Genomic DNA, 72,089 nt, shown 5'->3' on the forward strand with positions numbered 1-72,089 from the left:
GGGACCTCTGGGGAAGTAACGGCTGGTGACACTCGACCATGGGAGAGCAGAGGCATTTGACAGCACAGATGAACTCTGATGGAGACGGGCTGATTCCAGGGCCCACTCTTGAACGCACCAGAGGTTTTCCACGTGCAAAGACGATCCTCCAGCAACCCGAGGCTACCGCTACTTCATAGAAGGCGACAAGTACGTTTAATTTCATCAGACTGATGTTCTGAAAAAAGTCACTGTCCCTTATTTGGAACATCTTTTTTTTTTTTTTTTAATGCCTTTACACTTTTTCATTGTTGTTACTAGCGATTAAACCCAGGGGTGCTTGACCACTGAGCCACATCCCCAGCCCCCCCCCCCCTTTATTTATTTATTTATTTATTTATTTATTTTTTGAGACAAGGCCTCACTGAGTTGCTTAGGGCCTTGCTAAGTTGCTGAAGCCGGCTTTGAACTTGGGATCTTCCTGCCTCAGCCTCCCAAGCCACTGGTGTTACAGGTGTGCACAATTTATGCCCACATACTCTTGAACTGAACATCAAGCCTCTTTCTTTATAGGAGAAACTTTAGACACAGGAGAAGTGGGTTTTATTCTTGCTCCCTAGGAAAGAAATAAGAGAGAGAAAATACTTAATATAGCCAGATGACCCAATAAGTTTGAATAGTGTTGACAAGTTTGGGCAGGAGGCAAGCTAAGGGGGCTGTGTGGAAATAATGAGAGGCACAGAGCCTTAATAACAGAAACCAGGCTGCATAAGGCCCCGTCCAGAACCATGGGAAACTTAGGTGTGTTCCAGGCCAACAAAGGTTTGGAGAGGACTATTGCCTGAGCAGGGCCCAGCAGGGACACAGGAGGCAGAGGTATACATGTATCAGCTGGTTATGTTCCAAGACAGACCTTAGGAAGAAGTCCAGGACACAGAGATGGGGATTCAGCCCCTAGAATGTTTGGGAGCCTCCAACTCTGCCAATAGCAAATGAACAAGATGGATAAATGGCACAAGGTATCCCTGTCCTATATAGGAATCTCACTAGAAGGCAGGAAGAAGAAATGTACATTTAGTAAGTATTTCAAGAATAAATCTTGGCATGGTTTTGTTTTGACCTATTTTTCTAAAATTTACTAGGTGGCTTTGGCCTTGACTTTTGGAAAGCCAGAGTCAAGTGCCCACTGAATGTCACTAGGCCATTCCTGACCTTGGGCTAGATGGGTTGTTGTGTACCAGCATAGATTATTCCTACATTCAATCTGGGTAACAATGTCAGTTATACAAATGAGACACACCTTCTGGGCACAGTGCAGCATGTCTACAATCCCAGCAACATGGAAGCCTGAAGCTTCCAAGGAGGATCACAAATTCAAGGTCAGTCTCACAAATTAGAGAGACCCTGTCTCAAAAAAAGATAGAAAGAAAAAATGTTAATATATCTCTCTTGTTTGGTATCATTATTTAAATTTTTCAGTATGTGTTCTGGAGATTGGACTGAGGGCCTTCTACATAAGAGGTATACAAGGTACATCCCCAGCTTTTTTTTTTTTTTTTTTTTTTGAGATAGGATTTCACTAAATTGCCCGAGATGGTCTTGAATTTGAGACCTTCCTGCCTTAGCTTCCTAAGTAGCTGGGAATGCAGGTGTGGCCCACCCCATCTGGCATAGTAGCTTGGACCTTAAATGTCTTCAAAGGCCCATGTATTGAAGGCTTGTTACCCAGTCTGTGGTGCTCCTGGGGGGTGCCCAGTGGGCACACCTCGCTGGGGGCATGCCTTGTCACCCCAGCCTGAGCTTCCTGACTGCCTCCAGGGGATCAATCTCCTCTGCCACACACTCCTGCCATGATGTTCTTCCTCTCCCCATGCCTAAAAACAACAGGCCAACCAGCCATGGACTGAAATGTCTGAGCTTTGAGCCAAAATAAATCTTTTCTCCTTTAAAAGTGTTTATCACATGGCAGGAAGCTGAGTAATGCAGTGGTGGTGAACCTCTTTCTTTTTCTTGTCTTTCTTTTCTTTTTTTGCAGGTACACCAATTCTTGCTCTAATTTGTTGTTTTTAACCAACCATCCTTTCTTCATAATGGATCCTAAGAGCTTGTTTATTTATTTATTTATTTTTTTAAAGAGAGAGTGAGAGAGGAGAGGGGGAGAGAGAGAGAGAGAGAGAGAGAGAGAGAGAGAGAGAGAATTTTTTTAATATTTATTTTTTAGTTCTTGGCGGACACAACATCTTTGTTGGTATGTGGTGCTGAGGATCGAACCCGGGCCGCACGCATGCCAGGCGAGCGCGCTACCGCTGAGCCACATCTCCAGCCCAAGAGCTTGTTTATTCTCCCATAGAGATTATTTATCTTCTTACTTATTGTAAGCCCCTCAAACCAGCTTCAGGCCATGGCTAATTTGAGACTGAGAAGACTTGAACACAGGGGAACTGGGGTATCATCAAATACAATGAGCACTCTGTGCCCTGTGTATCACCACCCAGGCCTGAGGACGAAGCCTGAGCTCCTCTGGTCCTCTAACCCTCTGTTGTCTCTGGTCTTACTCAACATGGCCTTCATGGTCTGGCACCCTCTGCTGACTCATTTGACTTGATATTTTGTAATAGTTATACCTCTATGAAAGTGGCTCCTAACCAGGAGGGGTTTGGTCCCCAGGGAACATTTAACAATTTTGGGAAACATTTTTGGTTGTCACCCTGGAGGTGGGTCAGTGCTACTGGTATCAGATAGGTAGAGGTGAGAGAGGAAAGCTAGAGAGTGCTTTTCTCCCTCACCTCTGCTGAAGCCAGATGGAAGTGAGTCTGTCTCTGATCACAGTCAGGTTCATCAGAGACAGGCATCAGAAGGGATTTATTTAGGAAGGCAAAGGAGTACACCTCAAAGAGAAAGAGAGAGAGAGTACAGGCTGTCTCCAGAGAGAGAAGCATTGGTCTGATGTCTGACTATTTACAGAGGGCGCTGAGCTAGAGGTGGAGATGCAGCTCATGCCAGTTTTCCCTGTGACTAGCACATTTTAACCACATCATGTCCCTTTCTTGGGTCAAGAAGACGGGTGCAAGGGTGTGGACTGGGTTGCTCACAGTGGCTTGTTTTGCATTTTAACAGTTCAGGGAATTTCCTGCATTTCCACAGTTCATGGGAATTTCTCATATTCCAAAATTTTCATTTTTGGCAGTTCTTTTTTGTTGTTGTTGTTGGTACTGGGGATTGAACTCAGGGTCGTTTTACCACAAGGTCACATCCCCAGCCTTTCTTTCCTTTTTTTGTATTTTTATTTAGAGACAGGGTCTCACTGAGTTGCTAAGTGCCTCACCAAGTTGCTGAGACTGGCTTAGAACTCAAAGCCCTCCTGTCTCAGCCTCTCATGTTGCTGGGATTACAGGCTGCGCCACCATACCTGGCTTGGCAGTTCTCATTTGAGACTCAGTTTATCTTTTTTTTTTCCTGCTGTATGCACAAGTCCTATCTCAGGACTTCAGACATAGCAACTACCCAGATTTGGACCCGAGCATCTTGCTCAAAAAATACCAGACATGTCACCTGTACCAAAACTCTGACGTGGATGAAAGACATAAAGTACTTCAAGCCAGGTGCATTGGCATAAACTGTGGTTCCAGCACTAAGGATACTGAGGCAGGAGGACACCTTGAGCCCTGGAGTTCAAGACCCGCCTGGGAAACACAGTAAGACTCTGTCTCAAAACAAAAACAAACAAAAAACTGAAGTGAACTAGGCCAAGCCAGGAAACCCCTCTTCTATTTCAGTCTCTGCCTATGGCTAGAGCTGGTGTCACTAATACCCAGGGCCTAGTGAGGACAGAACAAGAGCCAGCTGAGAAAGGCTAGCTGAGTGCAGGTAGAAACCACCAAGCTCTCTGAAGAAACACAGCAGGGAAGGGCAGATGAGTGCAGTGGGGAGTCCCAGGTAGGAAGAAAGTCCTGTGGCTGCAATTAACACAAACGGTGGGTAAAATTTTGATAACCAGGTCAGATTACAGAAATTGCAGACCTGGTGTATTAGTCTGCTTCAGCTGCCATAACAAAATACCACAAAGACGGATGGCTTAAACAACAGATATATTTTCTCATAGTTCTAGTGGCTATGAAGTTCAAGTTCAAGATGTTTGTAGGATTGATTTTTCATCAGGTCTCTCTCCTCAGTCTGTGGATGGTTGCCCCTTGGTCTCTGTGTGTCTCTGAGTCTCCTCTTATAAGGTCACCCAATCATGTTGGATTGGGGTTTGTCCATGTGACATCACTTTAACTTACTTACCTCTATAAAGTTTCTGTTTGCAAATAGTCACACTCTGAGACACTGGGTGTTAAACTTCAATATGTTAAATTTCATAGGAATTGGGGAAACAAATTAAAGCCTTTAAGAACTGAATTCAGGATTGAACTGGTCTGAGGCAAATCTAAGATGTATGTTCAAGAGGAGTTGGAGTGTTCAGGGTCAGTTGTTTTTTTGGGGAGAGGGTGTACTGGGGATGAAACTCAGGGGCACCTGACCACTGAGCCACATCCCCAGCCCTATTTTGTATTTTATTTAGAGACAGGGTCTCATTGGGTTGCTTAGTGCCTCGTTTGGCTGAGGCTGGCTTTGAAGTCACGATCCCGCCCCCCATCCCGCCACCACCCCGTTTCAGTCTCCTTAGCCACTGGGATTACAAGTGTGCACCACCATGCCCGGCTCCAGGGTCAGTTTTGAGATGAAAGAGTTTTATGTTCATTATGGAGAGGATACTCTTCAAACCCAGTGCAAGAGAAATTGATGAGCCGTCTCACTATTAACTGGGGTACTTTGTACTGAACAGAGCTGACTAGTTCTGGAGCTTTGCAAACTTAATTTTTTTTTTTTTTAAAGAGAGAGTGAGAGAGGGAGAGAGAGAGAGAATTTTAATATTTATTATTTATCGGCAGACACAACATCTTTGTTTGTATGTGGTACTGAGAATCGAACCCGGGCCGCACGCATGCCAGGCGAGCGAGCTACCGCTTGAGCCACATCCCCAGCCCTGCAAACTTAATTTTTGTTTTTCCTAGTTTTAAGGAAAAGCTGAACCTAAATACAGCCATTACAGGGAAAAGGAACAAGAGAAACATCAGAGTCACTGGGATTACAGGCATGCACCACCACAGTAGGGAGTAATCATTCTTTTTTTCAAATTTTAAAATTTGTTTTAATTAGTTATACATTAGTAGAATGCATTTATGCACTTTGATATATCATACATAGATGGGATATAATTTTTCATTTTTCTGAGTGTACATGTTGCAGAATCAAATTGGTCCTGTAGTCACATACATACAGTAATAATGTTTGTTTTATTCTACTATCTTTCCTATCTCACATCCTCTCCCCTCCCCTCCCATCACTTCCCTCTGCCTAACCTAAGGTAATTGATATTCTTCCCTAGTTCCCTGCCCCCACCTTATTGTGAATTAGCATCCACATATTAGAGGAAACATTCAGTCTTTGGTTTTGTGAGATTGGCTTATTTTGCTTAGCATGATATTCTCCAATTCTGACCATTTACTGGCAAATGCCATAATTTCACTCTTCTTTAAAGCTGAGTAATATTCCATTGAGTATATATACCACATTTTCTTTAGCCATTCATCTATTGAGGGACACCTAGGTTGGTTCCATAGTCTAACTATTGTGAATTGAGCTGCTATAAACATTGATGTGGCTGCATCACTATAGGATGCTGATTTTAAATCCTTTGGGTATAAACCAAGAAGTGGGATAGCTGGGTCAAATGGTAGTTCCATTCCCAGTTTTCTGAGGAATCTCCATACTGCTTTCCATAGTGGTTGCACCAATTTGCAGTCCCACCAGCAATGAATGAGTGTACCTTTTTCACCACATCCTCACCAACATTTATTATTGCCTGTATTCTTTTTTTTAATATTTTATTTTTTAGTTGGACACAATATCTTTATTTTATTTATTTATTTTTATGTGGTACTGAGGATTGAACCCAGGGCCTTGAATATGCTAGGCAAGCACTCTACCACTGAGCCACAACCCCAGCCAAGTTTCCTGTATTCTTGATGTATTCCCTATCATTCTGACAGGAGTGAGGTGAAATCTTAGTTTTGATTTGCATTTCTCTAATTGCTAGAGATGTTGAACACTTTTTCATATATTTGTTGATCAATTGTATTTCTTCTCTGTGAAGAGGCTATTCAGTGCCTTAGCTCATTTATTGAGTTATTTGTATATATCTAGTAACCATTCTTTAGATTTATAGAACACAGAATATCTGGTGACCTTCACATAGTAACAGAATGTGCCTCAAATAGACCAGTGCATGATTAATGATTTTGGTACCCACTCATCAGTGGGTAAAAACACACTTCCTTAAGTTTTCTGTGTAAGCTCTTCACTTGTGGTTGTTAGCCAAGATGGTCCTTTAGACTGCTGTTTTTCCATTCAGCTTGCTCATCATAGAAAACTACCATCGCTTTGCCCCTTGACTAATTGGTTTCCTGTCATGTGAGCAGATCTAGACTTTTATGCAGTAAATTTCATAATGTAAGCTAATGTCTGCCTATAGTTGGGCATAGTGATGCACATGTGTAATCTCAGTGACTCAGGAGGCTGATGCAGGAGGAGCCAAAGTTCAAGGCCAGACTCAGCAACTTAGCAGACTCCATCTCAAAATAAAACATTAAAAAAGACTGGGAATGAAGCTCAGTGGTAGAATTCCTCTCAGGTCAATTCCTAGTACCAAAAATTAACTAATTAATTAATTAGTGTCTGTCAAAGAACAAAATCACAATTGAAATCTTGATTAGCTTTATTTTTTTAAAAAATTTATAGATGGACACAATATCTTTATTTTTATTTATGTTTTTATGTGATGCTGAGGATCAAACCCAGTGCTTCACACATGCTAGGCAAGCACTCTACCACTGAGCTACATTTGAAGCCTTACTGGCTTTATTTATTTTTATTCTAATTTATTATATATGATAGTATGCATTACAATTCATATTACACATATAGAGCACAATTTTTCATATCTCTGGTGGTATACAAAGTAGAGTCACACCATGTCTTCATACATGTAGTTAGGGTAATGATGTCCATCACATTCCACCATCCTTTCTACCCTCATGCCCCCACCCTTCTCCTCCCATCCCTTTTCCCTATCTAGAGTTCGTTCGACTAATCTTCCCATGCTCCCCCGCAAACCCATTATGAATCGGCCTCCTTATATTTGTTTTTTTTTGGGATTGGCTAACTTCACTTAGCATTATATTCTTCAACTCCATCCATTTACCTGAAAATTCCATGATTTTATTCTCTTTTAATGCTCAATAATATTCCATTATGCACATATACCACATTTTCTTTAGCCATTCCTCTACTGAAGGGCATCTAGGTTGGTTCCACAATTTAGCTATTGTGATTTGTGCTCCTATAAACATTGATGTAGCTGTATCACTGTACTATGCTGTTTTTAAGTCCTTTGGATATAGGCTAAGGAGTGGGATAGCTGGGTCAAATGGTGGTTCCATTCCCAGTTTTCCAAGGAATCTCCATACTGCTTTCCATATTGGTCACACCAATTTATAGTCCCACCAACAATGTATGAGTGTGCCTTTTCCCCCACATCCTTGCCAACACTTATTGTTATTTGTATTATCAATAGCTGCCATGCTGACTGGAGTGAGAGGAAATCTTAGAGTAGTTTTGATTTGCATTTCTTTAATTGCTAGAGATGTTGAACATTTTTTCATATATTTGTTGACTGGTCATATATCATCTTCTGAGAAGTGTCTGTTCAGTTCCTTGGCCCATATATTGAATGGGTTATTTTTTTTTTTTGGTGTTAAGATTTTTGAGTTCTTTATATATCTAGAGATTAGTGCTCTGTCTGATGTGTGTTTGGTAAAAATTTTCTCCCAAAATGTAGGGTCTCTATTCACCTGATTGTTTCTTTTGCTGAGAAGCTTTTTAGTTTGAATCCATCCCATTTATTAATTCTTGAACTATAGGAGTCTTATTAAGGAAGCCAGGGCCTAATCTGACATGATGGAGATATGGGTCTATTTTTTCTTCTATTAGATGCAGTGTCTCTGGTTTAATTCCAAGGTCCTTGATCTACTTTTGAGTTTTGTGCATGGTGAGACATGAGTTTAATTTCATTTTGTTGTATATGGATTTCCAGTTTTCCCAGCACCATTTGTTGAAGAGTCTATCTTCTCTCCAATGTATGTTTTTGGTGCCTTTGTCTAATATAAGATAACTGTAATTATGTGGGTTAGTCTGTCCTCTATTCTGTACCATTGGTCAACCAGTCTATTTTGGTGCCAATACCATGTTGTTTTTGTTACTATTGCTCTGCAGTTTAAGGTCTGGTATAGTGATGTCACCTGCTTCACTCTTCTTGCTAAGGATTGCTTTAGCTATTCTGGGTCTCTTATTTTTCCAGATGAATTTCATATCTGCCTTTTCTATTTCTATGAGGAATGTCATTAGGATTTTGATTGGAATTGCATTAAATCTGTAGAGTGCTTTTGACAGAATGGTCATTTTGACAATATTAATTCTGCCTATCCAAGAACAAGGTAGATCTTTCTATCTTCTAAGGTCTTCTTTAATTTCTTTCTTTAGCTTTCTGTAGTTTTCATTGTAGAGGTCTTTCACCTCTTTCATTGGGTTGATTCCCAAGTTTTTTGTTGTTGTTGTTTTTGTTGAGGGTATTGTAAATGGGGTAGTTTTCCTCATTTCCCTTTCAGAGGATTTGTCACTGATCACAGAAATGCTGACTAGTGTTTTTTTTTTTTTTTAATTCCAGAATTGGGCAACATTTCACTCCACAAAACAGAATGAGTATTATGATAGGTTGAACAAAGAAGGTTAGATTTATAGAGAGTGAAAAATTGAAGAAAGCAGAAACAAAAAAATGGATTGATCATTTCAAAGTTACTTTCCTTGGAAAGCAGGAAAGAGACAAAAACAATAGAAAAATAAATGATTGGTTAATATCAGACTAATTTTTGTGGAGTAAAGATTAACTTCATTATCAATCCAGTCTGCTTGGGAAATCTGGATGGTTTCTATCGGATTCTGATTCTTCAGCAGGTCAGATAAAGAGTTTGCTTTACTTTTGGTGACATGGAATTTCAGCAAAGTTGATTGCATTTTAATTTTCAGCCTATGGGGCCCAATGCAGGAACTCAGTTCAAAACAATGCCCTCCTGTGACTTTTACTTAATTTATGGAACACTCTCAGTCTTACTTTACATGATTTTATAAATTTCTTAAAACTGAGTCTTTGCTTGATAGGCTACAACCTTCTACTGGCATTTACTAAAACAAAGGTTTATAACTGTCAATACACATCTTTTGCAGCTCAGAAGCTTCTCTAAAGGACCCGAGAGCCATTCTCAGGAATGGGACAACAGAATCCTAACCTTGACAATGGCCAGTCATCAAACACAAATGGTTAGTCTCACTTACACTTATCACCCCTTTATACTTTTTACTTCTCTGACTCTGAGACCCCTCCCGCTGGTTACTTGCTTTTAGTAGGCTTTAAATTGCTGATTTTGGAGGCTACACAGCTGTCCTTCAAAATAATTTTACATTATTAGTCCCCCACTGTCTTTACTGAGGTATGGGTTATGAAGATGTTTGCCTAAGTTACGTTTCAGGGACCCGAGGGCCATTTTTGGGGAAACCACCAACTCGTCACTTGGGCCTCTGCAGGTATCCAATAGGTGAGCTTTTGACATCAGGAGGCTGAAAACGCCCTCATCTCATGATCACACTGCCATTTTCTGAACATGTACCCCATGAAGAGCCACAAAGGTTGATTATGTTTCAGCAGATCACTGATTACTTCCCTTCCAATCTCATTTTCCCATGCCTGAAATTACCCTGCTTCTTTATCCCATAAACATCCCCAAACATTGGCATCAGAGAGGTGGATTTGAAACTGGGGTCTCCTGTCACCTCACACCTGTGCACCTCAGAAATATTCATCTCAGTGATAAAATTTCTTTCAGTGATAGACACACTGCAGTGGGCAAAATAGGTGACATTCTCACCAAAGGGCCTCGTAGATATAAGCTGGCACTAGAGTAGGGTGATTCGAGCCAGGATGGTAGCATCTGGGACAAAACACAGTTTCCCACAAATGCTCTGACTTTCATACAGTTCCCAGTGGACTACATTCTGGCACAGAACCTCAGTGGTACACAAGGCTATTCCTCCTGTGTGTTGATGGAGATATAGCCAGCCAAGATCCTTATGCCTGGTCACTGTCCTCAGTTCTCTGGGCCACTTTTGAGTAATTTGGTAGCTCTTGAGAGTTGTTCTTAGAACTGTGCTGAGCTGGGTTTCATGGTGCATCCCTATAATCCCAGAGACTTGGGAGGTCAAGACAGGAGGTTTGCAGGTTTGAGGCCAGCCTCAGCAATTTAGTGAAAGCCTACGGAACTTAGTGAGACCCTCTCTGAAAATAAAAAATAAAAAGAGCTGGGGATGTAGCTTAGTGGTTAAGTAACCCCTTGGGTTCAATTCCCAGTGTCAACAAACAAACAAACAAACTTGAAGTCTACACAAACAAGACAGGGTTGAGTTCAATGTTGGAGGGCATTAGATCTGTTCCATAACCCCCATATGCAGATCACAGATTTGGCAGAAACAATACTGGCAACTGAATAGCAACACTGTTGTATAAGTATCTCCTTTTTCCTGTACTGGGGATTAAACCCAGGAGTGCTGAACTCTATCTCCAGTCCTTTTGATTTTCAAATAGGGTCTCACCAAGTTGCCAAAGCTGGCCTCAAATTTTCTTTTTCTTTTTTAAAATATTTTTTTAGTTGTAGATGGACACAACATCTTTATTTATTTATTTTTATGTGGTGCTGAGGATGGAACCCAGTGCCTCACAAGTGCGAAGCGAGTGCTCTCTACCACTGAGCTACAACCCCAGCTCTGGCCTCAAATTTTCAATCATCTTGCTGGGATTACGGGCATGTACCACTGCACCCAGCTGTGTCTTATTATCCAACTAAGCATATAATTTTTTCTTTTGTTTTAATTGGTGTGTTTTAATTATACACAATAGTGGGGCTCATTATGGCATATTTGCACATGTACATAACACAGTTTGGTCAATTTCATTCACACATAACTGTTTGTGAGTCAGTAACTTCACTAGTTCCTTTAAGCAAATACAGCTTTACTTCATAAAAAAATTTTGAAATTTCATCAGCTGGAAAGAACTTCAGTACAAACAGAGGATGCATTTTTAAACTCAAGTTGTTGTCATGGCAATCACTTCCCGGAACAGAATTACTATCCCATTAGAGAGCTTTCCCCAATGTCGAAACTGAGGTTTGGGGAATTTCAGCAGTCAGGATTTCCACATTCAGGATTATAATCTTTCAAAATAGTGATTTCAGGATTTTATATCTTAGGGATTGCAACATTCAGGATTTTGGTGTTCAGGATTATGATCAACACTGGATATAAGACCTTCTCATTTAGATTCCTGTGTGGTAAGATCTGTTACACACTAAAGTAAAAGAAGGCATAAAAGAAAAACAAGAGAATCTACCTAAGATGATTCTATTAATGATAGTGTTTATGTCTAAGGGTGTGGAAATAAAGTTATAGAAGGATTTGTAACAAAACTGTCATTTTCTAATTCACTATTTGTTATTCCTTTAGATACAGAATTCCACATTTTTTCAAACTGAAAATGTGCACAGCAAAATCATTACATTTACCAGCTTTCCTTCTGGATAACTGTAGCTTTTTATGTAAATTTTGACCAGTGATGTCTGGAGTAGAATTTGTTGGGTGAATCTCCCACAGAGGATCCATAAAAGGAGACAAATGGAACCCAACCTTTTATTCTTTCCCCTTCCTGGAAACGTAATAACATGGCTGGTACTTTAGAAGTTTTAACAGATCATGAGGCAGCTTTGGGGATAGAGGAGTTTGCATCTTTTCTTTTTGATTTTTTTTTTTAAGTCTTTTTGGTCCTGGTGATTGAACCTGTGGGGGCTTTTACCACTGAGATTCACACCCAGTCCCCCATCTTTTTTTTGTGTGGTGCTGGGGATTAAACCCAATGTCTTGTGCATGTGAGGCAAGCACTCTACCAACTGAGCTACTCCCCAGCCCCCACACCCAGCCCATTTTTTTCTGAGACAAAGTCTCACTAAGTTTCCCAGCTGGCCTTAAACTTGAGATCCTCCAGCCTCAGCCTCCTGAGTTGCTGGGATTTCAGGTGTGTGTCATTACACCTAGTGAGCTTGTGTCCTTGATGACGTCACTGAACTGTCTACCCCAGACCTCGTATACGTGAGGGAATATACTCTTTTGTATTTAAGACACTGCAACTGGCTGTTACTGGGTTGTGAATGCAATTTACAGCTGGCTTAAAATTTCATCTCAACCCACATTGGTTGCCTGCTCCCATCAATACATATACTATAGGGGTCTCACAATGGCTGTGAAGTAGCCTGAGGAAGTGTCTCTGAGGGAAGTGCATACTCATGGTGACCTGACATTGCAGAGGATGTCATGAGCTGCCTGGAGTAAGAGCACAGAACCCAGTCAACAGTCACGTAACTCCCTGGGCCATTTGAATGGGGTATGTGTGGGGGGGTACTCCTTTCAGTGGCCATCTAAAAAAGAAAAAGAAGCATTTTTATTAGGTGTGGTATGCAAAGATGACAATCAACTTCTCTTTATCTCCCACCCCCAACCACCTTGGTCTCAGTGCTTGGTGTTCCAGAGGTTGGCGTGGTCTTCTCAAAGGATGGAGCTGAGGCAGTTAATTATGTTAGATATACTTCTTTTTGCTGTTGTCACTCCCCCTGTCCCCAACATTTGTTGCTTGTTCAAAAGGACATATCCTAGGAGTCAGTTAGTCTCAAAGTAGCATATCTCTACAGACAAGAAGTGCACAAATATAGCCTGACCACTCTCTCCATGTGTGACATTCTGTTCTGACTAGATCAAGCCCCTTCATTACAGTGCCCAATCCATCACTGAATTCTGTTGTTTCACCCTTCAAAATGTTGTTTCTCCCCAAAGTTCCCATAGCTAGTACTCTAAAAATGGCTGGTAGTACTTCATTCTGGGATTAACCCAACAGCTTTCTAACTAGCCTGGCCCTCATATCAAAGTAGTTTTTCTGCCTTGCCTGAAAAACTACTTTCGATGATGTCTTACCTCAGCTAACAGATGTCTCAACTTCCTTTTACCAATCTTATCAAATCCATGCTCTTCTGGGTTTTAGAGAAAATCCATAATGAGGGCCCAACCTGAATTTCCTCCTTCACCCCAACATATGCCCTGAGTTTCATTTTCCTGCCATCTGTAAACAACCTCAGCCCTTCCTGGAAGTTCCTCTTTGCCTGACGGGAAACCTAGTCATCCTTAGGCTGCAAAGGGTGTGGAAGAAAACAACAGAAACTCTGCTCCCCACCCACCTTTTTTTTTTTGAGAGGGGTCTGGCTGTGTTGCCTAGGCTGGTCTCCAACTTGTGGACTCAAGTGATCCTCCCACCTCAGCTACTGTGTAGCTGGGACTATAACAGCATCACCACTCCTAGCTTTGCTTCTTTTGATATTATTCTATTCAGTAAAGACCCAAATCATGTCAAAGACAGCTTAGTGTTTTCCTAATTAACACAATTGAGGATATTTTTAAATTGTTGAGAAAACGTTTGATACAGCTTATTGGACTATAAAGCAGCATAGGAAAGATTTCCCTGTTGTCCATCTTTTATATTCTCCTGGGCAACTGGTTCATAGAAGTCACTCTGAACAAATACATACAGCTTGACTGACTGGGCTTAGTAGTCATGAAGTATAAACTTCTGTGTTTTGGGTTCTAATTCCAACATTTTTTTTTTTTTTTTTTAGTGGGGATTGAACCCAGGGATGCTCTACCACTAAGCTACATCCCCAGTCCTTTTTGTTTTGTATTTTGAGACAGAGTCTCACTAGATTTCTCAGGCTGGGCGATTTGTGATCCACCTGCTTCAACCTCCAGAGGCCCTGGGATTAGTGGCATTCTCCACCTTGTTGCCTCTAATCCCGGACTCTTACCTTATTAACCGTGGGACCACTGCAAGCTGCTTAATCTCAGCGACAATATTTCATTGTCGCCTGGAGTCGACAACACATACACTTACAGAGATAAATGCATGTAAATCTTGCAGTGCAGTCCATGGTAGACGTCCATAGCAGCACTACTGTCAGACAGCCAGCGGGATGGGGTTGGCCTGGCTTCTGGCCTGGTGAAGGCCCCAAGGCCAGTTTACTGGCAAAGCAAGGTCACTAAGGGCACCTGGCAAGAAGACAAAACATGAGGGCACTGTCCTTTCACCCTCCACTAACACGCTGGCTGCCTTCCAAGGGACGGTCCCTGGGGCCCTTAGGTAGAGAAAAAGTCCCCAAACCTTCCCCGGGCGGCTGCCAGACCCTGTGCGGCAGCAGCAGTACCACCGCGGCCTAGAGGGGGAGGGCTGCAGCGGGCCTCGCAGGCCCCGCCTTCGGAGGGGCGGAGACGAGGGCGGGCCTGCGGGCCATACCAACTCTACATCGGGGGGGAAACGTGCGATTTCCTCTCGCTACACGTCACAGAGCCCAGGCAGATCGGCAGCAGGGTGGTCACGACGGAGGAAAAGCTTACCGCTCCCTCTTTCAGCCTCCTGGACGCAGGGTGTGAGGCCTGCGCGGGATGACGGTTCTCCGGCCGCCCTGGGTTCCCCCCGCGTTCCTCCTGTGGTGGACGCGGCCGGAGGGGGCGGGGCCCAGGAGGCGAAGGTCCTTAGGCGCTGCCGGGGACACCGCGGGCACACGCTCGCGGGTCTGGTTCGGCGTTGCGTCTGAGAGGCTCTAAGGCGGCGGCCGACGGCGGAGAGCGCTATGTTGTCGCGGGCAGCGTGCAGGTGAGACGCGGGCGCCGGGGCCCTGGGCGCTCCGCCGGGGGCTGCAGGTGTCCGGTGCGCGGTCGGGAGGCGGGCGCGGGGCGGGCCGCACGTGACCCGGGTGCCCTCTGTCTTCCAGCGCGGGCGCGAGGCTGGCCCCGGCCCTGGGGGCTCTGGGCTGCCGGCAGAAGCACAGCCTCCCCGACCTGCCTTACGACTACGGCGCCCTGGAGCCGCACATCAACGCCCAGATCATGGAGCTGCACCACTGCAAGCACCACGCGGCCTACGTGAACAACCTGAACGCCACGGAGGACAAGTACCGCGAGGCGCTGGCCAAGGGTGGGTGCCGGCGCCGCAGCCCCGCGCCGTCTCCGGACCCCCGAGTTCGCCCCGCACGAGGGCCGCCCCCAAATAATGATCCTCCCCATTGTAGGAGAGTGTCTTGTGTCTTGACTGGTTTGTTTAAACTTTTCTTACCGTCCCAGAAAACAGAATCCCACGGAGGAAGTTGTGAGTTTGTGTTAAGCCCTTTTTCTTACCCATATTGGTGAGTTGTAAGAGAAGCTCTAGCTCCTGTTTGCATATAAGCATTTAAAATTTGCACTCGTTATGTAAAGTGCTCTTGGAAATTTTTGGACTCTCAGGTAGGTTTGCCAATCATTAGCAGGAGGTCTGAGGGCACCCATACACTTGTGGCCCAGATGCAAGTGCTCTTGAGTGTTGGGGTCAGTCCTGAAAGGTGGCCTGGGGCTTTGCTGTCCCCACTTCCTCTCTGTGTCTGGGCCTCAAGTGGAGGAGGACAGCCTCTCTGCCTCCTTTTTCAAGTGTATTGTAGCTTTAAGCAAGCAGTGTCAGGTGTGGTCCCTCAGATGGTGGGAGAAGGAAGGAGACTGCTAGGTGATAGGAACAGTGGTCCTTGACATCTTCCTGGAACTTCCTGAGAGTCCAGTGACTGGGAGATTCCTTGTATCCTGAGCTGCCCCGCACTGTGAAACTTGATTTACTTTATGCGGGAGAGAAGAGGCAGGAGTCAGCATTATGATGTTCATTACCAAAAAAGCACTTAACCTGGCTGTGAGACAGGTCAGGCCCCTGTGGACTTGGTTTCTGTATTTAATTTAGGGGTTAAAGTTCACAAGAAAAATAGTCATTCTGTGGGAAACAATATTTGTAAATTGAATTAAAATATAATATGGAGTTAACTTTTATTTTGGTACCAGGAATTGAACCCAGGGATGCTTAACCACTGAGCCACATCCCCAGCTCTTTTAATTTTTCACTTTGAGACAAGGTCTTACTAAGTTGTTTAGGGAAGTTGCTGAGGCTGGCTTTGAACTTGTAATCCTCCTGTCTCAGCCTCCTAGGCTTCATTAAGTTGCTGAGGCTGGCTTTGAACTTGTAATACTCCTGTCTCAGCCTTCTAAATCATTGGAGTTATAGGCACCTGGTTGTTTTTTCTTTTCTTTTTAAGTGCTGAGTTGATAAAATCAGTAGTGTATGGATTTTTGGGTTTATGGCTCTGAAGGTGTATATGGGAATATTGTTTTAATATCTCTGTAAATAATAAATTGTTTTCGTTCCATTAGTTTGCACAACTGCAAAATAATTGATAGTTGTTTTCAGACTATATTGCTTGATAAACTACACAGTAAAGAAAATTTTCTTTTTTTCAAAAAAGTGTTTTTGTTGCATTTCAAGCCTATGAAATTTGTTAAGCAATTTTCAGAGTGAAGTTTGGTTGACAAGGGGCATCTAGTGGACAGATGTAGTATTTCAGCCAAATTGTGTTTGAGGTAAATAAAAGGCTACACCTAAAGAGGAGGAAGTTACCACATTCTGGAAGATTTGCTTGCAACAGTTAGATGATTTGAATACGGGAAAAGGCTGTGATTTAGGAAATAACAAACGTGTGATGTGGTAATGGGGAAGCTGGGAAGTTGTGAAAGTATTTCCAGCAAGGCAACATCTGACACCTGTCTTTCCAATATTTTAAAGACATCTTAGTTTTAATCCCTTTCTTGTGGAATCAAAGCTTTGCTTCCTTAATGATATCACTGAAAAAAAAGTTGTTGTATTGCAGTATTATATTGCAGAGTTTCTTTTACATAGAAATTATATTTTTGAAATTATTATCAAGTAAATTTTCATATCTCCAATATTGTGATAAGAGTATAAATAAAATAACTTAATAATCTCATCATAACTGTCTTTTCAACCAAAAGTTCTTACCTTTTTTTATTGCATTTCAGGGGAAAACCCTGATCTGAAACAAAAAAAAGTTAAACTTCAGAAAAGTCTTAAGAGCTTTAAATTGGCTAAGTAAACTTTAAGATGTTGAGATTATTATTTTTTATTTTTTTGAGATATTGAGGATTAAGGGTATTGAACCTAGGGTTGGCATATATCAGGGAAGCACTGAGCTACTTCTCCAGCCCCCCCTTTTTTTTTTGGTACTAAGGATTGAACTCGGGCACTGTACCACTGGGTCACATTCCAAACCCTTTTTTGTATTTTATTTAGAGACAGGGTCTCACTGAGTTGCTTAGTGCCTGGTTTATTTATTTATTTATTTATTTTTAAAATTTTTTTTAATATTTATTATTTTTTAGTTCTCAGCGGACACAACATCTTTGTTGGTATGTGGTGCTGAGGATCGAACCCGGGCCGCACGCATGCCAGGCGAGCGCGCTACCGCTTGAGCCACATCCCCAGCCCAGTGCCTGGTTTTTGCTGAGGCTGGCTTTGAATTCTTTATCCTCCTGCCTCAGCCTCCCGAGCTGCTGGGGTTATAGGCCTGTACCACTGCGTTTAGCCCCCAGCCCTTTTTATTCTATTTTGAGACATGGTCTTGTTAAATTGCCCAGGCTAGCCTTGAATTTACAGTGTTTCAGCTTCAGCCTTCAAGTAGCCAGGGTTACATATGTGCATTACTTGCCCAGCTTAAAATGTTGAGTTTATTAAATTATCTCTTAGTAAACATGTTTCTTTTTCATTTAGGAAAAACAAGCTGGGCATGCTGGCCCATGCCTATAATCCCAGAGACTGGAGGCTGAGGCAGGAGGATAAAAAAATCTGAGGCTAGCATCAGTAATTTAGTGAGAACCTCAAGAACTTACTGTTTAAGCACCCCTGGGTTTAATCCCTAGTACTGCAACAACAAAAAAGCATAAAACCTGTATTTACATTTTTAGGGTGACTCCAAGGAAAATTAACAAGGGAAACACTGATTTATAAATATATTTTTATACATTTTTTTAAAAAAATTATTTTATTTGAATATTTATTTTTTAGTTGTAGTTGGATACAATATCTTTATTTACTTATTTTTATGTGGTATTGAAAATCGAACCCAGGGCCTCTCATGTGCTAGGTGAGCACTCTACCACTGAGCCACAACTCCAGCTTGCTAAACAAGTAGGTGAAATAAGAAAATCCTAAGAGGTTATCTGTGGATTCAGTATCACTTAATCCTCTCCTCCTGAATTGCTAACAATTGGAGATTTGGCCTTGTTTCAGAAGATAGAATTTCTTAACTAGGTTCTTTTTTTATTTCCAGCCTTCAGTACTGTGGGTTAAACTCTCCAGCACTTTTTTTTTTTTTTTATGTTTTATTTTGAGACAGAATCTTGCTAAGTTGCCCAGGCTGGCCTTCAATTTGTGATCCTCCTGCCTCAGCCTCTGAAGTCGCTGGAATGACAGGCATGCCCCACCTTACCTGCACCTAGACGTTCAGAACAGGGGTTGAGAACTTTTTCTACACTTCCAGCTCCTGGAGAGCAGAGCTCCAGTGGTTCGCTTTCACTTTGCTTTTCTTGGTAATTTGAATAGTAAGAACTTGGTACATTTTGTACAGGGAATTTCTGTTTTCTCAGTACTTCAGTTAATCTGTAGTTTCTGGAAGGAGCAGAAAAAAACTTATTTCACCTACTTGTTTAGCAAGCTGGAGAAAAACCTTTTTGGTTTCAGTTTATTTTATCTAGTGTTTTGAGAATATATCCAGATTATCCAAATATGACATTCTTTTTTGTTAAACTATAGATTGGAGAAAGTTTTTTTTTCCCCTCAGAAATTGTACTCAAGGACTAGGGTTGTAGCTCAGTGGTAGAACACTTGCCTAGCATGTGTGAGGCACTGGGTTCGATCCTCAGCACCACATAAATATAAATAAAACAAAGGTATGTTAGTGCTGTGCACCAACTATAACAAAAAAAAAAAAAAGAAAAAATTGTATTCAATGTATTTTTTTCTTGCCATTTTTCTTTTTTTAAATTTTATTTATTTTCATTACATATTCAATGTATTTAATCATCTAGTGAATCAACAAATATTTATTGAGTGCCTGCTGTGTAGGTGGCAGTGGGTAGTGTGTTAGGAATTGAGAACCGAAGTCATACACAAAAGCCACTGTGCCAGTGACTTGGGAGACTGGGGCAGGGGGATCTCAAGTTTGAGGCATGAAAATGGCCGAAGATATAGTTCAGTGGTAGAACACTCCTGGGTTCAATCTCCAGTACGAAAAAACAAACACACAACAAAACCAAACTACCTCCTCCACCGGGAGACAGATGAAGCAGTGTGCCAGGAGTTATACCGCCTTCTAGGAGAGATGGGATGCAGTCTGGAGGGGTGATGGGAACTGCCAGCTTGTATATCCTGGCCAAAGTCTGGTGAGTGCTGTTTGGAGACATGAGAAGAGGCAGAGGGTGAAGCCTAAGCCCTCAGCTGGGAAGTGGTTCCAGCGGAGGCAGCAGTGGTCATCCTTGGCAGGGAGGGGGCGTGCTGAGCTTGTCTTGGAAGGCTCCCCGGCCAGTGTGGCTGGCAAAGGATCAGGTGACAGGTGACATGCCGCCTTACAGCTAGGTGTAAGACTTGGGGCGGTTCCTAGTGAGAAGGGACATCTTTTGGAAACAGGACTGTGGCTCCAAAGTAGGTGGGAGATGCTAGTGCTGTTCACCAACAGGTAGCAGCAAAGTTGGGGAGAAGGGATTGGATTCTGGATGTCTTTTTTGAGAGGGGTACGGGGGATTGAATCCAGCTTCCTCCCAGCCATTTTTATTTTTTAATTTTTGAGATAGGGTCTTTTTAGGTCATAGAGGCCGGCCTTGAACTTGCAATTCTGCTGTGGCTTTCAGAGTTGCTGCCATTACAGGCGTGCACCACTGTGTCCTTAAAGGAGAGCTGGCTTTGCTGATGGGTATGCTAGTGGATTGGGTGTAAGGTGTGAAAGGAGAAGAATTAAAGGTGACATCGATGTCCTGTGGGACAGCTGGCGTTCACTGAGATGGTGTCTGCCATAGGAGTAAGTTTGGGGTTGCAAATCAGGAGTTCAGTATGAATAAGTTGAGTTTTTTGTTAATGTCACTTTAAAACGTTTCCCAGTATTTGTCTGTCTTGAAATGAGAACTGAAAGTTTCCCTGTTGCAGGTACACTGAGCCGTGCATTTTAGCTCGTTTACTGTACTTTCTTTGCTCTCTTTAGTGTTTTATTTGCCGAAGTCTTTTTTATCCAAGAGAACCCTCAGCCTTTGGTGGTCAGGAGTGAATTTTCTCCTAGCTTTACCTTCTCTGCTGTGCTCACCAGTTCTGCATGTGATTAATTGAACTGAAAATCCACTGGGTGTATAATTTGGGGAGAGTCCGATTTTTGATAGAATCTGAAATTGCTGAATTTTAGAACAAACAAGCTGGTACAATTATCTGCTAACTCACAAAGGAAAAAAAAAAAACAGTGTTAGAGTGATTAAAGAATAAAAATGTTTTAAAAATGTGTTTGCTTTTTTACATTTCAGGAGATGTTACCGCTCAGGTAGCCCTTCAACCTGCACTGAAGTTCAATGGCGGAGGTCATATCAATCACACCATTTTCTGGACAAATTTGAGTCCTAATGGTGGTGGAGAACCCAAAGGTTGGTATATATTGGTTCACCTTATCTGTATATTTGCACAGTAGTAAAGATTCCTGATTTTTTTTTTTTCCCCTTTGGTGCTGGGGATTGAAGCCAGGATCTCATGCATGCCAAGAGTATACCCTACTCCTGAGCTATATCCCCAGTGCATTGTTGATTTTCTTGTTACCATAATTCTCCCTAAAGTACCATACTGGCATATTTTTCATAGCAAGGGGCATAGCAGAGTTGTAACTTTTGAAGGGAAAGACTAGGAAAGGAGAATACATTCAGGTAGTTACGTCCTCAGTTTTTACACACACGATTTCACTACAGTGCCCTTTCTTGGTTTAAATATTAGGGAAAGACTGAGAAACAGTTTTTAGAAAGGATTAACTTTCACTTACTAGCCTGGGATGTCCAGGGTAAGATACTGTGTGAGACAGAGGGAATAATGGGGCTGTTTTCAAAACTAAATGTAAAGTGCTTAGAAAGGTGTCTGTGTCATTAATGTTCCTGTTATGAGGTCACTTGTCACAAAAAATTAGGTTTTCCAGGTGTTTTTAAAAAATTACAAATAGGGCTGAAGTAGTAGCTCAGTGGTAGAACACTTGCCTAGCATGTGTGAGACCCTGGGTTTGTGCCCAGCACTGCAAAAATTAAAAACAAAACAAACTGCTGCAGGTAACGAGGGGCACACAGAGCAGTGTCTGGTTCACTGTCTTTGTCAGTGTGGCTGTCTGACTCATTATTCCACCACCCCCCCGCACCACCCCCAGCCGAAGGTATGAAGCATAAGTACAAGTCTCTTGTTTTTTCAATACAAGAGTTTCTGGAAGCCATCAAATGTGGCTTTGGTTCCTTTTAGAGTTTAAGGAGAAGCTGACAGCTGTCTCTGTTGGAGCCCATAAGTCTGGACTCCTTACACATGCCCTAAGTTTCTGTGATTTTATTGTTTTTTTTTTTTAAGCATATATATATATTAGTTGTAGATAGACACAACAACTTTATTTTACTTATTATTATTCTTTTTTTATGTAGTGCTGAGGATCAAAACCAGTGCCTCACAGGTGCTAGTCAAGCGCTCTACCACTGAGCCCCAGCCCTTACTGTTTGTTTTTAATCAGTGTTATCCAAGGCAGCTTATCTTATGCCTGCAAAGTTTCCTTTGGGGTGATATTAAATGGGGGAATAAGTCTGGGAAAGTGGATAATTTATTTCTTCTGAATGAGGCCTTATAATTGAGATTTAATGCTTTTGAGGTTTGTCAGCTACCAGAATATCAGATATACCTATATTCAACCAATGGTTTTGGCATTCTTTGCCATTTTGTATTATCTGTACCATTTGATTCCATTTGCACTTATAAAAGATGATTACTTTTAAGCCAGTAGTCTATGAAAAGTGAGATATGACCCAGTTGATTTAGTTGATATGCTCAATGTAGAATTGATTCTACAGTGCTACAGAATAAAAAGTTTATGGCTCTCTTTTCCATTTTTTGCAGTATAGTGGATAGAACCTCTTGCATGCTAAGTAAGTGCTGTACTACTGAGCTATATCCCAGCCCAGTTATAGCTCTTAAAGTATACCTTTAATTCGGTAATAGAAGGGAAAATCACCCTGTTTAAAACAATCACGATAAGAAGATCAAGCCTGGCACAGTGGTGCATGCCTGTAATCCCAGTGACTCAGGAGGCTGAAGCAGGAGGAAAGATCTAGGATGCCTTGGAGAACTGAATAACAGCCATAACTTTTTTTTTTTTTTTTTTTTTTTTAAATTTTGGTACTAAGGATTGATCTTGGGGGCAGTCAGCCCCTGAGCTATACTCCAGCCCTATTTTGTATTTTATTTAGAGACAAGGTCTCACTGGGTTGCTTAGCACCTCGTTTTTGCTGAGGCTGGCTTTGAACCCGCGATCCTCCTGCTTCAGCCACAGCCACCTGAGCTGCTGGGATTATAGGTGTGTGCCACTGTGCCTGGCCAGCCATAACTTTTTATTCCCCAATGGAGACATAGAGTAAGTAGGCTAGAAGTCAAAGTAAAATTTTCTATTGAGGGGGAAAGTTTTAAAAAAAGCAATGGAAAATGAATGTATTCAGTGGTAGAAATAGCACAGTGAGGGGCTGGGGATGTGGCTCAAGTGGTAACACACTCGCCTGTCATGCGTGGGGAACTGGGTTCAATCCTCAGCACCACATAAAAAAATAAAATAAAGATGTTGTGTCCACCGAAAACTAAAAAATAAATATTAAAAAAAATTCTCTCTCTCTCTCTCTCTCTCTCTCTCTCTCTAAAAAAAAGAAAGAAAGAAAGAAAGAAATAGCTCAGTGAATAAAGAAATCCCTAATGGTATTAGACTAGCTTCACTAAGAACCATGTGGATCATAAGTGTGAAACTATATATCCTGTTGTCAGCAGAAGGAAAGCTGGTGTGGTGTGTGCTGGATTATGTTTATCTTCTTGGGCCATGTGACAAGAATATTTTAATATACATAATATTTTATTGTAATTGTTGAAATCTGTTTGTGTTTTGGATCTTTTTTTATAGGAGAGTTGCTGGAAGCTATCAAACGTGACTTTGGTTCTTTTGACAAGTTTAAGGAGAAGCTGACAACTGTCTGTGCTGGTGTCCAGGGCTCAGGTTGGGGTTGGCTCGGTTTCAATAAGGAGCAGGGACGCTTGCAGATTGCTGCCTGTGCTAATCAGGATCCATTGCAAGGAACAACAGGTTAGATTTAAAAACTGCTACTTATTTCCTTTGGGAGATGTGGTTTATGTAGGCATGTAACTAGGAATAAGGAAAACTAACAGTGTTTAAACTTACCATGAATATATAATAGTTTAAACAAATCTTATACCCAGAGTCTTGAGTAGGTAAAAAATGCTCCAAGAGTCTGCTGTTTTGTAAAATATCAGATGTAAATTTTGTAGATACACTAACAATCATTTTAATCTAGATCCTACTTTGTTCTACAGAGAATCAGTATTAGTTTAATTACTTATATGCACTAAAATAAAAAACTGTAACTAGATGACAAGAGGGAAGCTCAAGTGGAGCAAGGCCCACATCTTTTCCAGTGCTCTCCCCTTTGCCAGAACTTTTGGTTAGGCTGAGGCGAGAACTCGAGTTTCCACACTCTACCTATCTGCTGGTCTTGGTATGTGTAAGTATTTGACTTGGAAACTCTGGGCTGGACTCGGCAAATCCATTTTTTCTGTTGAGTCTAACTGAATTGGTAACCCCAAATAACATGTCACCGGAGAGGATAGGATACAGAGTCAGAAGTCATAGGCAGTCAGCTGGGGCTCTAAGCTGTGATGGAATGAATTTTACCTGATTTCTGAACATTAAGCAGCGGTAGTTCTCTGCCACATCCCCCCTTGCACTCACCCGACTCACTTCCCTGACACGCTCAGATTTTGCTGGAATCTAAACAGTTCTTTTGGAAAAGTCCCAAAAGAATCAAAGAGTTGTGAGCCTGAAGGTTGCAGAGTCTGGTGCAGCTCAGGGTGCCTGTTGGGAAGATTGGTTTCTATGGATCTGAGCACAATGCTTCTTTCTCTCCTGCTTGGAGAAAGCCCATCGGATGATAAGGCATGACTTTTTACATATTGGGAAAAATCATGAAATTTTTTTGCTGCTTTTTTAATGATAAATTGATAGCAACACATCTCACAACTGGTCAAGACATACTGTTGAGAATTATTTTGGTAGAAGAGTTTGAGAGTTTTTTTTCCTTTTTAATTTGGTGCCTATGGTTGTATCTAATGGTGGGATTTGTTAACATATTCATACATGCACATAGTATAATAATATAATTTGGCCAATATATTCCCCAGTATTTTCCCTTTCCTCCTCCCTCCTTGGATCTCTTCCTCTATTGATCTCCCTTCAATTGCCGTGAGATCCCCCCATCTTTCTTTTCCTTCTTCCTCTCTAGCTTTTAGATCTGAGAGAAAACATATGACCCTTGACCCTTCTGAGTTTGGCTTATTTCGTTTAATATAAGGTTCTCAAGTTTCATCTATTTTCCTGTAAATGATAATTTTTTTTATGACTGAATAAAACTCCATTTATTTATATGTTTATTTTTAGTTGTAGGTGGACACAATACCTTTATTTTTTATTTATTTATTTTTTTGGTGGAATCTTGGGGAATACCTTTATTTTATTTATTTATATGTGGTGCTGAGGATCAAATCCAGGGCCTCACACATACTAGGCGAGCACTACTGCTGAGCCACAACCCCAGTCCCCATTTTTTGTATATACCACATTTTATTTATCCATTGATGGACACCTAGGCTGGTTCCTAGTTTGTCTGTTGTGGACTGTGCTGCTACAAACATGGACGTGCCTGTGTCTTTTTTTATGGATAGAACTGAGTGCTTCATTTACCTTATTTGATTTCTGAAAATAGTATGTTGTCTTCTTCAGTCCTTTTCCTTGTAAACTTGCTCTTTTATTAGTGCCTCATAACTGGTGTTTACTCCCTAAGACTAGAGTTAGCTTTGGGGAGCAGAGCAGGTTTCTCATAAGCACCCAAGTTCTCATGCCTTTTGGAAGAGACAACAAAGCCTCAACCATATCCCCGCCCCGAGACATAGCACATCCTTACTGTGGCATCTGAGACCACTGTGAGGAAGGCTGGGGACTGGTTGGTTCTTCTATGAATCTGTTGGTATTTTAAAAACAGCTATTAAAGTATGGTAGTTACTTGATTTTCCCAAGTCTTTTTTTTTTTAATTGAGATTGAACTCGGGACTGTGCTACTTCTAGACTATGTCCCCAGCAGTTTTCATTTTGAGACAGGGTCTTGCTAAGTTGCCCAGGCTGGGTTCAAACTTGAGATTTTTCTGCCTCAGCCTCCCAAGTAGCTGGGATTCAATTCTAATTCAATAATTTTTTTCAATTTATCACATTTTCTTCTGAAGTAAAGTTTAAAATCTTTTATTTATAGGAATATTCTTACACAAAAAATAAGAAACAGCGAGGCACAGTGGTGCATGCCTGTAATCCCAGCAGCTCAGGAGGCTGAGGCAGGAGGATCGTGAGTTCAAAGCCCGCCTCAGCAACAGTGAGGCACTAAGCAACTCAGTGAGACCCTGTCTCTAAATAAAATTTAAAAAAGGGCTGGAGACATGGCTCAGTGGTTGAGTTCCCCCAAGTTCTGGTACCCCCCTCCCCCCAAAAGAAGGAAAGAAAGAAAGAATAAACAAATAGGTAAAATTGTTGTAAATGGTATTTTTGTGTGCATAGAATAATAAAATTTAAATTGAGAAGCTATAATGTTTTAGATTGAAATTGAAAGATTTTTTTCTTTTTTCTCTTCTTTCTGGTAGGTCTTATCCCACTGCTGGGGATTGATGTATGGGAGCATGCTTATTATCTTCAGTATAAAAATGTCAGACCTGATTATCTAAAAGCTATTTGGAATGTAATCAACTGGGAGAATGTAACTGAAAGGTACATGGCGTGCAAAAAGTAAAACATCATCATTATATTGAGTATGTTAAACTCCTTATGACTATTTTTGTAGTAGAGTACTGCAGTATACTAACAAGGCACTTGATTACAGCATTTATTGATGTTGATGATATATGATGACATATGATGATTCATTGATGTTCGCATATTTGATAACAATAATTTAGTGCTATGAATATAATTTCCTATTTTAAAATTTTGTTATTAGGCAACTGTTTGAGAATCATTACTGCTCTGTATAATTTAATCTTAACTGAACATTTTTGTCAGAGAGCTAAACTTACTAGTGGTTTATAATTGTCATCAAAGAACAATAAAAAATATTCTATCCTATATTTGGGGGCTTGTGGGAAAGGCTTTGTAATTCTATTCTGTTGCACTTAGAGAAAAATGTAATCTTTTGCCCCAGTTGTCACAGTAAAATAGGAAACTGATATTTCTCTTTTGTTGAAAATTGTTCTTTTCGTTTATGTAATAGTGCTCTGTCTAGTGGTACTTCTGATGGCTATCACCCAATGATATGGTGATGGTCTGTGGTCACATGTATAAATAGCTAACATCATCTTGTCATTTAAAAACTATATGACTTACTGCTGATTGAAAGCTGCTTTATTATAAGAAGATAATTATGCATCTGGACTTATGAAAGACTGGTGTAAAATTTTGTTCTTGAACACAGAAGTATATATTTATAAAAGTGCTGTAGGTGGGCACATCGGGGCCTGGTTGGCACTGCCGAAAGTGGGGACCTCAGGGTGAGGCCATGGGCATTCTGGGGCACTCCCCATCTCTCCGTCCTGTTGAAGGGCCTCCCTCTCCTGAGAGCTGTGCTGGCCACAAGCCACCTTCCCTAGTCAGGCAAATGGACTTCTGCCTGGCGTCAGCACTGTGTCCCCTCAGATGATTTCTTTCCAAAGACGTGCTTTATATTTCTGTTTTCTTCTAAAGAATGTATAGCCATTCCAAAACCTTTATATCATTTTTCAACAAAGGGAAAACTCCCCATGATCAGTGACAGCATTTCAGCTCACGTTCCAGGTAGTTCTGCGCAGGAGCACCGTATACCTGCTGTTCACATGGCAGGCAGGCAGGCAGGCATTCTGCTGGTATCTGTGTGGCCATGTCACAGGTCCCCATCTTTCATCATCTTCCTCATTATCTTTGATGGCTATATGGCTTTTATCAATTGGGCATTTCTTAATTTATTTCATAGTTTTATTACTGAATATTTCATTTCTTCTGTTATTTATTATCCGTTTTGCTCTTGTGAGTATCCTAATCTCCTATTGGGATGTTTTCTTTATATGTAGGTTTTTTTCTTAACCTATTTAGTAATGTTTTCCCAAGGTCATTTTTAAACATTTTCCCCCCAACTTAATTTTTTTATTTCTTTTCATGGAAAAATGGAGTAACTTAGCAATTTCAATATTGAAGACTGAAGTTTAAAAAAAAAAAAAAACAGACCTTAAATTCAAGATACTTTTTCTTCACAGTTCAGTTAGAAAAGTATTTAGCTTTCTAATGTCAACAGTGTTGACTATTGATAAGGGTGTATGTGTGTGCGTGCGTGGATTGAAACACTCTAGAGATCGATTGCTGTCCTTTATATCACAGGGACATGGCTCTCATAGAGTGCAAATGGGGGGCATGTGGTTACCGCCGGCCTCTAATAGACCTTAGAGGAAAGTGGGACTTTCTGAGAGATGGGCTTTGGAATGCAAATCTGCTACATCAGGGTTTAACTTGAGCTACAAAGATTTGCAGAATCTACTGACACATAAAGCTTTGACTCTTAAGCTTTCAGATTTTAAAACAATTCAATGTTGAAATTTCTACGGGGCTCTATTTTTGCTCTGGCTTTCCTGTTGATGAGAATGATGTTTGTGCTCCTCCATGCTGGATGGAGGTTAGGAGACCAAGAGGATCTATGTACTCACGACTAGAATAGCCAGCAGAAGATGATGTTTAACTCTCTTTTCCATAATAGAAAAGAAAAACAAGTAAAATTTCCATTTTTCTTTTGAAAAGAACAAATATTGTTCGTGCAAGGATTTGTGTGACCAGATCAGCAGTGCCTGCCACAGTCTTAATTGTGCTGGAGGGAAACAAGCAAGTGATACAGATATTTTATTTTGAATTTGTTGCTTAAACTGTTGCGTAGTAATTAAATTTTCATGTTAAGAAATTGCTGTATCATGTCCCTCAATTTCATGGCCTTAAAATGAGATTTGAATTTGTGTTGAGCACCTTTAAAAAAGTAATAAAAAAAATATAAAATGAAGATTGATATGTGTTGTGAGTCATATCTGAAACTGGGTATAGATATATTTTATTTTCTATTTTAATTTCAAGGGAATTACTTTTGGGGGAAACTGTTAGGAAAATGATAAATTACTGTTCCTCCTTTTTAATCCTATGTTGCTGCTCCCAGCAAGCTGAGATCCTGTACTCTGAGATATGCACCAAACCCACTACCTGCTGGGTACTGGGTTTTCACCTTGTAAGGTCCAGGAAAGTTTTCATTTAATTCATTAAAGAAACATTGATTTTCCTATTGCAGTTGTGTAGTTTTCTGATTGTTAATAAAAGAATCTGTCAATTCTTCAAAGAGGTCTACATAATGCATATGGGTTACAAATGTTAATGATCCTTTAATGTTCTATCATTTTCACTGCTTTTCTGTGAAAAAGGAATACCAAATGAGAGTTGGTTGAAATTTTACTCTTAAAACCCAGAGGCACTGAGAATGGTGGTTCACACCTGTAATCCCACTGGCTCGGGAGGCTGAGGCAGGAGTATCATGAGTTCAAAGCCAGCCTCAGCAAGACCCTAACCAACTCTGTGAGACCCTATCTCTAATTAAAATATAAAAAAGGGCTGGGGATATGGCTCAGTGGTTAAGTGCCCCTGGGTTCAATTCCTGGTACCAAAATAAAGAGCTGGGTTCATGGTGGTGGTACACATCTGTCAACCCAGCAATCTAGCTGGAGGCTAAGGAAGGAAGATCTCAACTTAGACCCTGTCTCAAAATAAAAAGGGCTGGAGGGGTACTGCACTTGCCAAGCATGCATGAGGTCTTAGGTTCCATCCCCAGCAACACACACACACACACACACACACACACTAAACAAAATAAGGGCAAAGAAATCCTTGGCACCCACTGGTTGGTAGCAGGGAAGTTTGCTGCTTAAGCAAAAATAAACCTCTTCTTTTTGTAACCTCCCCAGTTGTGTTGCTGTAAGCAAGAGAAAACAGACACATACATATGAGACTAGCTGGGGCGGACCCAGGGCTTTGCTCACGGTTCTGGAGGTGCAAGGTTCAGGGGCTGCGTCTGGTGATGGCCTTCTCGCTGGCATGGTCAAGGGGAGTGTGCGTGTCTGTGTGGTCTCCCCCCTTTTTTTTTTTTTTTAGAGAGAGAATTTTTTTTTTTTAATATTTATTTTTCAGTTTTTGGTGGTCTCAACATCTTTGTTTGTATGTGGTGCAGAGGATCGAACCCGGGCCGCACGCATGCCAGGCGAGCGTGCTACCGCTTGAGCCACATCCCCAGCCCAAGGTCTCTCCCTTCTTAACAGCTGCCAGGATTCCAGCACAGGGGCTCCACCTTAGTGACCTTATCTAATGCTGATCATCCCGAGGCCCCGCCTCTCGACATAACTCAGATTGTAACCACCTTCTTAACACTTCCAGCACATGGGCCCTTGGGGGACACTCAGGTCATATCCAAACCCACTTCTAAAATTCTTTTTTCAACATAATTCTCAAGATCAATGTCTGCATCTCTAATTTCTTACCCTAGCAACTGCATAGCTCTTTCAAGCCACCGCAAACTGTAGGTTCATGAGGAAGGCCACATCTTTAATCTTTGTTTCTGGACTGAGTTTTTAAATCTTTGTTGCTCAATTTTTTTTTTTTTTTTTTTTGGAATCATGATCTCCACTGCTTAGAATTAGAAGCACTCAGGTTTTTCCAGCTTTTGAGTTCTGCCTAATACAGCTCCCTACGGAATCTTTGAGGAACAAATTCTTCTCACTCCATCAGGGCTTGGTGAGGCTGTGTGGCCCTGTGCTTGGCTCTCCCTTCTCCTAGTTTGACCCACAGGGTCAGCTCACCACACAGACTAGTCAAGTTCTCTATTTTCTTGGATGCTTGCAAAGTCCAGGAGTGGGCTTATGACTCAAATTGGGTCAAAGAAAATCTTCTCTAGCCACATCATCCATTTCCCCTTCCCTTGGGGTCCTGTACTTAGGGCCTATGAGATGGTGTTCCTTTATTGGTTACTGTGGATACATTTGTTGCAAAATTAAGACCAGAAAAGGAGGAGGGAAGAGCTGAGTGACCTAGAGCAGCAGAGCACACTCCACTGTGTAAGTCTGTGTCCAGCACTGCCTGGAGCCAGTGCTTGGGTTTACTCCCTGTATGAGCCAAAAGTTTCTTGAAATGGTTGTATTCAATTTTTGATTCATTTTTGATTGTGTTGCTTAAGTTAATTGAGTTGGATTTTCATCCTTGTAATAGAGAGTGCTGACACTGCCCCAGTGCACTTCCGCCTCCCTGCTGTGTGGACGCAGTGCCTGCCTGCTTCCTCTGCTCTCCTGCAGCACAGGAGGCACCAGGTTCCAGGTCACTCTTGGTTCTTTTGTACCTTTGGGTCCTCACACTTGCTGTTCTCTCATCTGAGATCTGAGTCCTCTCTCTTACAGGGCCATGCCTCCTCTAGAAACCTCCCCTGGCCATCTTACTTAACCTATTTCCTTCAGGGAGATTCTGTACATATCTTGGTTATTTATGCCTTTGCCTGTTTATCGTCTGCATCTTCCCATTTCAACATAACTGCCTGGTTTCTGTTCTCGAGACTAAAAGGCTCAGGGGTCACTCCAGTTAAACTGGGCTAACTGGGCTTCGCAAAATAACCACACAAGAGACACAAATACCTTTTTCTTTGGGGTCTCTGTGATGGCTCCTCTGACCTTAAGGGTCTGCAGGAAGAGGGAGCGAGAGCCCGCGCTGACCCCTTTTATTGAGGAGAAGCTATTCAAATGAGGCAAGGGGCCAGGTTTCAGGGGGCTGAGTATCTTCATGATGTCCACTGTCAGCAGGTGGACTGACACCTGGGTAGGCCACACCCAAGGGCACAGTAAGAGAAGGGGACACACACAAGGCACTTCCATGGAAGATTCTATCCTAAACAGGGCAAGGGGTGATATTACAAAGGAACAGGTGAGCGTAGCTTCACCCATGGGGCTGTAGCACCCATGCAGGAGACACCAACCCTCGCACCCAAGAAGGGTGGGGAAAACTCTGCCACATTTCCGAGACTGAGGGCCTCAGCACCCAGCCGGGGAGTGTGACTCAGTTGCGTGTAAGGTTGGTCTCCCACACATAACCTTTAAGAAGGCAGGGGCTTTGGGGCACACCTGTAATCCCAGCTGCTTTGAAGGCTGAGGCAGGAGGATTGCCAGTTTGAGGCCAGCCTGGGCAATATAGAGCTTGTCTCAAACAAAACAAAATAGAAGGCAGGGACCTTGTGGTACCATTCTCGGCTCTATGTCTAATATGTAACAGGTGCTCTGTAAAGAGCTCCCCTCTCCCCCGGGCAGCCCTAGCAATGCAGCTTGAAACCCTCAGACTAGACGTTCCCATGGTTCCTGTTGGTTCCCAGGCCTCCTGAAGTAAACACATATCAAATATGGCATCCTGACTAATATCACATAGGCTGTCACCACAGGAACTGCCGCAGTCTGGCTGGGCACAAATCACGAGCCACTCAAGCAGGAACAAACTTTATTTCTGAACTCCACCAGCACACTCCACACACGCTCCCGGGAACTCCCCTGAATGCCACGCGCCTCCTCCAGGAACCCGCAACCGGAAATATCCCTCCTCCGCCACTTCCCCAACCAATGGGAACTCTCCGGGAATCCCCGCAAGAGCTCAAGCGGAACTCAACGGGAACTCCGCCAGAACTCAAAAGTCATCATCTTAATGGCTCGCTAGCGTCACCACCTCTCAACCACTACTTCTGGCAAAAATGCCATGCGTCATCCGGACTCGGCTCTGGCCCTCAACAAGGGACATGTAGCCATGTAGTTAAGAGGTGTGAATGTGTTCACGGGGTATATTTCCAATAGGAAGTCAGCCCTGCGTCTTAGCTTAGACTGCCTCCATGAAATGCAGGGGCTGAGTGGCTTAAATAACAGATGTTTATTTTCTCACAGTTTGGAGGGTAGATGTCCAAGATCAAGGTTGAGTTAGGGTTTGAAGATATGAATTCCAGGAGTTACAAGTCAGTCAATTGGAGAGTCTTGCCTTAATTAAGCCTCTTTTGGAGAAATATTCTCAGTATCCCAGGTGAGGGATGAATCAAATATTAGTTTAGACAAGTCAATTCCAAATGATGCAAGAAATATGGAAAAAGAATAAGTTTCAATAGTGTGTATCTTTGATATTAAGCCAAATGTATAAAATGTATAAAACCTATACATAATGCCTGTTCTCACAGAATTTTAACATGGAGAATTTCTAGTCTTTTGAAGTCATAATCTAAGTACAAGCTTTACTTGTTTTCCTGGTTTTAAAGACTGAATATAAGATTTCTTGCATATTTCTTGGCTATAGAGGTAGGAAATAGATGAAATCAATACTTTGATTTTGTTTTAATTGAATACATGTAAGAAGTCCCCTTTTTATTTATTTATTTTTTAAAATAATTTTTTTTTAGTTGTAGATGGACACAATATCTTTATTTATTTATATGTGGTGCTGAGGATCAAACTCAGTGCCTCACACATGCAAGGCGCTCTACCACTGAGCTATAGCCCCTGCCCCCCTTTTTATTTATTTAATTTATTTTTTTATTGGTTATTCAAAACATTACAAAGCTCATGACATATCATCTTTCATACATTTGACTCAAGTGGGTTATGAACTCCCATTTTTACCCCAAATACAAATTGCAGAATCACATCTGCCCCCCTTTTTATTTTTGAAAAGTCAAAATTTGATTATGTCTGTGCAGTTTTGCCTTTATCAGAATGTCATACCTGTGGAATCAGACTGGCTTCCTTCACATTACATAAATGTAATGCACATTTAAGTTTCCTTCATCCTTTTTCATGTTTTGATGTCGCATTTCTTTTTAGCCCTGAATAATATTCCTCAGTCTGGATGTACATACTACAACTTATTTATCGGACACCTACCGAAGGGCATCTGTTTGTTTCCAACTTTTGGCAATTAGGAATGATGTTGCTATAACATCCTGGTGCAGATGTTTTGCTGTATATAGGTTTTCAGTTCATTTGGGTAAATGCTAAGGAGCATGATTATTGGGTATTATGTTTAATTTTCTAGAATATAGTTTAAAAAGTTGATAAACATATTTTAATCAGTGAAATGTTCACCTCATAGGCTTAGTGGTAGAGTATTGGCCCAGCAAGAATGAGGCCCTGGGTTCCATCCCTAGCACTGCAAAAGAAAAAAAAAAAAAGTGACTTTCAGACCTCAGGCATGCTGTGTTCTACACAGGACCAGTATTGGGCTGAACCCATCCTTCTCCCACCCTGGCACAGAGCTGTGCCTGCTCAGCAGAAGGGGATGTGGGTCTTCTCCCAGTTCCCATAAAGTCGTCTGTGAGTCAGGTTAGCTCTTTGCAGTCTTGAGTCCTGGCCTGCTGCCCCTTTCTTAGGACTGCTTCTCCCATTTCTTCACTTTTCTGGACAATTCATCTTCTCCAAGGCTGCTGGAATTGAGGTGGGGGGTGGGAAATTATTTGGTTTGTTTATGGCCCTCCAAATGAATTCCTTCTCTCACACTCCCCACTCCTGAGCATGTCCCTGGGCTCATCTGATAATCCAAGGCCCTCTGCCCCCTATTCTGCGTCTCAGATTTTATTCTTTGGCATGCCTCAAGGTAGAAAGGCCTGTTTCTCTTGCTCTCCTACAACCTGTGGAGGTCAATGGCCACAAAAGGCTCCATTTTCCCTTGTCAAAGGAAACCTTAGGATTGTCTTTTCCCCTACCAACCTAAATATATCTGGATATTACCAGTAGGTGGCAGTGTCTCTACACTTTTCTTCCCTCCAGGGGCTCCGTGCTTGAAACAGGACTTTCGAGGAAGCAGAGTGAATACAGAAAGTTGGAATAATGTTAAAGAGGACCCCAAGACACGCTTTACCCTGGACGTTTTAGTTTTGTTCATTAAGAAGAGATAATCCTTTACTTTTATATTTTTTATTCTATTTTGAAACAATATCAAATTTATATAAAATTTGCAATTGCAAAGAATCTTAGCTTTTCCAGAATCATTTGGTAATAAGTTGCCCATGTGATACCTCATTACCACCAATTACTTTATTTGTATTTCCAGCAGACAAGGACATTCTCCTACATAGCCACCGTGCAGGCATTAAAATCAGGTAATTAATGTTGATATTAATTACCATCCTACAATCCTTGGATACCATTCAAACTTCACCATTGTCCCAATAATGTTATTTATAGTAGAAGAAGAAGAATCTAGTCCAGAACCTTCCACTGTGTTTAGTTATCATGTTCTGCTATCCTTTAAGTTGGACATGTCCCTGTCTCTACTTAATCTCCCATGACCTTGATACTTCTGAGATTACATGTAATTCTCATGTGGTAAACACTCCTCCATTTGGGATTGTCCAAGTTGCCTTATATGGAGTAAAGTTATACATGCTGGGAAGGCTGTCATTGCATTCTATCTGGTGGCAAGGTTTCAATTTGTCTCATGTTAATTTTGGTCACCTGATCACAGTGGTATCTGCCAAACTTCTCCATTATAAAGATATTCTTTACTCCTTTGTAACTGGTAAGACTTTAGTGAGGAGGTATTTTGAGACTATGAAAATATCATGTTTATCATCACATTTTCAAACTATTCATTCCATATTAGAATGGACTGATGAATTGCTATTTTGTGTAATGGGTGTATGAGTCAGATTTTCATCTCTATAAGGCTTCTTATGAAGAAAAAGAGGTTTATTTTGCTCACAGTTTTGGAGACTGGAAGTTCAAACCACCTGGCTGCATGGCCTCATGGCAGATGGCAGTGATGGGAGTGCACAGTGGTCACATTTTGATATGAGAAGCAGACGGAGCTTGGTGGCACCAGGCTTGGGCTTTTCTAGCAACTGATTTTTGCAAGAACTCATTCCCAGGGACTTGTGTTCCCTTCTGAGGGCACAACCCCGATGACCTAAGGAACTCCCCTAAGCCCCTCTTCTGGAAGTTCCCACCACCTCCTAGTGTGGCCATCCCGAGGACCCAGCCTGGCTAAACCATACCCACACCATAGCCATGGGCTATTATCCTGATGCTCCCATAGTTTTGAATTTAATCAGTGAGAACCACTTCAAGGTGTCATCTGTGTCCTTTGGATGTGACCCATCACTAGTTTCTGGCACAGGTTTAAAGCTCACATTGTATCCCTCTGCCCCCAGATCAGTCATTTCTCCTCAGAACCTTGGGTGCTTGTAGTGTACAATGGTATTTAGAAACCAAGAGGTGAGTGCCAGGTGAGCTCTTTGCTTCTGAGAGTCATGAGCAGACCTAAGGAATATGTGAGAGTGTGTGTGTGTGTGTGTGTGTGTGAGATCTACATACACGTTTTTCAGACAATTATAGTTATATTTACTTCTGTATCTACATATATTGAAAACCATGAGTTCATGCCAGGGTTGACTACACAGAATTAATGGGACCCAGTGCAAAATGAAATTTTGTTGTCCTTTAGTTCAAAAAGCAGGAGAAGGTATTGTTTCAGGCACTCAAATAAAAAGCCCTTCCCTATTTTCTACAGTCTCTTTCAACGTGTCACAGTGGTTTTCATTTACGTAATGCCATTCTAAAATGAGAATAATTAAATGTTAAAGGCCCCTGAATCTGGGAGGCAAGGTGCTGCGCGAAGCCTGTTCCCATTAGTTGTCCCGTTCTCTTTCTTACTGTCCAGCAGGTGAGAGCTCTCGGTTCACAGTCTTTTCCCAGATCCTTGGTTCCTTCTTACGGGGGTTACCTAGATGTCACTCTGTGTTCAGACACCACGGGGAGGACCCGAGGTGGTACAGGAACACTGGCAGCTGTCAGTCCTGAAGGAGGGCATCTGTCCTGGTCACTCCACATCAGGAGTTTCCTGTAAGGTGCTCAGACCTGTGCAGGTTGCAGTTCCTGCATCTGAGCCTTTTGCTCTTGGGAAGAGCCTTCCCCGGGAACGTCCTCTCATGCCCTACGTTTCTGTGTAATGGTGCTGAGCTGACGGCTTCCTCTGTTTCTCTCCTGGTTCTGGGCTTCCTGCTTCTCAGTGGCCTAGTACCCGAGGCTTCAATCTGCTGCAGGCTGGGAAGGGGGTCCTCATTCACCTTTGTGTCTGCTCTTTGATGTCTAGAACCTCAGTTTTCAGGCTCTGCCTAAACCTTTGTCACTTCATTTTGTAAGGAAGCAGTTTGCCACAGCTACTCCATTTTGAGGTGAAGTGCCAAGGTGGACTGACTCAGTGCCTTGTTTGTACAAGTAAATGACCACCATCTGCCTGGCACAACCACAAGGCATGAACTGACAGGTGAATTAATAGTGCTAATAAGAATGACCATCACGTGGGGCTGGGGTTGTGGATCATTGGTCGAGTGTTTGCCTCACATGTGTGAGGCACGGGGTTCAATTCTCAGCACCACATATAAATAAATGAATAAAATCAAGGTCCATCAACACTAAAAAATATTTTTACTTTTATTTTTTTTTTAAAAATGACCATCATGAACTTACTGAACTAATCAGAAGCACAGGGATGCATGGGAGTATCAAACTCACATCAGAAAAACCACAGACTCATGGAACACACCAAACCAGTGCATGATGCAAGCCCCTCACTGGAGACCCATCAAAGGGGCACAGCCTGAGACCGGACACAGTGGTACCCTGAGTCCATCACCTGCTCATTGGTCACAAGCCTGGGAAAATCACCAAGTGACAAATCTCTATCCTCGGGCTTCAGCAGAGTACAGTTTCTCCTGCTTATGGTGACCATGCCAGGCCCACTCCAAGTTGCGAAACCGCCATCCATCGGGACCTTGGCCTAGAATAATTCCCTGTGCTTTGACAGCTCTGTGCCCTGAACAAGTTGATCTTATCTTACCACCGACAGTGACTCTTGGCAGCTGCTCTCTGCCTTTGCTCTCAGGTCACCCTCCTGAACTCCTGTGGCTGCCTTAGTCCTTTCTTATGTGACTTGATAGTTACAGACATTAGAAATTATGATTGAACAAAAGAACCTGCAATTGCCCGGCTTTGACTGCCAGGCGACCCAGAAGTATGTAGTGAACTGCCACTTTTGAAAGTGGTGTGGCCTGTGAATCTATTGTTATCCCAGGGCTGGACAGCTAGAGCAGTCAAGTTAGAATGAGTGACAACTTCGCAGCTCTTCCCTTGAGCTGTTTTCCTCTTACACGCGAGTGTAGCATGTTCCTCAGTTTACAAGGCATGTGTTTTAGTTGTTGAAAATGGAACAGAAAACATTATCCCATGTGCTGATGACATGGCTTTATTATCACCAAGAAACCTGCAGGAGGTGTCACATAAGACAGTCTCTTCCAAGCCCAACTGCCACTTTATAGGCTTATTTGCTAAGCATTCTGTATGGTCAAGTCAATTATTTCTTTGTTTATTTATTTATTGTACTAGGATTTGAACCCAGAGGTGCTTTATCACTGAGCTATGTCCCTAGCCCTTTTTATTTTTATTTAAGATAGGATCTCACTAAGTTACTTAAGGCTTTGCTAAATTGCTGAGGCTGGCCTTGAACTTGGGAGCCTCCTGCCTCAGCCTCTGGAGCCACAGGGATTATGGGTGTGTATCACTGCTCCTCACAGGTCCATTTATTTAAGTTTTTTGAAAGTTAAAATGTTTAAAGATATTTCTGGCTCTTGACTAAAAAAAAATTAAAGGATTATAAATAGCATTTGGTAAGATTCATTGGAAAACAGTAGCCTGGTAAGAATTCTGGTATCCTTAATGGCCTGCAACTTGGACTCAAGAGTCCGCTATGGCTTGGATGTGAGGTGTCCCCCAAAAGCTCCTGTGTGAGACCATGCAAGAAAGCTTAGAGGTGAAATGATTGGCTTATGAGAGCCTTAAGCAGTGAGTTAATCCCCCTGATAGGGATTAACTGGGTGGTGACTGTGCATAGGTAGGGTGTGGCTGGAGGAGGTGGGTCACCCTGCATTTGGAGTTAATAAACCAAGACCTCGGAAACTGTGAGCCTCAAGCAAACTTTTCTTCCTCTAAAATTGTTTTTATCATATTGTTTGGTCACCGAAACAGGGTCCATCTGTCAGTGTTGCAGGGGACCAAGAACTGTCCCCTGGACCGACAGGTGGGTTGCACCTGAGTGAAGGCCACACTGTGGCTTCCTCTACAAACCCTGGATGAGGCCTTCCTGCAACGGCGATGTATAATTTTGCTTTGGATAATTGTCAGAGAAAACCCCAAACTCTCTGCTGATCAATACTTATGAAAATCTAGAAGCTTAACTAGAGCGTGACCGCTCAGTACGAGCCTTCCTCACGTGACAGGTTTTGCCTTCTGGTCAACATAATTTGCTCTTCCTCCTCTTGGTTATCATCGTCATGATGACCATTATGATAAAGATGATGCCCTCAATATGTCCTCTAGATTTTTCTGGATGCTCTAAAAACCATTCTTGGACTAGGCAGCCCACGGTGCTGCCCAGGTGCAGCCAGCTAGGATGGTCTTTTGTGGACCTCCAGTTCCTGAACAGCTGAGGAGTGAGAGGAGTGGTCAAGAGCTTGGGTTGGAGACTGATGTTCTTGATTGAAATCCTGCTCTGATCCTGGCTCTTCTTGGCACCTACGCACCCACCGGCAGCTTCCCGACCTTGCCAAGACTCTGTTTCCCCATATGTAACTCTGGGTGAGAATACCAACCCTGGCTCTGGTCAAGGTTAGGCAAACTATTTGTGGATAGCACTTAGCACAGTGTCTCGTTCATAGTAAGTCCTGCAGATATTGAAAACAAGACAAAACAACAAAAAACTACTTTAAAGCAAATACAAAGTGTTTGAATCCAGCAGGCACCAGATGGTGGGGAGGCAGTAAGCATAATAAATAGCCAATAGTTTACTATGTTGGATGGTAAGGATGCCATGGAAATAGAAGGGTGCATGGCAGCCTCCCGGGAGGGTGTGCTTGGGTGAGCACTTGCAAGAAGAGGGGTGAGAGCCCATATCTAAGAAGGAGCATCCCTACCAATGCCTTCACTTGAAATGAGCTTTGTGTGCTCTCAGAAGATCCAGGTGACCTGCATAGCTGGACAGCAGAGGGCTGGCAGTGGGTGGTGAGATTGGGCAGGGAAGCGGGAGGCAGCTCACCCAGGCCTTGCTGGCCTCTGGAGGAACATTGGCGTTTGCTCTCATTGAGATGGGAGTTGTTAGGTGCAGGACAGGCTGAGTAAGCTGTCTGCAGGGCAGGCCAAACAAAGTTAGCTGCAGGGTGACCTGGTCACTCAAACCCTCTGTCTGGCTCTTTATCACCTGTTTGCTTCAAGCCCAAATGCCCAAGCCCCCGCTCAAGACCGAGCACTTAACCCCCCCCCCCCCTCAAGGCCGAACACGTAACCCCCCTTGGGCCAACAAGGCAGCTTGCAGACCCAGAGACCCCATTAGATTTGGGCTATAAAAACTCCCTCCTGCCGGGCCCCTCTCTCTCTTGCTTTCTCTATCTCTCTTGCTATTTCTCTTGCTTTCTCTGTCTCTCTCTCTCTCTGTCTCTCTCTCTCCCTTCTCTTTCTCTCTTTTCTCCTCTGTTGCACTGCTGTAATAAAGATCTCTTGGTGGCTCTGAGTGTTGTGGTCACTTTTCTTTCAGGAGTGGCTATAGTATGGATATGATTTGAGGGTGTCCCCCAGGGTTCCTGTGTTGGTAGCACAGTCCTCCCTGCAGCAATCTGGGATGTCATGGGTGACCTTCAAGAGGTGGGGCGCTGATGAGGAAGGAACTGATGTGGTTCTGATGGGAGCTTTTGTAAGAGCAAGCCTGATGCCTCCCTGTCGCCCTGGCTTCCTGTCTCGCCAGGAGTTTCTCTTCTGCACACATTCCCATCATGATGCCATCTGCCTCGAGGTTCTACCAGAGCCAGGCCAACACTGGTGCCATCCCTTGAACCTCTGGAACCAAGACTTAACTAAACCTCTTTGCTTTGCTTTGTTTTTTTCTTGGTAGCAGGGATTGACTCAGGGGTGCTCTACCACTGAGCAACATCCTCAGACGTTTTAATTTTATTTTTGTGACAGGGTCTCATTAAGTTGCCCAGCTTTCCTCGAATTTGGAATCCTCCTGCCTCAGCCTCCTGAGTAGCTGGGATTACAGGTGTGCACCATGGTGACTGGTCTAAACCTCTTTCTTTAACAGGTATTAGGTTTTTTATTCTGATAATGAAAGGTGAATACAGGTGCCCCTGGAGTAGTGTGAGCAATAAAAGTATTTTTCAACTTGTGTATCATCGTTTTCTTCCTTTTAACCTTGCCTCCTCTCTCCCTTCCTCCCCTCTGTGGCACACGCTCTTCTTCTTTTTCCCCTCTCTCCGTTCTCTCTCTCCCTTCCTTTTTCCCTTCCCCTTCATCTTCCTCCTTTTGGGAGATCAACAGGAAAATTTTCTCTCGGATCACAATGTGAGGTGAGCCATGTTCCTGAGAGCTGGCTGGTTTACAGAGAAGATTATGAAAAATAAGACCTCTGCCATTTCCAAAGTCGTGCTCATTGATAGCAGCCAGAAAGCTAGTCTAGTCAACTTTAGATCCCCCAGGGCCCCCTTCTGCACTGGAATATGAGGTTGATGAGACCTGGCTTGGTCAACTGTAAGCTTTCTCAAAGCACCAGATGACCTCAGAGCGCTTCCCAGTTAGTTCTCACGGTCCTGGTTACTTGCTTGTTTGGTTAACAGCTATTTCCTCCACTTGGCGATAAGCTCCTTGAAGGCAGAGGCCACGTCTTGTTTGTAAATCAGCGTAGTGGCTGGAGCGCCTGCTGCAGTGCCCTGCACACTTCAGTGAAGGGGTGGACACACTAACAGCTGAGTGCCTGCTCTAGAGGAAGTTTCTCCCGCTAGTGGACCCTTCCTGAGAGGTGCTGTACATGCTGATTCAGTGCCTATTGCAGAAGGCGGTACTCCTGTTCTGGGGGAGGCTTCTGCCACTGGAATGTGGATCAAGGAGGACCTGGATCCTTCAGCATTTGGAATAAAAGAGGTGCCTGGCACATTGCTACATGGGAAAATGCCTCTGACTGCAACTGGTGGATTAAATTCAAATGAGAAGTTTCAGAAAGAACAAGTGGATCCTCTTCAGTTGAAATTGCAGCAGGTTAATGGACTTGGCCAGGGACTCATTCAGAGTGCAGGAAAAAACTGTGATGTACAGGGTTTAGAACATGACATGGAAGAGATCAATGCTCGATGGAATACACTGAATAAAAAGGTTGCACAAAGAATTGCACAACTACAGGAGGCTTTGTTGCATTGTGGAAAGTTTCAAGATGCCTTGGAGCCATTGCTCAGCTGGTTGGCAGACACTGAGGAGCTCATAGCCAATCAGAAACCTCCATCTGCTGAGTATAAAGTGGTGAAAGCACAGATTCAAGAACAGAAGTTGCTCCAACGACTCCTAGATGACAGAAAGGCCACGGTAGACATGCTTCAGGCAGAAGGAGGCAGAATAGCCCAGTCAGCTGAGGTGGCTGATAGAGAGAAAATCACTGGGAAGTTGGGGAGTCTTGAAAGTAGATGGACTGAATTACTCAGCAAGGCAGCCGCCAGGCAAAACCAGCTGGAAGATATCCTGGTTCTGGCCAAACAATTCCATGAGACAGCTGAGCCTATTTCTGACTTCTTATCTGTCACAGAGAAAAAGCTTGCTAACTCGGAACCTGTTGGCACTCAGACTGCCAAAATTCAGCAGCAGATCATTCGCCACAAGGCTCTGGAGGAAGAAATAGAAAACCATGCAACAGATGTGCACCAGGCAGTCAAAATTGGGCAGTCTCTCTCCTCCCTGACATGTCTTGCAGAGCAGGGTGTGCTATCAGAAAAGCTAGACTCATTGCAGGCCCAGTACAGTGAGATTCAAGACTGGTGCTGTCGGAAAGCAGCCCTGCTTGAACAGGCACTGTCCAACGCTAGACTGTTCGGGGAGGATGAGGTGGAGGTGCTCAACTGGCTGGCTGAGGTTGAGGACAAGCTCAGTTCAGTGTTCGTAAAGGATTACAGACAGGATGTCCTGCAGAAACAGCATGCTGACCACCTGGCTTTAAATGAAGAAATTGTTAATAGGAAGAAGAATGTAGATCAAGCTATTAAAAATGGTCAGGCTCTACTAAAAAAAAACAAAGGTGAAGAGGTGTTACTTATCCAGGAGAAACTAGATGGAATAAAGACCCGTTATGCAGACATCACAGTCACTAGCTCCAAGGCCCTTAGAACTTTAGAGCAAGCTCTGCAGCTGGCCACCAAATTCCAGTCTACGTATGATGAACTGACTGGTTGGCTGAGGGAGGTGGAGGAGGAGCTGGCAGCCAGTGGAGGACAGTCTCCCACAGGGGAACAGATACCCCAGTTTCAGCAAAGACAGAAGGAATTGAAGAAGGAGGTCATGGAGCACAGGCTGGTGTTGGACACAGTGAATGAGGTGAGCCGTGCTCTCTTAGAGCTGGTGCCCTGGAGAGCCAGAGAAGGCCTGGATAAACTTGTGTCTGATGCCAATGAGCAGTACAAACTGATCAGTGATACTATTGGACAAAGAGTAGATGAAATTGATGCTGCTATTCAGAGATCACAACAGTATGAACAAGCTGCTGATGCAGAATTAGCTTGGGTTGCCGAAACAACACGGAAACTGATGGCCCTGGGTCCAGTTCGCCTGGAGCAGGACCAGACCACGGCCCAGCTACAGGTGCAGAAGGCTTTCTCCATTGACATCATTCGACACAAAGATTCAATGGGTGAGCTCTTCAGTCACCGCAGTGAAATCTTTGGCACATGTGGGGAGGAGCAGAAAGCTGTATTACAGGAAAAGACAGAGTCTCTAATACAGCAGTATGAAGCTATTAGCCTACTCAATTCAGAGCGTTATGCCCGCCTAGAGCGGGCACAGGTCTTGGTGAACCAGTTTTGGGAAACTTACGAAGAACTCAGCCCTTGGATTGAGGAAACTCGGGCACTAATAACACAGTTACCTCCTCCAGCTATTGATCATGAGCAGCTTAGGCAACAGCAAGAAGAAATGAGGCAACTAAGGGAATCCATTGCTGAACACAAACCTCATATTGATAAGTTATTAAAGATTGGCCCACAGCTAAAGGAGTTAAACCCGGAGGAAGGGAAAATGGTGGAAGAAAAATACCAGAAAGCAGAAAACATGTATGCCCAAATAAAAGAGGAGGTGCGCCAATGGGCATTGGCTCTGGATGAGGCTGTTTCCCAGTCTGCTCAGATTACAGAGTTCCATGATAAAACTGAGCCCATGTTGGAGACTCTGTAGAATCTTTCCTCTTGCCTGCGAATGCCACCCCTGATTCCTGCTGAAGTAGACAAGATTAGAGAGTGCATCAGTGACAATAAGAGTGCCACCGTGGAGCTAGAAAAACTTCAGCCATCCTTTGAGGCCCTAAAGCGCCGTGGAGAAGAGCTCATTGGGCGATCTCAGGAAGCAGACAAGGATTTGGCTGCAAAAGAAATCCAGGACAAACTGGACCAAATGGAATTCTTCTGGGAAGACATCAAAGCTCGGGCTGAAGAGCGAGAAATTAAATTCCTTGATGTCCTTGAATTAGCGGAGAAGTTCTGGTATGACATGGCAGCTCTCCTGACCACCACCAAAGACACTCAGGACATTGTCCATGACTTGGAAAGCCCAGGCATTGACCCATCCATCATCAAGCAACAGGTTGAAGCTGCCGAGACTATTAAGGAGGAGACAGATGGTCTGCACGAGGAGCTGGAGTTCATTCGAATCCTTGGAGCAGATTTAATTTTTACCTGTTGAGAAACTGAGAAGCCTGAAGTGAAGAAGAGCATTGATGAGATGAACAATGCTTGGGAAAACTTAAACAAAACATGGAAGGAGAGGCTTGTGGGAAGCCGGTGGTGGCAGTTGGGCTCTGAGGGTTTTTCCTGAGGAGCTGTTTTGTTTGGCCTGTGTGGTTCTAAAAATAAAGTTCGTTTCTTTTGACAAGTGGCTCCTGAATTGTGCCCAGCCAGACTGCGGCAGTTCGTCTGCATTGACTTGGTGTCACTATTTCTATTTTCTTTACTGTCACAATGCCAGAGCTGCATATTATAAAACCTCTATTTAGAAGGCCATAGGCATTTACATTATTGGAACACAGTCTGTCTATTTAAGAATATGCTGTAAGAATGCATTTTGTTGGGCTGGGGGTGCAGCTCAGTGGAAGAGCACTTGCTCAGTCTCTGTGAGGCTTGCCTAGCCCTGGGTTTGACCCTCAGCACCACATACAAATATATTACTTAAATAAAGATATTGTGTCCATCTACAACTAGAGAAAAGTTTTTAAATTAAAAAAAGAATGCATTTTGTTCTGGGTGCAGTGGTGCATCCCTGTTAATCCCAGTGACCTGGGAGGCGGAGGCAGGGGGATTGAGAGTTCAAAGCCAGCCTCAGCAACTTAGCAAGGCCCTACACAACTCAGTGAGACCTTGTCTCTAAATAAAATACAAAAAGGGATGGGAATATGGCTCAGCCGTCTAGTGTTCCTAGGTTCAATCCCCAGTACCTTAAAAAAAAAAAAGCATTGTTTTGCTAGCAAGACATGGGACATGGTGCTCAGTTTCTATCATGATACAACACTTGTTTGAAATGTTTCTATTCTGCCAATTTGTTGAAAATACTGCAGAGGAATGGTAAAATTCAATAAGAAAACCCGTGTGTGTGTGTGTGTGTGTGAATGTGTGTGTGTGTGTGAAAGAATTCAGAAGACTCAATTCATTTTTTTAACCTTAAATGACTAATACATTTAATGGGAATATATAAAAATATAAACATGTATAAAGCTCCTCTTATATGACTGTAAAGCAAAATTAACGTATTATGTAGTACACCCCAAATTATGGAACTGATGTAATTAAAATTAGCATCATCAGGGAAACCCACCTACTCAGGTGGCACTCTTGCACCTGCCCCTCTTCCCTCTTGTCTTCCTCCGCTCGCCTCTGCCCTGTCCCTGGAGGCAATGCCATTCTAGCACTTTGCCTCAGTCAGATATTGCAAAGCTTATACGCCTATGGTCTGCAAGGCAGCTTAACACTGGGTTCAAAATGATCCTTCCACACGCACACTCACATTTACAATAGCACAAACGCACAATAACCAAACTAGGGCACCAGCCTGGATGTCCATCAGAGGGTGAACGGGTAAGTGGAATGTGGTGTATACACACAATGGGGCTTTATTCAGCCCTAAAGAAAAATAAAATTATGTCATTTGTGGGAAAATGGGGGAACTTGAGACCATTATGTTTAGCTAAATAAGCCAAACTCCGAAGGAGAAGTGTTGCATGTTTTCTCTCACATATGGAAACTGGAAGGAAAAAGGAAAAGAGAGGTGGAGGGGAGGATCTCAGACAATCAGGTGGAGGTCAGCAGACAGAGGAGAGGGACCCAGGGTGGGAGGGAGGGAGGAAGTGGGGAAGGGCTGGGGAACTGATCTGGCAAATCCTATTGTCATGCGGTGTGCATGGAGAAGTGTGTGACCCACCCCACCATCACGCACAACTATGATGCCCCAATAAAAAATGTGGAAAGAGGGGGAAAAACAGCAAAGACCAGCTGAAAATTAAAACAAAAATTTCAGGGGGATTATAGATGAAAGTATAAAATATAAACAAAAAAGCTTCTAAAAAATAACATTAAAGAATATTTTCATGGTAGAAATAAATCCTTCATCTAATAACTCCACTTCTGAAACTGTAAGTGGTGTCAGCTATTGGTTAAGTAATGCACAAGCGTAACCACAGATGACAGGTTCCCATCCTGTGACACACATAGGCACCCAGGCTGCCCAGGGAGGGCGCACATCAAAAACTTTAGATGAATACTGAAATGGAAACAATGAGAATTTAATAGTGTGGGTAGAAAAGTTGACAGTCTCCAAAAATATACCAGAGGACTGTAGCTTAAGATGGTTACACAATCAGCAACTTAGTGAGGCCCTAAGCAATTTAGCAAGACCCAGTCTCAAAATAAAAAATAAAAACGGCTGGGGATGTATCTCAGTGGTTAAGTACCCCTGGGTTCAATTCCTGGGGGTGAGAGGAGATGATTATACTAAATATTACCTGCTGCCTATTTATTCAGTCCCAAATAATCAAGCTGGGCTGGGTACGGTGACACATGTCTGTAATCCCAGCAATTTGGGAGTCTGGGGCAGGAGGATCGAAAGTTTGAGATCAGTCTCAGCAATTTAGGAAGGCCCTAAGCAACTTAGTGAGACCCTGTCTCAAAATAAAAAAGGCTGGGGATATAGCTCAGTGGTTAAGCAACCCTGAGTTCAATCCCCTGTACCAAAACCAAAAAATAACCAAATCAACAAAAAAACCTCAGCAAATAGACAAAAACCTAAATAATCAACTTGGCAATTTATTATGCATGTTCTCTTTTATGGAGTGTGTGTGTGTGTGTGTGTGTGTGTGTGTGTGTATATATGCCCAATAGAGAGAGGAGAGAAAGAGGTGTAATTCTTTAGATATGATTGTTTAAATTGATTCTTACAGTTTGATGGATAGACAATTTCTTGTTGAGATTTTTGAGGAAAATCAGAAAATGTGTTAGCCTCTGGTTATTTTCAAAATTTTCAACACTGAGTGAAGTTCTTGAGATGAAAGCTTCTATGTAGTTCTAGTAAATAAACACAGTAATTTGAAAGTGCATGCCTTGGGAAAATGCCAATACTGTTGCTTTTTATTTTCCACACAAGTCAAATATTTCAATATTTTGTTTGGAGATGATGTTTACCATATTGTTTTATTCTGGACTATTTATTAAGTAGTTTATCTGAAACTTACTGGTGTTTATTTAGATTATAATAAACAGGTTAATTGTCTGTTTTTTAGTCTTTCATAATTGTCAGGATGGAGACTTCAATTAAAATGCTGTTACTTTTTCCTTTGATTTTACACAAACATTTTTTGTAGCATTCTGCAGATTCTTCAGAAATAAAGTATAAATTTACTACTTCCAGGGAATGCACATATCTTAAATTTGAGGTTTGGTACTCTAACATCTGTGAAAGTTTGAGATAAATGAATCTTTCAAAATTAGATTTTGAAATTAGTGTGGAATCTATGTCTTAAAAATATATGGGAGCCTGAATATTTAGGTGACCATTTTAAGAAAAAGTACAGGAACTTAAATTCAATTTCATGTTTTCTTTCCTGGTTCTATTGCAGGGAGTGGTTTACAGATAAAATACGTTTGCATTTCATTGGTAAGAGACCCAAATGTCACGATTTAGTTTTTACAAATTTACTTCTGACTTTGATAAAGAGAAAAAGTGAATTAGATTCAGGGATGAAAACTTTAACATGTGAAATTTTATTTCATGTTCCAAATCCGTGTCTATTTGGAGATACCCACTGTTACTGTGTGGCTTTTAGTCTTCAACCAGATGCGTGGCATGGTGTCAACCTGGCCGTACTGTAGCCTAGAAAATAGACATGTTTGCTCAGGTGGGACGTTGGCCAAAGAGAAATCCTTGGTGACATGGATGTCACTACAAGTTTTACTTGCTGTTCATTAGGGTCCTGTTACCTATGTACCATAATCTTACCTACAGAGAAAACTAATGTTTAGGGGGGGAAATGTATTTGTATGTTTGTGTGAGTGTATGTACTTGCAATGATACAATATTTACTGTACCCATTATTTATTTCATCATTGTTGAAACCTTGTGGATTACACAAATACAAACAAAAAATCCCATGTTCGAAGTTTTAGTTTTCATTTTTCCAAGTGTGTTCACATGGGTTTACAGACTAGAGCTCACACTCAGTTGAATATTCAGTGAGACTGAAGGCTGGCCTAAATTGAGTGTACATTGGTTAGGGTATTTTATTGCAAAGAAGAAGAATCCCAACTTAGACCAGCTTCACTACTGAGAAGACTGAGTGGCTCCAGTAGCAGCAATTTGGGGACATGGCAAAAGCCAGGGATGTTTGGTCCTGCCATCCCATCGAATGTCACCTCAGAGATCTCCCTGACGGCCCTTTCTTTTATAGGATTTTTCTTTTTAGCTATTTTTGCAATGCTTTTATTAGTGCACTCTAGTTGTGCATAACAGGTGGGTCATTCTGACTGATCATACAAGCATGGAACTTACTTTTCTCCATTTCAGTTCACCAGCCTCCTCTTCCCCTCCCCCCAGTCTCCTTCCTCTACTCTTCCATCTGACCTTCCTTCTAAATAAACTCTCCTGAACCCCTGGAGGCAAGACCTTAGCCAGGCTCCTCTCCAGTGGTCTATCTGCTTGCTTATTCATCGCCTGCCTCTCAGTGGATGCAGATCCAGAGCCCTAACAATGACTGTCACCCAACCCTAGCCCGGAGCCTGCTATTTAAGGACTGTGTCCCCCTCCCCAATGAATAATAGGCAGCTCCCCAGGGTCGGGCGGTTTTGAATGGCTGGTCACCTGCATCCTTTTAGAGAACATGCCTCCCTGAAGCCCCTGTGGAGAAAGATTCGGGCGAAGACCAAGAAGGTGTGCAGCGGGATCAGAGGAGGACTGTCCAGTTTGGGTGCGTTTCATCAGTGTCTCGGGAAACTTGGGTGTTCCTTCGACTGAGCGAGAGGAAGAGATAGATAAAAACCCATGAGAACACAGGTGAGACTCAGGCTTTCTCTCCCACTGAGAGGGAGGGCAGACCCACAGGGTGCACGGGCTCCCCCTGCTCTCCCTGTAACTCCTGAGGGTGCCCCTTTGCCTCCTGCGAAGCTTCCTGATTGCGGTGATAAATGACTCACCTCTCCTCTCTGCAAGGTTCTGCCCACTGCCCTTCACTGCCCGGTCGCAGTGTTCTCTTGGAGATGAGGGTGGGATCCCTGAGCCGCAGGGCAGAAGCTGTTGTGTGCACAGCTCATTAGTCATGTGAGAGAGTCCTTCCTGACTCTCATGATGTGACTCTCTTAGGGTCCTGGCAGCCAGCTGGTCTTTGTGTTTGTGAATGGTCACCAAGGGCACTTGGGGCCGTGGTCATAGAGCCGGATCCTCTGCACCACGTGATCTCAAGGCTCAGGACAGAGTCTCAGCGTCTTCCTAGGTTCTCATGAAAGCTTGCGCGATTCTGTTCTCAGTCCTGCTGGAGGTGCCATTGGGAAGGTCTGTTTTGGGGGCATCCTTTGGAGGACAACTGGACACTGTGGCTGCACTCGGGATCACGCCTCCCTCGGATGCTAGGAGTTTTCTCTGCACCCCACCATCTGACTCCTGCTGGAAGATGAGCTCTCCCAGGAGGCTCGTTGGTTCTTGGTGAGCTACAGTCAGGCCGAGATGTGTCCGAGTCCTAGGCCCAGAGAGTCCAGTAACACAGGCAACCATCTGACCCAGTTGACCAATTAATGTTTGTCCTGGAAGGGCTGGGGAGGTCACTGGGCATGGTTCCAGCAGGAGGGCATGTCACTGGTGATGCCAGCCTAGTGAGATGAGGAAACCGGAGTGGGAAGCTCTGTGGCCGAGGGAGAGGGCACCATGATTGCTAGCTCTGAACTCCCCCAGGACTTCCTCTGGAAGGTGCTAGAAGCACAGGTTTCCTCCTGAAATCCAGGGACACAGTTGCCTGAGGCAATGCATCCCGTGCAGGTGAAGGTGGAAAGGCTGTCCTGGTAGTGTCCATGGGACAGGCCTGCTTTATATTGGGAGGAGAACATAGCATGGGGTGTCGTGTCACATGTCGGGTGTTAAAATGTAACATGGGGACATCCTTTCTCGTTCTCACTGCCTCGTTTCCTGACTCTGGCCATCATGCAGCTCTAGGCACGAGGTCCTCTGACTTCCCCACTGTCCGTGGTCTTTGTCACCATCATTTAAAATGTCTTCCTAGTACTCTGGGAGGTGATGTGCTATAGTTGAACTCTCAGCGTCTGCATGCTTGGATTCAACCAACTATGAATCAAAAACATTGGAAACAATTGTTTGTACTCAACCTGGGCAGACTTTGTTCCTGTCTTTCCTCCCTAAACAATGCCACAGCAGCCACTTACATAGCACTTACGTTGTGTTCAGTATTGAAACCAATCTAGAGATGAGTTCAAGTACACAGAAGGTGAAGGGGCTGGAGAGTGCTTGTCTACAGTACGGAGAGGGTGGGCACAGGTCATATGCACACACTGCGCCATTTTACAGAAGGGGCTTGCGCATCCTCGCGCTTGGTGTTTGTGGGAACCAACCCCCTGGATGCCAAGGGACACCTGCAGGTCGTTTCACTTCTCCTCTTGTGAATGCTGTCATAGTGTCATGCATACACCTTTCCCCCATATTGTAGCTTAGTTGGGGTGGACACTGTGGTCAGGAGAAGGATGAAGGCCTGTGTGAAGCGCCCTGGGAGGCCAGGCTCTGGGAGCCGTGGCTTGATGCCTGAGCTCTTCCTGTGTGCACAGGGTTCTCGGTGTTTCTGCCGTCTGTTTTCAGGATTCCGCAGAGTCCTTCAGAATGTGCAGTAGTAAACTCCCCCTGGCAGCCTGGAGAAGGACTGGACAAGCCGGTGATAAATTGCTTTGTGACGCTTGAGTGGAAAATCTGGCACCACAGTTCGGGTTGGTGTGCGGAACAGAGTAAAGAAAAGCCAACTTGTACACACGATGCTGCTCTTCTCTGCAACAGGGGCTCAAACATTTGCATTTCCAAATTATACATCTTTTGATTATTTATTTATTTATTTATTTATTTATAAAGAGAGAGTGAGAGAGGAGAGAGAGAGAGAGAGAGAGAGAGAGAGAGAGAGAGAGAGAGAGAGAGAATTTTTTAATATTTATTTTTTAGTTCTCGGCGGACACAACATCTTTGTTGGTATGTGGTGCTGAGGATCGAACCCGGGTCGCACGCATGCCAGGCGAGCGCGATACCGCTTGAGCCACATCCTTAGCCCTTGATTATTTATTTTTATTTATCTATGACCGCAGAATGCATTACAATTCATATTACACATATAGAGCATACATTTTTTATATCTCTGTTTGTCTACAAAATATGTTCACACCAATTTGTGTCTTCACACATGTACTTTGGATAATGATGTCCATCACATTCCGCCACCATTTCTAACCCCCATACCCCCTCCCTCCCCTCCCACCCCTCTGCCCTATCTAGAGTTCGTCTATTCCTCCCACGCTCCCCCTCCCTACCACACTATAAATCATCTTCCTTATATCAGAGAAAACATTTCACATTTGGTTTTTTTGGGATTGGCTAACTTCACTTAGCATTATCTTCTCTAACTCCATCCATTTACCTGCACATGCCATGATTTGTTTCAGCTTCTGCGTTTAATATTTTCTTTTTCATCCTCTCAATACATGTTCATGGCCTGAGGGGAAATATTCCTTTGGATAAATAGGTAGAATAGACTTGTGTAAATGGAAAAAATAATATTCACTCTTTGTGCTATGGTTTGACTGTGCCCAGTGTTCCAGTGTGGGAAAGCTGGTCCCCAATGCAGTGATGTTGGGAGGTAACATTAAATGGAAGGTGTTTGGGCCGAGGGCCTGGTCAGTGCTGTTACTGCAGGAGTGAGTTTTCATAGAAGGAGGAGTTTGTTCCCCTCCCTCTGCTGTCCTTACCCCCAGGATGTGGTCCCTCAAGGGTGGCTCTGCAGGAGGGCCCTTGACATGCCAGCACCTTGATTGGCATTTCCCAGGCTCCAGAATTGGTAGAGATCCATTTCTTTTCTTTATAAATCACCCCGTTGTGGTATTATGTTACAGCCCCCAAAGCAGACTAGACCCTATATCTCAGATGTCCTACTTAGTTTCACTGACTGTAAGGAAGAGCTATTTTTCCTACTCTTTTAAAAATTAGGAATTAAAATAGGAGACTTCTGATTGGAGGCTTTTTTTTTTTTAAGTTGTTTTCTTTTGGGTTAAAACCTGACAGTCTTTTTCTTCCTACATTTTTAGAAGTGCCGGGAAATGCTGTGAATGGTCTTGAAGAACTTTAGAGTGGCCAGTCAGGTGAAGTGGTGTCCACTGGGTGCACACCACGTGTCAGGAACAGAGCTGCATGCCTTGTGCTGTTGACCCACGTAATTCCCACAGAGACTCAGTGTGTAGGAGCTGTTCTTCCCCTCTGTTTTACTCTATATCAGTGGAAGGATTCCGACACAGAAACTTGCTTTCCCAGTTCAATGCTTGGCCACCGTACAGTCCTTGGAGCCAGTGTGGCTGTTCCCAGCTGTGAGAGGTGGCTGCTCTGTGCAGGGCTTTCTGTGGTCAAAAGCTTGTCTTTTAACAAAAGAATAAAGTCATTGTCAAGTAGAAGGGTAATTAGTCCTGGTTTAACAGTATACAAAGTCCAATAAAAAGTAAACCCTAAAGCTCGATGTGTTTCACATCTGATGTGTAACAGCTGTGCTCTTTAGTTTTTGCATGGTAGAATTCTTTTTTTTTTTTTTTCTTTTGGCACCAGGGATAGAACCCAGGGGGCTTAATCACAGAACCACATCCCAGCCCTTTTAAATATTTTATTTAGAGACAGGGTCTCGCTGAGCTGCTTAAGGCCTCTCTCTAAGTTGCCGAGGCTGGCTTTGAACACTTGATCCTCCTGCCTCAGCCTCCCTAGCCACTGGGATTATAGGTGTGCACTCCCCAAGCCTGGAATAATTCTTTTATTCTAACATTTTCTCTGTGTTTAGAAAAAAAAACTTACCTTTACCTTGATGCTCAATTCAAATTTATATCCAATTCCACCTACCTGTCTATCCATCCATCCATCCATCCATCCATCCATCCATCCATTCATGTATTTATCTTTAAGGAGAAATCTCTTCAGGCCTAAAGTTTTAAAAATTGGCCAAGTTCTTAATCCTCTACCAGCATCTGTTTATGCTTTTGGAATAATTTTTTTGTAATTGTTTTAAAGAAGTCCCTCCATTCCTGTCTAAAAAAGGAAGGTCACAAACCAATTCCTTTTCTTTTTTCTTACGTAGCTCCTCTTTTTTTCTGTCTCCTTTCTTTCCGTTCTCTCCTTCCCTTGCTATCCATTTCCCTTCTTTTCTTCATTTTATTTTTTAGAATGCTGTTTGTTTTAGGATGTTTCAAGAGAGAATAATCCCTCAGTATCTAGGCCACAGGTCCGAGAGGTGTGTGGATATCCTCAATGTCTAGGCACAGGTCCGAGAGGTGTGTGGATATCCTTACGTTCCTTCCTGGTCTCTGGGTCGTGAGTCGCTACGTCTTCATTTTTGCTTGTTTTTGGAAGCCGGGACCTATGGGCAAAGTCGCTTCATCAAGGCTAAACCAGTCTCCACAATTTCAGTTACTAACCAACCAAGCAATGAACCCACGTCCACAAAATGAAAAACAAACCAAAAAACCTTCAATCTAATCAAAAACTTGTCACAGGGACTCAGGCCTCATGTGGGGTCAGTCAAAGCTGACAGTCGATGGAGAAATCTGGTGGCAGCTGATCAGGATTGAAAGGGGTCAAAAGCCCCCGAATTTAGTATAAATAATAGAGCTGATGAACAGGGATTCAGCCAGCCAAACAAGGATGCACTGGAGAGCCTGATGAGGACCTGACATCCCAGCACTGGTCATCTTTTCCTGATCCTTGGCGTGATCCTCACCGTCTCAAACTTTACTGCCTCGTCTGGTCCCTGGTGAGAGCCACAACTTCTCCCTAGGACCCTCTCCTCAGCCGGTCTTCCACTCCATGCCAGGAGAAGCCTGCCTTGGTTCTGGACCTGGTCACCACGGTCTGAGTGAGTGTGCATCTGCTGGACACAAAGCCTAAGGCTTGAGACTTTTGAACTTAGCCTGAAGAGGGAATGACTGTCACTAGCCTGTCATGATTAAGTGTGTTTGCAGTGCCTAGAATTAATCTAGAATTGTTTGCTGTGAATTGATTATGTCTATTGCAGTGCCTAGCATTAGGGTTGTCGTTTTTTTGATTAAAAGAACCTGTAGAATGCAATTGTATCGAGTAATTTGAGTGAATAAAGCATTGAAAGGGGGAAAAAAAAGCTGACAGTCCTTTTTCCTAATTTCTCCCACTCTAGAAGGCCTGTCTCTGACTATACCCCATGAGAATCCCTACTTGAGCAACCCTTCACATCCTTATACTTTAAACATTCATTATCCTTTCCAGTTCTTTTTTTTTCTGTTTTTAGATACTTTTATTTCTTCAAATTTGTTATTTATCAGGAGTGACTGAAATAAAAAAAATATAATTGAGTCCCATCATTATTGTCATCATTATCATGGAAATGGCTTTAAGAGAAAAATGGTCAGATGAATATTATTGCTTCCCATTTTCAACCAGCAAATAGTTGCCATTGATCAACAGCCAAGAGTCTGTCCAAAATGCTTGAGGTATGTTATATAATACAACAAGCCTGTTCACAGGCAGGGAAAAACCTTAGAATAACTTATGTGAACTTCTCGATTTCATCGTACAAGACAAGTACAAAAGCACCACCCAGGCCTCTGAGAACACTGGACCATGCACCCTTGAAAAAAGCTTTGCCTCCTTCATCACGGGCACTTTTCCTCCAGCAGTCAATTGTGCCTGTGTACATGATGTCAGTTTCTTTGCGCTCTGACTGCGAAGAGTATCAAATGGATAGGAGGTCAACCCATAACGGCAGTGACAGACTGTGCCATCATGCAGCTGGTGGAGATATGAGTATTCTTGGGATCCTGAAGCATTCCCTTTTCGTGTCATAGATACCAAAGTAGGCTGAACAGTAGATGACAATACCCTTCACAGACACATTAAAGCCCTGGTACAGGCCCTTAATCTCATCAGATTTGTAGATCTTACCCAGGCAGTCATCGAGGCCTTGGAATTCCCTTTCATCTCCAGCTTTCCCCACATCGGCTGCTAGGCGGGCTTGGGCAAAATCAAGAGGGTACACAAAACACAAGGATGTGGCCCCTGTAGCACCATCTGATGCCAGGTTCCCTGCAAAGTAGCTCCAAAACTGGGTCCTCTTGTCCACACCACCCAGGAAGATCTGCTTGTATTTAACTTTGAAGGCAAAGTTGAGAGCCTGGGTGGGGAAGTATATGATGACATTGGCCAGGTTACCACGCCAGAAGGTCAGGATTGTCTGCTCCTTGGGAATAGGAACCACGCAGTCTCTAATGCCCTTGTGTTGCTTATCTGCAGTGATTTGCTTGCAGGCATGTTGTACCTGCAACAGCAGCTTGACCCGCTCGATGGGCACTAACCCAGTCTTGGAGATGGCTGCAGCCACTCCACCAGCCAGGAAGTCCTTGGCGAAGGACACAGCAGCATCTGTCATGTTGGAAGAGGAGGAGGAGGCAGGCGACTGAGGGACTAGACTAGATTAGCCAGACTCCCAGGCTCTCTTCAGCTCTTTATCAGTGGAAAATTCTTCTCATAGAATTGAGCTGAGCCACAACACTAGGGAAGAGGGAGAGTTTGTAGGTGGGTACCTGCCTGCCCACCTGCTTCCTCACAGAACAAGCCTGCCAAGTTCCGGATCCTGGGCAATACTCCACAGACTTGACCTGCGTGTTCAAAGCTAATTCTGTTTAGCTTCAAAGATGACAGATCAATCAAAGTCAATTCGCCAAAATGGGTTAAGCTTTCAATTCCAGCCAGTTCAGTAAATAGTTTTGAGAATTTAATATGTACCAGGCACCAACTAAGCACTAGCATCTTACAAATATCCCGTGGACATGAGTCATTCTTTTGAAATGTATAGATTTTATCCTACCTAACTATTCTTGATATTTTTACAAGGGAATGTTTTTCATTATATTTTATTTTTATTTTTTTTTGCTAGCATCTGGGAAAACTATTTAAATATTTTTCTCACTTGTGTTCACTTCATAGAAAACTTTTATTAATTCTGATTTTATTTTATTATTTTTTTTTAAAGAGAGAGAGAGAGAGAGAGAGAGAGAGAGAGAGAGAGAGAATTTTTTAATATTTATTTTTTAGTTTTCGGCAGACACAACATCTTTTGTTTTTTTGTATGTGGTGCTGAGGATCGAGCCCGGGCGGCACACATGCCAGGCGAGCGTGCTACCTCCTGAGCCACATCCCCAGCCCAATTCTGATTTTAAATATCAATTTCTAGGGCTGGGTCTGTGGCTAAGTGGTAGAGCGCTTGCCTAGCATGTGTGAGGCACTGGGTTTGATCCTCAGCACCACATAAAAATATAGAAGTAAAATAAAGTTATTGTGTCCATCTACAACTATAAAAATATCAATTTCCACTCTTTGTGGTATAGGATTATATCAGTTGAAGATTTTTTCTTTCACTTACAATGTTTATTTCTCCAAATAAAATTTATAAGCATTTCATAACTCTGGAAGTTTTGAATTCAAATTATATAAAGTCTCAAAAATTTATTTCCATTAGAACTAATTTGATTCATTTGAACACATAAGGGTACATATTTTGTGATGAGCTGTGTTCTTTGTAGAGGGCTGCAGTTGTTTAACATAATTCAATTTTATTTCCTTTCAGAAAAACATATATTCCAGCCGGTGAGCTACTTTTGGAAGTTATATTTATATAACAACGGGACTAAAAAAGTCTACAAACATTTTTCACTGAAAATTTCATGAGGTGACATATATGCATGTTTTCAGTCTTTGCCTTTCAATCTCCAAGAAGCTATTCCAGAAAGTTTAATCCTTGCGTGGGAGGATTAAATACGTTGGTCGTGGGCTTCCGGTCCAGGTCACAGGACTGGTCCCTGGGAGAAGAATGGGGAAAGGACTGGATCCTGGAAGGGCAAAAGAGGGTCTCTGGTCCAGGTCTTTCTGGGAAGAGTGGGAACTGTGGTCCAGAGATGATGTCCCCTGGAGGGGAGCCCTGGCCCTAGAGATGGAGGACAGAGGGGACTGCTACTGAATGATAATGGTGAGTTTCCAGATGTTTTGGACCTGGGGACCCAGTTGAAACAAGCATTTTTAGGACTCTTTATATGAGTAATTATTAGTCTTTATGTGAACAAGTGCCTCTCAGCCCCCAATCCACCCTTCATGGCCTGCTTTAAGTTGATGGAGATGGGCCGCTTGAGCACCTTCCCCCTGGGCTGCAATGCCAGATTATGGCAAAGGACAGGCATCGCCTCCTGGCTTCCCTGCGATTCTTTTATTTTCACCCAAGTGATTTATGTGTTTTTTAATTTATGTGTTTTTAGGATTTTTAATCCTACTGTGGCAGCCGATGGCATAGGAAAGGGACATTCAGTTGTGTGCCATTGGGTTTTTATCCCCACAGGCAGATTCCCAGTGAGTCAAGCAGCACCCAGTGGCTGGTTTCTTAGTCTTGGAGGGGGTGTCTCTTGCTTACTAGTTCCAGCTGCAGCTGCTGGCCTAAAGCTTGTTGACCAGCACCCAGTAGGAGGCTCCTAGCTTGCCAGTCCTGGCCCACATTGCTCTGCCCACCAACCTCTGCCTACCCCTGTGGACAGCTCTTGTTCAAGGCAACCGAGCACATCCCCCCACCACCTCCATCCCCCGGCCCCCAGTGGGCTGCAAAGACTTTTCCAATATATCTGAATCCCAGTCATGGGGAGGGTCCTCTCTTTTTCAAGTTTGTCCTTTTGTGAGTATTATCCTCCATCCCGTGATTATTCTTTAAAGTACTTTTTATCCCCATAGATTGAATCCTCTACTCTTGTAATTATCTCTCTATATTAAACCCTTCCTATTAAAATTAGCGTGTGTTTTCTCTGCCTCTTAATTATCATGACCAATACAAGATGATAGTACATAATGGATAGGAATTTTGAATTTGTTTCCTTCTATATTTTATTCCCTTGTTATTTGAAGCCTTAGTGTTCAGGAGCCAGGGAGCTCTGTGGTCCTGACCTTGGGAAGCTGAGATGCCCCTAGGGGAACAGAGTCCTGCAACCTGTGACAGATCTCTGAAGATTCACACACCTGCTAACATCTCTGGGGAGAATTGATAAGAACTGATGATGGAAAATTAGCCCTACATCTGGGTGAAGGGAATGCTGGGAAAACCGACTTGAATTTCATATCTATTCAGAGAGATGGGCAATTAAGCTCAATTAAAGAAAATAAATATAACATTTGCAGTGCTTCTGCTTCATAGCAGTTGTACTTTTCAGGTTTAATCAGTGACAAAAAATATAGTGATAAAAACTGATAATAACTGAGTAATGCTGTCACCTAAGTTTTATTATTTATAAATTAAATTGTCATGTTTTTGAAAACAATGGTACATATATCACTGTTTCTACTTATTTAATCTATAGACATGAGGATTTCTGGAACAAAGGTAATAAATATTCCATAACGCTCTGGGATCAGAGGCTCATAGCTCTCAGAGCTTGAAGTGGTTGCTATAATTATAAGAATGGAAAAAATCGGGAGAGTCAAGTGCTCATTACTACATAATATGGAAATGATGTCATCCTCTGAACTCTCTGAAGGGAAGATGCTGCCATCTGGCTTTCATTTGCAAAGTCTCCATCTCCACCCTGTGCTTTTCTGTCCTATTTTGATACAACCATTCTGCTGCTCTTCTTTTGCATTCAAACAAGAGCTGTTCCTGAGAGAAGGTGTTCTTCGGGAGGAGGAGTGCGGACCTGCCTGGGGTGGAGCACCCCGCCACCTGAGTCTTTCCTCTCTGCCCATCTGTCCGCCACTCTTCTTCATTTCCCCCGTTTCTTTGTTCTTTGGAACTAGGGGAAGCCTCTGATGGGCTGCCAGGCATGTTTTTCTGTTTCTACTCTTCGTATTTTAAGATTAATATCCTAGTATTTAAAAGACATGAGTATTTATAAATAACATCAAATTTATAAGAATAAACATGATGTAATTGCATTCATTTATAAATAAGCAAATATTTATAAAGAATATGGGTTATATATTATAATGAATATTTTTAAAGACATGAAGTAATAGTTAATATTTTTTGAACTCTATGTGTATTTTTTTTTTTTTTGTACCAGGGATTGAACCCAGGGACACTTACACAGAGCCACATCCCCAGCGCTTTCTTATATTTTATTAGATGGAGTTTCTTATATTTTATTAGATGGGCCCTACAACTTAGTGAGGCCCTAAGCAACTTGTCTCCCATGGTCATAAGTTGCTTAGGGCCTCACTAAGTTGTAGGGCTGGATTTGAACTGGTGATCCTCCTGCCTCAGCCTCCGGAGTTGCTGGGATTGTGCGAGGTGGCTATGCATCCTAATTTGGTCTCACAGCTCTGCTCTAGCACCAATCCAGAGAACTGAAATAGCAATAGGAAAAAAGGAAATGAAGAAAACAAATAACCACACTAGTTGTAGGAGCATTTCATTCAACAAAATTAGGAAATAAAAAATATCTTTCTAACTTTGATGTGACAAAGTAAAACGATGACACTGTTAGTGCTTCATTCCCCGGGCTGTTGTCCCCTTGCCCAGTCACGACCCTCACTGCCGTGAAAGCAGGCCTGTCTGCCTGGAGCAGAGCCCAGGAGAGGCTCCCTCATCTCCCCCAGCCCCGGAGACTGACTTGCCTGCCCTCGAGAGCTTGGTGTCAGGCTCAAGTGGAGAAGGAAGTTTATTATGGTACTGAAAAGATTTCCCTGGCCAAGTTCACGTTCAGATCCAGGTTCAAAGGAGCCAGGGCTTCTTCAGTGTGATTAAGGGGCAATTAGGCCTCCTGACAGCTCTTCTGGGTCCAGGGGACAACTCACCAACGGAGGCCTGGACAGGATGTCTCCTCCCACCCTCACCCTGGAGCCTGAGGTCTCTGGATTCCAAAGGTGCAGGATGATTAGGTGCAGGGTCCTTAAATCAGGACAAAGGGAGCGATTTCATAAAGAGGGAGAACAAGACAAAATCTGACCCATATTAGTTTCCTTAGTGCTTGATAGTTCTGTGTAATGACTTGGGGAAGCACTGGGCTCGCTGTACCTCAGAGCAGACATCTCCCTTGAGCACCCAGGTGCCGGAGCAGGATGGTGGCATCCACTCTGATGAAGGCATCATGCGGAGCGTGGGTTGGACAGCCTCAGGGTGTCTCCTTTCCTCACTTGTCTCCCATGGTCATAAGAACATGGACAACCTTGAACACGTGTAAATGGTGGTCACTGAGGTTTGGGTGAGGGGCCTCCAGGGTCCTCCCTTTGCATGCTGCCTTTGCTGTCACCCTGGGGAGCTCGCTGTCTGAGCCTGTATCCTTCAGTGCGTGCTGGGCTCCCACGCACTAGGCCCCCTCTCAACCCACCTCTTGTGCATGTGGGTGCTGCCTGTGTGCGGGGAAGGTCTGCTGAAGTCGAAGGGAAATATTTACAGAAGGAACTGGTTGGGTCACACTGACAATGTTGGAAAAAAACTGGTACATCAGGCGAAAAGTTGAATGAGGTAAGAAGGACTGATTTTGTTCCTAAGGAAAACCCATTTAGTATTTTCTGAGTGTGGCACAGCTTTAGGAACTGGCTCCAAGCCCAGATTCTTGACGATGTCCCTAAACAGCCCAGGGATTTTCCCAACTTGGCTAACACCTGCCCAGGCCTCAGTTTCTCTATCTGTGGGAGGCCATCATGAAGCGCAGGGCTCAAAAGGTGAGGCAGGTGGAGCCTGCACCTGCTGGGATGCCCAGCCCCCTCCCTTCCATCCACGGGAGCTCAGGGCTTTCTTATAACTTTTCCAAAAGTCCAAATTTGAAATATTCAGCAAAATCTTCCCCAAGGCATAAGCATTGCTAAGTGGGGACAGGGTTCCTAGCTGCAGATGCAAGAAAGTTCTAGAACTTACAGGGTGTCCCATTGCCCTGAAGGACCATTTCTTTTAGACTCTGAGCTCAGCTTTTTGCCTAGTAACTTAAGGAGTCAGGGCCCAGGAGTGGTTACTGGGTGAACTTGCAGGAGGATGCACATTTTTCACTAGTCAGTCAATTTCTCAGCTCAGGGTAACCAAGAGTTTCTTTTTCAAAATTTTAATCTTGATCTAAAGTCCAAATGCATATGGGGAACATTTCTATCATTTTCCTGGTTGGAAAGATGATCGGGAGGTGGAGTATTGGATGTGACTTAAACAGGAGGTGAATGTATCAACTCTTTGTTCATGCCCTTTCCTATATGCCAACAACCCCAAGTTTCATGATTAAAATTGAGCAATTAAAACATGAAAAGCTCAAAAATACATGATTAAACGATGCTTCAGTGGAGACTCGACAGCACAGAAGCAGACCTGTGTGTCCACCGGGACTTTTACTGCTAAATCAGGAAGCAAGTAGCTCTGGACAATGATGTCGGGTCATGTGAGTACCTTTTAAAAAAGGGGGTTTATATTTTAGGGTAGGTATTTAGGTTGTCCAACAGTTATATATCCTTTAGAAGTGGCTTTCAAACATTTTATCCATCAAATTTCCCTTGTCATGGAACATTCCTTAAAGAGGGAATGTTAAAACAGATGAAATCCGAGCTGCTCTTGTGAGGCCCGGGTTGGGGGTTGAGTTTTCTCTGTTGGTTCTTTCTCCTTGGAGTAGCCCACGAATACTTCCCATGGAACAGCCCAGGCCCTTGGGGAGTGTTCATCTAGAGGGTTGACTTCGGGATCTACCTGGCACATGCTCAGCCAACTCCTCCTGGGGTGCAGCATGGGTCCCTGGAATCCCCCTCGCTATGATACGTCCAGAGCACACTGTACTTGGCCACGAGGCAGTAACGTGCCACTGACCGGGGAAGGTCTCCCACTCAACCCAGGAGGGCGTTCAGACTAAATTATCCCTTCAAGCCAACACTTGCAGAAAAGTCAAGTATCGCCAAATTGGCTTTTCAGTTTCCACTGAAGAATGAACCCAGGGGATGGGAGAAAAGCAGTTGGCATTTCTGAGATGTAACAAGCAGGAAAAAAATCAAGCGTCTGAATCCCATGTCCCAGTTTATTTGCTGGGGTCTGACCTGGAGGGGGAGGTAATACATATTTTCCTCTTTTCATAAAAGGTCTGGGGTGGGCTAGATGACCCTTGGAAGTGGACTTCAGAAGGCTTGTTTGGAAGGCTGGTTTGTGTCATTGATGTAAAGCTGTGGGAGGGTCACCAGGCCAGGCATTTGCAGTGCCAAGCTTGGTTTCCATGGCTTCAGATTCATTTCCAAATAACTGAAAACACATGCTAAAATATGCATTCGCTTAAGGCTCAAAATTTCCTGGTGAAGTACTTTACATGCTATTTTGATTTAAAGTGCTATGGTCCAAAAACTCTTATATGTCAGTGTTTAAGTGTTTTAAAACAGATCTTTTACGAATAAAAATTATGTAGAATTAACAGGGAGGTGACTAATAATAATAATAATAATAATAGTTCTAATAGACTAATAATAATAATAACTAATAATAATAGTTCTGAGGACCGAGCAGGGAGAAGCCTAAAGGCAACAGCTTAAAATGGCCCTTCTCCATGCAGAGTCAGGACTGTCATCATTGCAGCTTGTCATTTGGTACAGATGTTGTACGCCCTTGCTCCCTCGGAGATGACTCTTACACCTGGACATGACACTGTGACATCCGACAAAGAGAGAAACGGTGTCTGCCATCTTGATCTCGCATGGTTTCCATCTGCAGCAGAGGCAAGGCCACCGACTATCCATGGGGACAAAGAGGGAAAATGTGTGAAGGAAGCCAGCAGGTGAAGGCGGTCACCTGGACATCAAGTTCCTGTTTCAAGAGACTGGCCTTCAGAAAGGCCAATTCAGGGCTGCCAGAGGGGCTGGTTTTTCAAGATAGGCTTCAAAATTAATGTTTTACTATAAAATCTTCTTAAAAGTTTCAGAAACTCAAGATGCAAATACTACAGGTGGTCTAATAAGTAGCTCTGGAGGTCAGGGGTGGCCAGGGGATATCTGCTCCACAGGGCAGGACATTGTCCTGAGAGCTCAACAGCCTTGAGAAAGGATGGGACAAGTCCTCACCAAGACACAGTGGGGCACCTACCTGGGGCTGGGGAGGACTGTTGGTGCCACCCCTGGGTCCCCAGCTTACATGCCCACAAACATGGAGCTGCACAAGGCTGGGAGGAACTTGAGAAGTCTTCCCGATGTCACTGTACCCCAGGTAGCCGAACCAAGGAGGTTCAATGCCAATTTGTCTTTTAGGATTAGGATGAAAGAAAGAGTTCAGAAGATGTTTTAGTCAGCTTTTTCGTTGCTGTGGTTAAAAGATCTGACCAGAACAATTTTAGAGGAAGAAAAGTCTATTTGGGGGCTCACCCGGTTCCAGAGATCTCAGTCCACACACAGCAGGCTCCATTCCTCAGGGCTCCAGGTGAGACAGATTATCATGGCGGGAGAGGGTGGCAGAGAGTCACAGCTCAAATGATGATCATGAAGCAGAGAGAGACTCCACTCTCCAGATGCAAAATAAGCCCCATAGCCACGCCCCCGATGAACCACTTCCTCCAGCCACACCCCCACCTGCCTCCACTCACCCTTCAGTAATCCCATCAGAGATTAATTCACTGAGTAGTTCAAGGCTAGGACCCAGTCATTTTTCCTCTAAACCTTCTTGCATTGTCTCACATCTGAGCTTTCTGGGGACACCATACCTAAACCGTAACAGAAGACTTCTAATTCTGGCCAAATAGAAGTAAAATTACCAGAAAAGATAGTAACACTAATCTAAAGAGAGTGATAGTGGCAAAGTTGATATCAGACAAAGTAGACAAAGTAAATTAGGAGAAATAAATAAATTTTCACATAATGACAAAGGGGTCAATTCACAAAGAGACCATAATATCATAAACATGGTTTGAAATACATCATGCAGAAACTGACAGAACTAGAAGGAGAAAGAGCCCTGCCTCAGGCATGTCAGTGATTTCAACTCCCCTCTTTCAATAATGAACAGAACTAATAACCAGAAAAATTGGCACGATGTGGAGGAGACCTGAACAGCACTAACAATTAACTGGGCCTCATCAACATTAATAGAACACCCACTTAGCAACAGCAGTACACACATTCTTTTCAAGTGCACACAGAACAGATGCTAAGATAGGCCATATACCACCCCATAAAAGTGGTCCTGGTACATCAAGAAGAATTCTAGTTACAAAACTGATGTTCTCGGAGCCAATGGAGTTAAATAAGATACTAATAAGCAGTAAGATCTCTAGAAAATCCCCATGTCTTTGGAAACTAAGCAACACACTTCCAAAACCACATGGATCAGAGAATTCAAAAGAGAAATTGCCGCAGTCTGGCTGGGCACAAAATCACGAGCCACTCAAGCAGGAACAAACTTTATTTTTGAAACTGCCGCCAATGCCCCGTATGTTCCCGGCAAGATTGCCGACCGACCCACGCCGCGTTCTCCTGGACCCCCACAGGAAGTCCCTCCTCCAGAATTCCCTCCTACCGCACTTCCCCAACCAATGGGAACTCTCCAGGAGTCCCGCAGCAGGCCGAGGTGGACAGCAGGAGTCCAATATCCATATGAATGCAGATCTTAACATAATCATATCATCTCAATGGCTAGCTGGTGTCACCTTTCAACCAAAAATGCCATGCATCATATTACTTGGCTGTGGCTCTTAGCAAGAAATTAGAGAGTACTTTCAACTCAATTGCAGGGAAAGTGCAGCATGTAATAGTGGGCCTGGCACTGAGGAGGCACCTAGTGGGAAATCGGGGGGTATATTGCAGGAAGAAAGATCTCAGGGATTTGGGCTTACAACTCGGGAAACAAACAATAAAAAAAGAGGTGGGGGCTCAAATTCAATTCAAAGCAAGCAGAAGAAAGGAAATAATAAGAAATTAATGAACGAAACACTTGAAAAACAGTAATCTTAGCAAACCACGAATCAAAAGCTACTTCTTTGAGACAATCCTCAAACTTGATAAACCTTAGCTATTCTGAAGACATAAATTGCCAATATAAGAAATGAGAGGTGATGATATTCTAGTTCTACAAACATTAACAGATAATAAAGGATTCCTATGATCAATTTTATGTCCATTTTGACAACTTAGATGATACGAAGACATTCCTTGACAGACATAACCTACCAAACTCTCTCAAAAGAGATATAGACGACTTTAAAAATTATATGCCTATTTTAAAAGGCATTGAATTTGTAGTTATAAACCTTCCCGCAAAGAAAACTTCAGGCCCAGATGACTTCACTGGGGAGTCATGCCAAACATTTAAGAAAGAACCTAAACTCTTTCAGACAGTTAAAAAAGAGAATGTGCTTTGAAGGTCATATTACTTCATAAAAATTTTAACAGCAGACAAAGACAGTATAAGAACACTACAGGCTAATATAATGAGCACAATTATACAAATTCTTAACAAAATTTTAGCAAATCCTATGCAATGGTGCATAAGAAGAATGATATATTATGACAGCTAGAGTTTATCCTAGAATGCAAAGCTGGTTTAAGATTTGAACATCTCTGGGCTGGAGATGTGGCTCAGCGGTAGCGCGCTCGCCTGGCATGCGTGCGGCCCGGGTTCGATCCTCAGCACCACATACCAACAAAGATGTTGTGTCCGCCGAGAACTAAAAAATAAATATTAAAAAAATTCTCTCTCTCTCTCTCTCTCTCTCTCTCTTCTCTCTCTCTCTCTCTCCTCTCTCACTCTCTCTTAAAAAAAAAAAAAAAAAAAAAGATTTGAACATCTCTCTGTGTGCTTCACCATGTTATTGACCACCCCACAACAATGAGTCACAACAACAAAAAACTAAATCGTATTCCACATTTAATATTCATTTATAATAAAATCTTTTTTTTATTATTATTTAACCAATCCTTCATATTTATTTGGTTGAAATAGAGAAAAATGGTTTGATAAAAAGTGCTTACATTTAGTTTTTCGGTGTGGTGTCTATTTGAGAAGAAGTGAGATTGTGGAGCTGCCAAAATCAAAATCCATTTTACTGCTTCCAGTTCTATTTGGATGGGAGGTATGTTAGGTTTAGAGATGGTAATGAAAGATTTCCTTCATGTGTCTAGTAAAGGTTTGTTGGACTTGAGGGCAGTTAGAAACATAGGCTGAAAATTATGGAAAATGACAAGGTTTAACTTTGTATCTCAGATAGGGGAAAGCAGTTGGCTGTTCCTTTGACCTCAATTTTATAATAAAATCTTCCAGCTAACTAGGGTAGAAAGAAACTCCTTCAATCTGACAAAACAGAACACATTTCTATTCTTATGTAATTACATGCCTGTAATCCCAGAATCTCGGGAGACTGAGGCAGGAGAATCTCGATCTGTTCTCGGATCCAAGTTTTGCACAGAGCAGAGGATATTGTTAATCAGCTTTCTGTTACTCTGACAAATACCTCATGTAATCAACTTATAAAGAGAAAAGTTAATTTTCACCCACAGTTTTGGAGGTTTCGTTTCATGATTGCTTGGCTCTGATGTTTTGGGCCTGTAGTGGAGCAGCATATCACGGAGGGACACGTGACAGAGCAGAAATGCTCACCTTATCCCCAATCAGGAGAAAAAAGTCAGATCTCCCACTAGGCCCCACCTCTTAAAGTGGGGACCACGCCTTTAACACGTGAGTCTTCAGGAATATTGAGATAGATGGCTGGAATCGCACCAACTCTGTGTCAGAAATACCTGAGTTCAATTCACAGCCTTTCCACTGCTATGATCATGTACAAATAAATTGCTTTTTTGAGCACTGAGGTGCATGCCTGTAATCCCAGAATCTCGGGAGACTGAGGCAGGAGAATCTTTTTTTTATTTTTTTATTTTTTTTATTTTTTAGTTCTCAGCGGACACAACATCTTTGTTGGTATGTGGTGCTGAGGATCGAACCCGGGCCGCACGCATGCCAGGCGAGCGCGCTACCGCTTGAGCCACATCCCCAGCCCCGGAGAATCTTGAATTCAAAGTCAACCTCAGCAACTTAATGAGGCTCTTAAGAAACTCAGTGAGACCCTGTCTCTAAATAAAATATTTATTTAAAGGGCTGGGATGGTGGTTAGGTACCCCTGAGTTCATTCCTTGGAACCAAAAAAACAAACAAGAAGATTACATTTTGAGACCATTTGTGGCACAAGCAGGTTACCCTGCGTCACTGCCTAGCACTGCTTATACACATTAAAATAATCATCCTTTCCTGAACCTTCTTTTTCCTTTGCTTAGTTCTGATAAAGATTGGATTGGTCCAGGGTATCTTTGTTACCCACAGATACTTCTTGCAGAGGTAGGGAATCGAGAGACTTGTTCCATGGATTATAAGACCTCTTGTTTTCTTGGAAGGGTCTGATGGAATGGTATGGGGACCAGCTAGGAGGCCATCAGAGGAAGACAGACATTCCCAACCTTCCATAGGCTCTTGTCCTGAGCTTGCAGGACAGTGGTGTCCATGCTTGGATACCCAGCCAGTTTTACACTCGTGGGTGGATCACATGGGATGCTGGTCGCTGAGACAAGAACCTCTACATCTAACAGTGAGATCTAGAGCCAAGTTCCAGAATGTGCAGAAGCACCTCCTGTGCTCCAGGGCTCAGCTGCACAGGTCACACCAACCCTGGCTGCTCATGTCCTGGTGGCTGTCCCATCACAGGCCAGTAGGGCTGCTCTGCTCTGCTCACCAAAGGGAAATATGGTTAGTTCTGCCAGACACTGGCAGTCAGTTTCTGCTCACTGGCTGTGTGTTCCTTAATGACTCTGAAGGTTAGGTACGGCTTCCACAGAGGCTCATCAGCCTTGGTAAATGAAGTATCTTGCTAGGTTCTCCCAGTAACTCGGGAAGCTGGGATGGGAGGATAGCAAGTTTGAGGCCAGCTTCAGGAACTTAGCAAGAACTAAGACAGAATGTCCTGTCTCAAAATAAAAAATAAAATGGGTTGGGGATGTGGCTCAGTGGTAGAGTGCTTGTCTACCATGCACAAGGCCCTTGGGTCAATCCCCCCCTCCCCCGCTCCCTGGCAAAAAAGAGGTATCCCAAGAGGTATGTTAATAACCAGGACTGGAAGGGCCACTAGCAGCCAATAATTTCCTTTGTCAAGTATTAGCTTTCACAATGAATGTCGATGTATTAAAAACTCCAAACCAAGCAGTGGAGGCAGAAGCTAACCCCCAAGACAGAGCTGCGTTGATGAAACACGGTTTGGAACCAATTTCCCCACCAACCTATATCACATGCACACCACACACTGCACACCTCACAGTGCACACCTACAGTGTACACCTCACAGTGCACACCTCACAGTGCACACACATTCCCCACTCCCTCACCCCCACTACACACACTCACACCCCCTCCACATAATTCAAATGATATACTCACCTACACCCACACCATACACCACATATACATTCTATACACTCCCAAACCACACACGCAAACTACACACAAACGCCATACATGTCACACACACGTGTGTGTGCACACACAAGCAGAGCCTTAATCTCAGGCCTGAGATGCTTAGGGAAGGGGGTGAAGGAACAAGATGGATATAACATGAAACAGTGTAAGTTTTAAGGCTGGGGAGACTTCTCTGAGGTGGCCTGCTTCCCACGGCTCCTGGAGCCACAGAGAGAAGGTCACTCTCACTTCCAGGCTCTCGAGGCCGGGTACCCTTTCATAGGAGGAGTTCACAGGATTATGAACTTATGCCTGTGAGTGCCTTTGGATTTGAAGAGAGAGTGTTATTTCTCTTTTGGCTGGCCTGGTGTCCTTTGGCTTCCTGGGTCGGTCAGTCTTGTCTATGTGGATAAAGATGATCAAAGAGAAGAGAAGGGGACAGGGGAACTCTGGGGAGGAGCTGCTGCCTTCCCTGGACACCCAGCACTGCCAGCAGACAGAGCTGGGGCTTGGTGTATGCGATATTTGCACAAAAGAAAGATCATGGATTTCAGTCATAAAAACAGAATGGAAACCCCATAACACTGAGGAGGCCCAGCAGAACTTACCTCTTAACTTTAATTTCCTGGTATAATTTAATCTTTTTTTTTTTTTTAAATTGAACCCAGGAATGCTCTACCACCGAAATACACCCCCAGCTCATTTTATTTATAATTTTGAGATAGGGTCTCTAAATTGAGAGATTGGCCTGGAACTTGTGATCCTCCTGCCTCAACCTCCAGAGTTACTGGGATTACAGGCCTGGGCTACTCAGCCAGGTGCTCCTGTGTAATTTAAAGCCCTTTGGGCATATGAATTAGGGGTAATGTTTGCAGTTTTCAAGAGCTTAGCACACATTCAACAGGAGGACGACACCTGTCCCTGTTCTTTGTGTCCTTGATGGAGATGTTTCCAAGACCAGCAGTCAGGGTGGGGTCCCCAGGAATCCCAGGGGAGCTGGAGCTGGAGGCTGCAGGGCAGTGCTGGAGGCCTGGTGCCCTGAGGGGGGTGAGGTCCCAGTCTGGAGCCCCATTGCCCTTGACTGAGTGGCAGGTCCTGGGATGCCTGCCCTCCACGCCCTGCTGTAGCAGGCAGGCCCACGACCCCAGAGCATAGTGCCCTTATGCTCATTTCCATGGGGTCCTCCAGGGGCGGGGTTGGGCCTAAGGGTGAGGTGACAGCAGTGGCTGCAGCATTTCCCAGGAACAGATTGAACCAGATGCTTTGGTGGCTTGCAGGCTGACAGCACCATTTGAAGACACTGAAGTGTACGTCCTTCAGGGCATTGCATCTTTGCTTCTCGCTTCACAGTAGCTTCTCTCATGCCTTAAAAATGGAGCGGAAACCGGTCTTTTCCTGGTCTGCATTTTGTGGGTTGGAATCGGCCTGGATCTCAGGCGCTTGGTTGGATCTTGTTTAGTCTCCTTGCTGCTCTGCAGGGGCCACTGGCAGCTGCCCCAGGAGCTGGGAGGTTTGGCAGTCCCCATGGAGAAACCGCTATCACTGGTCCCAGAGCTGAAGGGATGGAGTGATTTCCTGGTTGGCTCCCGACTAAGGCTGTGTTAAAAAGGTGTGTGGGAGACCAGGAGCTGGCACCCGGAGCTCGAGCCCAGGGTAGCAGGGCTGCTGGTCTTCCCTGATAGCCTGGGGATCTCACAGGGGCCGAGGCTTGGAGTCTTGCTCAGATGGAGAAAGAGGAGGAAGGGAGGGCTAGGAGGAAACTGCAGCTGGCTACCTCCTCTCCCTGGTCCTGCTCTAATTTTTAAGGCCGATGCCTTTGATTAAGAAAATGTGACTTGGGGACCAGTAGTGATTTCCGACCCCAGGCTCACTGGCTTCACCTCATTCTTTGATGGAGGGGAAGTCAAGGCAGAGATGAAACTTCCTTTCCTCAGTTGTGCGCAGACACCGACCCTTTCCTTCTTTCTCTGTGACACTCTGCCAGCCCATGCCCCCTCCTTGGGCTGGATCAGCCCGCAGGCTGTTTTCTCAGGTCACACTGCCATCTGGGACTCTGTTTATCTTGCCCTCATCTCAGAGGCTCCCCCAGAGGCACCCGGTGCCCTGCCATCCTTTCCCAAAGCCTCGTGATGTTTCTTCCAGAGAAGGAGAAAAGCAATGCATTCTGAGGTTAAAAATTCCTAGGCTTCACCTGAAAATAGTACCTGACTTAGAGGAAAGGATATTCAAACTGCAGGGGCATGTGTGTTCCAGGTCATAAAATCCTTTGTCCTATTCTGTCAGTTCAGAGGAGCTACCTTGGATGCCTCCCCAGGACAAAGTTACACAGCCCTTTCGCCAGCCGTCTCCCCTACTGTAGTCTGGCCCGCAGACAGGAGGGCTGGATTTCTGCATTTCATAAACATTTCTCTTTTATATTTAGCTTTTGATTAGTGCTGGAAAAGAATTTCCCAAAAGCGCTGTGGCCAGTTGCCCATGCTCTTTCCGTCCATACCTGGCCTGGCAGCTTGGTGGAAAGCTGTTCCTTCAGGGTTTATTGCGTTGTGGGGGTGGGTCATTGGCAAAGCCAGGCCAGCAGTGTTGGAGACTAATGGAGTAACCCAGGCTCGTGGGGTTCATCTCTTATGGAACCAGCTGTTGTATTGGACAAAATTTGGTTATTTTTGTGGCATTTAAATATGATAATCGAAATTATAGCCAATAACATACCATGAAATAACAGGTTCTAGGATTTTAGTACAATTTCTGGGACACTTATTAATAACCTACCTATACAAATAGAACTTAGAGAAGGTTTAACATCACTTTTGATAATGATTCTGACAACTGAACAGGTTGAACAAGCCTAATTAGCTTAATCTCTCTCCTTTATAAGGAGAGAAAACAAATCCTTTTGAGGTATTCCAGGGGTTCTCTGGAAATCTCCAAACTTAGCTTGAGGTCACAAAGACTTAAAATTTGATTTTAGAAAGATGTCAAAAATGTCAAAAGGCCGGGTTGGGGTTGTGCCTCAGTGGTAGAGTGCTCGCCTAGCACATGTGAGGCACTGGGTTCAATCCTTAGCACCACGTAAAAATGAAACAAAGATATTGTGTCCACCACCTACAACTAAAAAATAAATATTTAAAAAAATGTCAAAAGGTTCAAAGAGCTGATTAAATAGAATCATAGGTTGCTGTGAAACAGTCCTAGTTATGGAAAGGAACAGTGAAAGGATTTTATATGTAAATACTGAAGGTTACATTGTTGTAGGAATAACCTTAGGTCTTCCAATGG

At 43.3% G+C, this 72,089-nt stretch overlaps 1 protein-coding gene and 1 pseudogene across 1 annotated transcript; one reads left to right on the forward strand and one right to left on the reverse strand.

Moving 5' to 3' along the window:
* The first annotated feature begins 14,790 nt into the window (after window positions 1-14,790).
* On the forward strand, window positions 14,791-28,575 carry Sod2 (superoxide dismutase 2). The gene is made up of 5 exons (XM_026381974.2): window positions 14,791-14,929; window positions 15,048-15,250; window positions 20,701-20,817; window positions 23,349-23,528; window positions 26,144-28,575. The coding sequence occupies exons 1-5, from the start codon at window positions 14,907-14,909 to the stop codon at window positions 26,287-26,289; spliced, it is 669 nt and encodes a 222-aa protein (XP_026237759.1). The 5' UTR covers window positions 14,791-14,906; the 3' UTR covers window positions 26,290-28,575.
* Window positions 28,576-54,962: 26,387 nt separating this feature from the next.
* LOC113177446 (ADP/ATP translocase 2 pseudogene) lies at window positions 54,963-55,841 on the reverse strand (annotated as a pseudogene).
* Window positions 55,842-72,089: the final 16,248 nt, after the last annotated feature.

Source organism: Urocitellus parryii, chromosome 8 (assembly GCF_045843805.1).
Source record: "Urocitellus parryii isolate mUroPar1 chromosome 8, mUroPar1.hap1, whole genome shotgun sequence".
Taxonomy (NCBI): Eukaryota; Metazoa; Chordata; class Mammalia; order Rodentia; family Sciuridae; genus Urocitellus; species Urocitellus parryii.

Bases quoted from the DNA above. Each gene is read 5' to 3' on its own strand.
- Sod2 (XM_026381974.2), top strand. From the start codon at position 14,907: ATGTTGTCGCGGGCAGCGTGCAG. The intron at 14,930-15,047 runs GTGAGACGCGGG...TCTGTCTTCCAG, and splicing joins TTGTCGCGGGCAGCGTGCAG to CGCGGGCGCGAGGCTGGCCC. The intron at 20,818-23,348 runs GTTGGTATATAT...CTTTTTTTATAG, and splicing joins TGGTGGTGGAGAACCCAAAG to GAGAGTTGCTGGAAGCTATC.